The 60948-nt window shown below is 39.3% G+C and overlaps 1 protein-coding gene across 6 annotated transcripts; it reads left to right on the forward strand.

Annotated features, from left to right (window-relative positions):
- The first annotated feature begins 15044 nt into the window (after positions 1–15044).
- Positions 15045–57510, forward strand: ACP3 (acid phosphatase 3). Of its 6 annotated transcripts, none has more exons than XM_036849550.1 (10): positions 15045–15195; positions 29174–29269; positions 32002–32088; positions 32527–32679; positions 36973–37071; positions 44888–44980; positions 46295–46427; positions 50883–50965; positions 52895–52998; positions 56497–57510. In XM_036849550.1, exons 1-10 carry the CDS (start codon positions 15076–15078, stop codon positions 56684–56686), a joined length of 1158 nt encoding a protein of 385 aa, XP_036705445.1. In that variant the 5' UTR covers positions 15045–15075; the 3' UTR covers positions 56687–57510. The 6 variants fall into 6 exon arrangements, with proteins under 6 accessions (XP_036705445.1, XP_036705449.1, XP_036705446.1 ...); XM_036849554.1 differs by lacking the exon at positions 56497–57510 and adding an exon at positions 55196–55272; XM_036849551.1 differs by lacking the exon at positions 44888–44980.
- The last annotated feature ends 3438 nt before the right edge of the window (positions 57511–60948 follow it).

Here is a 60948-nt window from a genome sequence, read left to right on the forward strand (position 1 = left end):
GAAAGGATCTTAGGGACTCACTGAAAGAGCTCAGAGCCACCATCCCACACTTTGAGAACCATTGTTTTATAGTAATTCTTCATCTGAACAAAATGATACAGGCAAAAATATCCTGTCTTGGGTTGGGTTCAATAGATTTGACAAAAAGGCTTATGATTTAAGATTGAACATAGAAACTATGTCCCAGCGGGATCATTAGGAAGAGGTGGATTGGCAATCATTTGTTGTGAATCATTGTTTTGTAATATGGTACCAAACAAATTAATCAAATATATATTTTTTGATAGAACTTCTCTAAGTTAAGGTATTTTTTATTTTTGGTTTTAGAATACATCTTTTTAAAAAAACATTTTTTTAATTGAAGTATAGTTGATGTAAAATATTATATGTTACAGATGTATGGTATAGTGATTCACAATTTTTAAATGTTATACTCCATGGATAGTTATTATAAAATATTGATATATTCTCTGTGTTGTATAATATATGCTTGTAACTTATTTTATACAGAGTAGTTTGTGCTAAGGTATTTTTAATACAGATAAATGGTATTTTTGAGCAAGTGACATTTTGGAATACACTTTATGACCCTTTACATTACTTTTCCGTAATGCCAGTAGCAGCACTAAATTTATTTTTATTTATTTATTTATTTATTAACATCTTTTTTGAAGTATAATTGCTTTACAATGATGTGTTAGTTTCTGCTGTATCACAAAGTGAATCAGCTATACGTATACATATCCCGGTATCCCCTCCCTCTTGTGCCTCCCTCCCAACCTCCCTATCCCACCCCTCTAGACCATCACAAAGCACCGAGCTGATCTCCCTGGCAGCACTAAATTTAAAATCCTTCAGCTACAAGGACACTCGTCTTCTGTCAGCCTTTTTGACAATGAAAATACAAGGTCAATGAATGAGGATTTCTATAGTTTTCCTTTGAATCACAAGACTTTCCTGATTGAAACAACCTTATGGCTTTATAATCTGGTCCAATAGACTATTATCTTTACATTACTACAGTAATTTCCTTGAAGAATTTACTTTGTCATCCAAAATTGGGACTATAAAAATCTTTTTATTTCCTACATGTATATGATATCCAAAATTATGTCATGTTACCAAGGTGATTGAACGTTTTATGCAAAGAATAATATTTCTGTGTTCAACATCATTTCTTATGAGCAATGTTAGGTAGAGTATGAACTTCACGTTACTCAAATTTATTTGAGTAAATTTAATAAATTTATTGAGAAGTGAAGAAGGATGAAATGGGGCAAACTAGATATATTTAGAATGTTTTAGGAAGCCTACTCTCAACCTCACTATGATAGAACTCCCACCCTACTGCCTATGACAAAGCTTTCCCCATCAAGCATCAGAAAGTGTCCTCATGTTTTCTTGTAGTACTACCCTTTGAGGATGATTAATGACACACTTCCCTAGGGAGGGTATGTTTATCCTGGGGCATGCATTCGTGTGTGTGTGTGTGTGTGTGTGTGTGTGTGTGACAGGATGGAGGGGTGGTGGTAACATCATCATGGAGTGTGTGCCCCATAAGTAATTTAAAATATTATTTTTATTAAAATAAACACAGACAGGGGACAACAGTATGAACACTATTGAATGTACCTGATGACACAGTTACTTCGATTCTTTGAGGTTCCTTTGCCTTTCGTATTTGTAAACATAAAATTTGTGTATACATTTGTGAGTATATTACAAAGGGTAAGATGTTGATCTAAAAGAAATAAATAAGTAAAATAAAACACAGACATTATCACATAAAATGAAGAAATTATATTAATTTTCAGATCAAGCATGGGATTCAAAAATGTCTCTCCTTCAGCTGATTCCTCCCAAACACATTCCAATTGACAGAAATTAGCAGGGAGCCTAAGGTCAGTAGACAAATGCTGGAGAAGAGAACTTAGGAAATCACAAAGCTTTGAAAGCATCAGAATCATGAGATAAAGATTGACACGACTTTACTAATCCAAAGCAAGTCATCCAAGATGTAAAAATGTCTAGCAAGAGTCTGGGTTGGAGTTGAGATCCATCAATAGGTATATTAGTTGTTCCCATCCTTCTTGTAAAGGAATAAATGGAAAACCAGTTTATAGATATTATAAAAGAGTTTCAAAACGTGTTAGGAATTTTTTTTTTTTTTAGGTAAAGGAGTTGATTAGTAAAGATTATTTCACTCACAACAAATACTTAATGAACCCCCACCACGTACCAGGTATTGTTCTGTCCAATGGGGCACAGCAGTAAACGCCTCTGCTCTCATGGAGGTTAAAATTCTAATAGAAGAGACAGACAATAAACAAATAAATATACAACATAATGTCAGATATAAACAGTGATATAACAGAAATAAAACAGGATGGTATGATACAGATTGCTAGGAAGCTGCTAGTTTAATTGCAGCGGTCAAGGAAGGCCCATCTAAAAAAGTAAAGTGAGAGAATCAGCCCATCTGAGGGAAGTTATTAGCACAGAGAGGGAGCTGTAAAATGCAAAGTGTGTGAAGTGGAAGCCTGTGTGGTTTGTCTGAGGAACAATGAAGTCAGTGTGACTAAAATGGAGTGAGCAAGGGGAGAGCAAGTGATAGGGATGAGTTGAAGAGGAAGCAGGAGTGAGATCAAGAGGAACCTTTGTAGCCCGTGGAGGGATTTGGGATTTTATTCTAAGTGTAGCAGGAAGCCAATAGAAGATTTTTCATAGGCCAGTGACCTGATTTGATTTAGAAAATTCTAAGGGCAAACTGAGCACTTTCTAAATGGGTATTGTGTTATTCTGGGGTTTTCATGATACTACAAGAAGTTGTGGAATTTCTTTAATACAAGACATGAGAAGACAGACAAGGGAAACAGGGGCAGAAATTGAGGCAGGAAAAAGGAAATTTTCTGTCTTCAGTAGTTTAGGACTTGGGCATAGACTAGGAATAGGCAGGTGAACTATGCTATAAACTGAATTACTTTTCATGTCCACCTTTTATAAATCTGAGGGTACCCAATAATCAAGTGAGAAATAGCACATAGTAAATATAAGACATTAAATATTTTCTTTTCTGATTTTAATAGAAATATCTGTTCATTGTAATAAATTTGGAAAGTAGGGAAAAGGAGAAAGAAGAAAACTAAACCACTTTAATCATATCACCCAGAAAAATAATCACCATCAAAATGTCATGGATGTTCATTCAGTTTTTCCTCAATATACATGCGTACAAAATAGGGTAATATTTTTGTAAGTTGTGAGTTCTTTACCTTTGAAATATAATAGAACAAATATAGTGTTCAGTCTGTAAGGCTATATTAAAGGTGAGACAGCGATAGAACAATATTTGCCTGGTTATTCCAGTAATGAGAACTTTGAGGGGACAAGCTAACTAAAGTTCTTGACCCAGTTGCAACCTGTATGCATGTGGAAACTTCCCCACACCAACAAGCAATTCTTGGATGCCAGTAAGGTATCCTACAATTCAATTCAATTCTGATACTATCTACCCAGAGACAGAATCAGATTCTGCAGGTAAAGGGCTCAGTCCCACCAGACCACTCTCTACTTCAGATGCAAGTTCCAAGACCAGGTTGTTACCTGTACTTCTGACCAACCAGCTACAAATTGGAAGTTTTGAAAATTCCCTCCTCGGGTTTGATTAATTTGCTAGAATGGCTCACAGAACTCAGGAAAACCCTTTTACTCACTAGATTGCTGATTTATTATAAGCAGATATTAAAGGAATGCATATCTATTTCACTGCAGCATTATTTACAATATCCAAGATATGGAAGCAATCTAAATGTCCATCAATAGTTGAATGGATAAAGAAGATGTGGTATATACGTATATATACCTTTGGGTAGGATCCAAAAGTCACCTTCCCTGAAACAGTTTCAGGAACTGAGAACAAGAGACCATATATTATCCCACTGTTCTTATCCCTCAGGAAATTCCAAGGGTTTGGGGAGCTGTAATCCAAGAACTGTGGATGAAGATCGGAAATATAGATTTGGTCATTCAGATCACCAAATACATATTTTTCCTGTAAATTACAATATTGCACATGCAAGGTGGACTGTGACAAAACACGTATGCCCTATCTTTCCTGCCGGAAACTGAACAATTGAGACTCCTTTCTGGGTGACAGTTTCAGAACGACTGGACTCTATCCCTGTTCTTCTTTCTCTTTTGTGAGTCACTGTCAGCTTTGTTCTCTCAGGTTAGTTAGTCCTAAATGTGAGAAAAGCAGCTTTATTACAAGGGGGAAGGCTTATGAGGGAGGCTAGGTCATTACAGTCCAAGGAGTGGAAGCATTAGCTTTGTTCTGTCTAATGGTACTTGGTTCCTTTCAGTTCTCAGCACCTCAGTATAGTCCTCTAAACCTGGTCTCATCTCACCCAAACCTTCACTTCCTTGTAGAGAGAATAAGGGAAAGTCAGATCATTTCATTTCAAAAGGAAAAAATTTTCTCTCATCTTCCAGTTCTTAAAGTCACATCGGGGAACCAGGGTGACAGTGAGGCACTCACTTTGGGCACATAATTTAAGGGGTGCAAAAATCTCTGTAATCAAGATAAGTAATATTTTAACACAATATTTTTTAAAAATAAGTTAATGTAAAACAATCTAGAGTTTAAAAAATATCAACCGTTTAAATAAAGACATGATCAGTATGACTGATTTTTTTCCTTTTGCCTAAGGATCTAATAACATCTGGCAGGGTACTGTTGCTAACCTTGTCTGAACCTACTGAACCAGAATTTCTGGGAGTGAAACCCAGGAATTCGTATTTTATTAAGGTGATTCATATGCAGGCTAGTTTGTGGAATACAGAAAAGAAGTTCTGATGATCTCTAAAGTTACACCTCACTTTGGTAACATTCCAAAGACATAGTCATTGGTTATATGAGAAGATATTTGTCTAAATATTAAACAGTAAAATAGTTATTTTATGCCAAGGGCCAACAGACATATACACACACAAGACCACAAAATGATCAGTTGAGGGGTGGAGAACTTTTACTCTAAACAAATATTATATAAAATTTTGCCTCAAATCAGCTAACATTTTAACAAGGCTCGATTACAAAAATTTGCTTTATATCAATATCATCAATCAATATTATTGCATGCCCAACAGTCCATAAGGCACTGAGAGCCAAATAATAGAACTGTAAGGATGTAGCAAGTCAGAGAGTTTAAACACAGCAGTCCTACCAGAGAACAACTAACATACCTATTGATGGATCTCAATTCCAACCCAGACTCTTGCTATCAGAGGCTCACTTAGTGCTTTTATAGCCCTTTATCTACCAAGGATCGTGAATTTTTTTTCCTATAAATATTTGTTCATTGTCATGGATTCTATGTTACACCATCCAGATCTCCCTTCATGTGCTAAAGAGTTAATTCCCCCCAGCTCTCGGGAGTTTGTTGTCTGACATCACTCAGCTGTCAATTCCTTTGAGAACTGCCACTGGAGAAGAGAGTCTTTTTTTTTTTTTTTTTTAGTCTCTGAAATTTGCACATTGATAACTTTTTTTTTTTAATCTTTATTGGAGTGTAATTGCTTTACAAAGGTGTGTTAGTTTCTGCTTTATAACAAAGTGAATCAGCTATACATATACATATATCCCCATATCTCTTTGCTCTTGCGCATCCCTCCCTCCCACCCTCCCTGTCCCACCCCTCTAGGTGGTCACAAAGCACCAAGCTGATCTCCCTGGGCTATGCGGCTGCTTCCCACTAGCTATCGGTTTTACATTTTGTAGTGTATATATGTCCATGCCACGCTCTCACTTTGTCCCAGCTTACCCTTCCCCCTCCTCGTGTGCTCAAGTCCATTCTCTAGTAGGTCTGCGTCTTTATTCCCGTCCTGCCCCTAGGTTCTTCATGACCTTTTTTTCTTTATTAGATGCCATATATATGTGTTAGCATACAGTATTTGTTTTTGTCTTTCTGACTTACTTCATTCTGTATGACAGACTCTAAGTCCATCCACCTCAGTACAAATAACTCAATTTCGTTTCTTTTTATGGCTGAGTAATATTCCATTGTATATATGTGCCACATCTTCTTTATCCATTCATCTGTCGATGGACACTTAGGTTGCTTCCATGTCCTGGCTATTGTAAATAGAGCTGCAATGAACATTGTGGTACATGACTCTTTTTGGATTATGGTTTTCTCAGTGTATATGCGGGATTGTTGGGTCACATGGTAGTTCTATTTTTAGTTTTTTAAGGAAACTCCATACTGTTCTCCATAGTGGCTGTAGCAGTTTACATTCCCACCAACAGTGCAGGAGGGTTCCCTTTTCTCAACACCCTCTCCAGCACTTATTGTTTGTAGATTTTTTGATGATGACCATTCTGACCTGTATGTGATGATATCTCATTGTAGTTTTGATTTGCATTTCTCTAATGATTAATGATGGTGAGCATTCTTTCCTGTGTTTGTTGGCCAACTGTATATCTTCTTTGGAGAAACGTCTATTTAGGTCTTCTGCCCATTTTTGGATTGGGTTGTTTTTTTGATATTGAGCTGCATGAGCTGCCTGTGAATTTTGGACGTTAATCAGTTGCTTCATTTGCAAATATTTTCTCCCATTCTGAGGGTTGTCTTTTCGTCTTGCTTATGGTTTCCTTTGCTGTGTAAAAGCTTTTAAGTTTCATTAGCTCCCATTTGTTTATTTTTGTTGTTATTTCCATTTCTCTAGGAGGTGGGTCAAAAAGGATCTTGCTGTGATTTATGTCATAGAATGTTCTGCCTATGTTTTCCTCTAACAGTTTGATGGTGTCTGAACTTACATTTAGGTCTTTAATCCATATTGAGTTTATATTTGTATATGGTGTTAGGGAGTGTTCTAATTTCATTCTTTTATATGTACCTGTCCAGATTTCCCAGCACCACTTATTGAAGAGGCTGTCCTTTCTCCACTTTATATTCTTGCTTCCTTTATCAAAGATAAGGTGACCATATGTGCATGGGTTTATCTCTGGGTTTTCTATCCTGTTCCATTGATCTTTACTTCTGTTTCTGTGCCAGTACCATACTGTCTGGATTACTGTCACTCTGTAGCACAGTCTGAATTCACAGAGTCTGATTCCTCCAGCTCCGTTTTACTTTCTCAAGATTGCTTTGGCTATTCGGGGTCTTTTGTGTTTCCATACAAATTGTGAAATTTTTTGTTCTAGTTCTGTGAAAAATGTCAGTGGTAGTTTGATAGGGATTGCATTGAATCTGTAGATTGCTTTGGGTAGTAGAGTCTTTTTCACAATGTTGATTCTTCCAATCCAAGAACATGGTACATCTCTCCATCTATTTGTATCATCTTTAATTTCTTTCATCAGTGTCTTATAATTTTCTGCATACACTTCTCTTGTCTCCTTGGTAGGTTTATTCCTAGATATTTTATTCTTTTTGTTGCAATGGTAAATGGGAGTGTTTCCTTAAATTCATTTTCAGATTTTTCATCATTAGTGTATAGGAATGCAAGAGATTTCTGTGCATTAATTTTGTATCCTGCTACTTTACCAAATTTATTGATTAGCTCTAGTAGTTTTCTGGTAGCATCTTTAGGATTCTCTACGTATAGTATCATGTCATCTGCAAACAATGACAGCTTTACTTCTTCTTTTCTGATTTGGATTCCTTTTATTTCTTTTTCTTCTCTGATTGCTGTGGTCAAAACTTCCAAAACTATGTTGAATAATACTGCTGAGAGTGGGCAACCTTGTCTTGTTCCTGATCTTAGTGGAAATGGTTTCAGTTTTTCACCATTGAGGACGATGTTTGCTGTGGGTTTATCATATATGGCCTTTATTATGTTGAGGAAAGTTCCCTCTATGCCTACTTTCTGCAGGGCTTTTATCATAAATTGGTGTTGAATTTTGTCAAAAGCTTTTTCTGCATCTATTGAGATGATCATATGGTTTTTCTCCTTCCATTTGTTAATATGGTGTATCACGTTGATTGATTTGCGTATATTGAAGAATCCTTGCATTCCTGGAATAAACCCCACTTGATCATGGTGCGTGATCCTTTTAATGTGCTGTTGGATTCTGTTTGCTAGTATTATGTTGAGGATTTTTGCATCTATGTTCATCAGTGATATTGGCCTGTAGTTTTCTTTCTTTGTGACATCTTTGTCTGCTTTTGGTATCAGGGTGATGGTGGCCTCGTAGAATGAGTTGGGGAGTGTTCCACCCTCTGCAATATTTTGGAAGAGTTTGAGAAGGAGAGGTGTTAGCTCTTCTCTAAATGTTTGATAGAATTCGCCTGTGAAGCTATCTGGTCCTGGGCTTTTGTTTGTTGGAAGATTTTTACTCACAGTTTCAATTTCAGTGCTTGTGATTGGTCTGTTCATATTTTCTATTTCTTCCTGGTTCAGTCTCGGCACATGGTGTATTTCTAAGCATTTGTCCATTTCTTCCAGGTTGTCCATTTTATTGGCATAGAGTTGCTTGTAGTAATCTCTCATGATCGTTTGTATTTCTGCAGTGTCAGTTGTTACTTCTCCTTTTTCATTTCTAATTCTATTGATTTGAGTCTTCTCCCTTTTTTTCTTGATGAGTCTGGTTAATGGTTTATCAATTTTCTTTATCTTCTCAAAGAACAAGCTTTTAGTTTTATTGACCTTTGCTATCATTTCCTTCATTTCTTTTTCATTTATTTCTGATCTGATCTTTATGATTTCTTTCCTTCTGCTAACCTTGGGGTTTTTTTGTTCTTCTTTCTCTAATTGCTTTAGGTGCAAGGTTAGGTTGTTTATTCGAGATGTTTCCTGTTTCTTAAGGTAGGATTGTATTGCTATAAACTTCCCTCTTAGAACTGCTTTTGCTGCATCCCATAGGTTTTGGGTCGTCGTGTCTCCACTGTCATTTGTTTCTAGGTATTTTGTGATTTCCCCTTTGATTTCTTCAGTGATCATTTCGTTATTAAGTAGTGTATTGTGTAGCCTCCATGTGTTTGTATTTTTTACATATCTTTTCCTGTAATTGATATCTAGTCTCATAGCATTGTGGTCGGAAAAGATACTTGATACGATTTCAATTTTCTTAAATTTACCAAGGCTTGATTTGTGACCCAAGATATGATCTATCCTGGAGAATGTTCCATGAGCACTTGAGAAAAATGTGTATTCTGTTGTTTTTGGGTGGAATGTCCTATAAATATCAATTAAGTCCATCTTGTTTAATGTATCATTTAAAGCTGTGTTTCCTTATTTATTTTCATTTTGGATGATCTGTCCATTGGTGAAAGTGGGGTGTTAAAGTTCCCTACTATGATTGTGTTACTGTTGATTTCCCGTTTTATGGCTGTTTGTTAGTATTTGCCTTATGTATTGAGGTGCTCCTATGTTGGGTACATAAATATTTACAATTGTTTTATCTTCTTCTTGGATTGATCCCTTGATCATTATGTAGTGTCCTTTTTGTCTCTTGTAATAGTCTTTATTTTAAAGTCTATTTTGTCTGATATGAGAATTGCTACTCCAGCTTTCTTTTGATTTCCATTTGCATGGAATATCTTTTTCCATCCCCTCACTTTCAGTCTGTATGTGTCCCTAGGTCTTAAGTGGGTCTCTTGTACACAGCATATATACGAGTCTTGTTTTTGTATCCATTCAGCCAGTCTGTGTCTTTTGGTGGGAGCATTTAATCCATTTACATTTAAGGTAATTATCGATATGTATGTTCCTATTCCCCTTTTCTTAAATGTTTTGGGTTTGTTATTGCAGGTGTTTTCCTTCTCTTGTGTTTCTTGCCTAGAGAAGTTCCTTTAGCATTTGTTGTGAAGCTGGTTTGGTGGTGTTGAACTCTCTCAGCTTTTGCTTGTCTGTAAAGGTTTTAATTTCTCCATCAAATCTGAATGAGATCCTTGCTGGGTAGAGTAATCTTGGTTGTAGGTTTTTCTCCTTCATCACTTTAAATATATCCTGCCACTCCCTTCTGGCTTGCAGAGTTTCTGCTGAAAGATCAGCTGTTAACCTTATGGGGATTCCCTTGTGTGTTATTTGTTGTTTTTCCCATGTTGCTTTTAATATGTTTTCTTTATATTTAATTTTTGATCGTTTGATTAATATGTGTCTTGGAGTGTTTCTCCTTGGATTTATCCTGTATGGGACTCTCTGTGCTTCCAGGACTTGATTAACTATTTCCTTTCCCATATTAGGGAAGTTTTCAACTATAATCTCTTCAAATATTTTCTCAGTCCCTTTCTTTTTCTCTTCTTCTTCTGGGACCCCTATAATTTGAATGTTGGTGCGTTTAATGTTGTCCCAGAAGTCTCTGAAACTGTCCTCAATTCTTTTCAATTTTTTTTTTCTTTATTCTGCTCTGCAGTAGTTATTTCCACTCTTTTATCTTCCAGGTCACTTATCTATTCTTCTGCCTTGGTTATTCTGCTATTGATTCCTTCTAGAGAATTTTTAATTTCATTTGTTGTGTTATTCATCATTGTTTTTTTCACTTTAGTTCTTCTAGGTCGTTGTTAAAAGTTTCTTGTATTTTCTCCATTCTATTTCCAAATTTTGGATCATCTTTACTATCATTACTCTGAATTGTTTTCCAGGTAGACTGCCTATTTCCTCTTCATTCGTTTGGTCTGGTGAGTGTTTACCTTTCTCTTTCATCTGCTCTGTGTTTCTATGTCTTCTCATTTTGCTTAACTTACTGTGTCTGGTGTCTCCTTTTCACAGGGTGCAGGTTCGTAGTTCCCGTTGTTTTTGGTGTCTGCCCCCAGAGGCTAAGGTTGATTCAGTGGTTTGTGTAGGCTTCCTGGTGGAGGGGACTAGTGCTTGTGTTCTGGTGGATGAAGTTGGATCTTGTCTTTCTGATGTGCAGGACCATGTCCAATGGTGTGTTTTGTGGTGTCTGTGACCTTATTATAATTTTTGGTAACCTCTCTGCTAAAGGGTGGGTTTGTGTTCCTGTCTTGCTAGTCGTTTGGCATAGGGTGTCCAGCACTGTAGCTTGCTGGTTGTTGAGTGAAGCTGGGTCTTGGCATTCAGATGGAGATCTCTGGGAGATTTTCATCATTTGATATTACATGGAGCTTGCAGGTCTCTGGTGGACCAATGTCCTGAACTCGGCTCTCCCACCTCAGAGGCACAGGCCTGATGCCTGGCCAGAGCACCAAGACCGTGTCATCCACACTGCTCAGAATAAAAGAGAGAAAAAAAGAAAGAATGAAAGACAAAAATAAAATAAAGTCATTAAAATAAAGAATAATTATTAAAAATAAATAAAATTTGAAGTAATAAAAAACAGAAAGGAAGAAGAGAGCTACCAAACCAAAAAACAAATCCACCAATGATAACAAGTGCTAAAAACTATACTAAAACAAAAAACAGACAGACATAAGCCTAGGACAAATTGTAAAAGCAAACCTATACAGACAAAATCGCACACAGAAGCATACACAGTCACAAAAAGAGAAAAAGGAAATAATATATATATATATCGTTGTTCCCCAAGTCCACCGCCTCAATTGGGGATGATTCATTGTCTCTTCAGGTATTCCACAGATGCAGGATACATGAAGTTGATTGTGGAGATTTAATCCGCTGCTGCTGAGACTGCTGGGAGAGATTTCCCTTTCTCTTCTTTGTTCGCTCAGCTTCTGGAATTCAGTTTTGGATTTGGCCCCGCCTCTGCGTGTAGGTCACCTGAGGGTGTCTGTTCTGGTCCACACAGGACGGGGTTAAAGGAGCAGCTGATTAGGGGGCTCTGGCTCATTCTGACGGGGTGAGGGATGGAGGGGCACTGAATGCAGGGCAAGCCTGTGGTGGCAGAGGCCAGGGGTGACGTTTCAACAGCCTGAGATGCACCGTGTGTTCTCCCAGGGAAGTTGTCCCTGGATCACGGGACCCTGGCAGTGGCGGGCTGCACTGGCTCCCAGGAGGGGAGGTGTGGATACTGACCTATGCTTGCACACAGGCTTCTTGGTGGCTGCAGCAGCAGCCCTTAGTGTCTCATGCCCGTCTCTGGGGTCCGCGCTGATAGCCGCGGCTCAGGCCAGTCTCTGGAGCTCGTTTAGGCGGTGCTCTTAATCCCCTCTCCTCGTGCAACGTGAAACAAAGAGGCAAGAAAACGTCTCTTGCCTCTTAGGCAGTTCCAGACTTTTCCCCGGACTCCCTCCCAGCTAGCTGTGGCGCACTAGCCCCTTCAGGCTGTGTTCACGCAGCCAACCCCAGTCCTCTCCCTGCAATCCGACCGAAGCCCGAGCCTCAGCTCCCAGCCCCCGCCCGCCCCGGCGGGTGAGCAGACAAGCCTCTTGGGCTGGTGAGTGCTGGTCGGCACCGATCCTCTGTGCGGGAATCTCTCCGCTTTGCCCTCTGCACCCCTGTTTTTGCGCTCTCCTCTGTGGCTCCGAAGCTTCCCCCCCACCACCCCCGTCTCCGCCAGTGAAGGGGCTTCCTAGTGTGTGGAAACCTTTCCTCCTTCATAGCTCCCTCCCACTGGTGCAGGTCCCGTCCCTATTTTTTGTCTCAGTTTTTTCTTTTTTCTTTTGCCCTACCCAGGTACGTGGGGAGTTTCTTGCCTTTTGGGAGGTCTGAGGTCTTATGCCAGCATTCAGTAGATGTTCTGTAGGGGTTGTTCCACATGTAGATGTATTTCTGATGTATTTGTGGGGAGGAAATTGATCTCCACGTCTTACTCTTCCGCCATCTTGAATCTCCTCCTGAAGAGAGTCATTTTAACCCACAGTCACACTCCCTGCCACGAACAGCCTGCCTCCCATAACTGGCTAATGCAGGGATTAAAGGCCTGGCTACTTTCCCCAATTCAGGACAATTCCAAAAGGCCATCACAGCTTCAGAATTCCTAGCAACATCAGCTGAGGCCTTCTCTCTCTTCCCAGCCCTGTTTATTTCTCCTCTGCCTACTGTTTTTGATCCTGAGAGCACTCCCTAATAAGTTTCCCCCATGCAAATCTCCAACTGGAAGTTTGCTTTCTGATGAGCCCAACCTGCTTCGCTTATGGAACTTCCTAACACTGGGCCAATTAGAGGTTGAACACTTTACATATGACGAAAGAAGTACAAGGAACAAAAGTGATTTCGCTAGTAAGTTCTGCTACTTATTGACACTAAAATGATTGCCATGTTCATTGGGATGTCAATAAAGACACTCCACTATTTTTTCAAGTCTCACTTTCCATAATATCATATTCATATATTTATTCCAGATGACATTTTAGGTCTTTACAAAGGCCTTATGAGTTCAAGTTTCAAGAGACCAAAGAAGACTCTAAACTGAGATCCATCTGAATTTAGAGGACTTTTCAGACTCAACTTCATGGTATTCAGAACTACATTTATGATCTCTGGCTCCCTTTATAATTTGTTGATCAAAGTAGAAGTTAGGATGATGACTGAAATAGAGTAGAAGTAAAAGCCATTCACTTATTCCAACTTGACTTAAGTTTGAGTTGAGATGTATTCAATTCAAGTAACCTTTTTCTGGTTCTCTCTATAAAAAGCTGTTGCCGTTATTGTTGTTCTTACTTGGAAGGCTAAAAGAAGTCCAGAAGAGGTGACACAGAAAAAGTAGGGTCTGGGTCAGAAGTAGGGTTTATCCAACCTAGCACAAGATGGCACAGATAGGTTAGAGCCATTATCAGGAAGCACTAAAGCTATAGCCAGAATAGTGCCAGGTATCAATCGAAGGGTGAGACAAGGAAGAAAATAGGAGAACAAGGAGCCGGCTGATTCTTGAGAAAATAAGACATTGCACAGAATCAAGTATCTGACACAATTTAAAGCACATGGTTCAGAACTAAGCCTGTGTGGATGGTAAGTAGGTGTTGGAGCTTCCTTTCTCAGGTTGCCTGGTACATGTAACAGGAATCCAAGTGGTGACTTCATCTCTGCCTTGGACAACCTCTTAGTTTTCATCCCCTTTTCCCTGCACTCATCTCCTCAATATCTCACCCATTAAAAATGACAGTGGGGACTGGCAGGTGGAGGATGTGATGGTAAAGAGAGAGTCACAAGTCCCCTTAAATGTCAAACCCCAACCATACATGAATTCCTTCTCCACACATATTTCCCCACACTCGAAAAAGCAACAGCTCTCCCATGTACCACATTCTAGGGCACCCTGTGATCACATAACAACAGAGGTCTCCCAAGTGCAGTGTACCAGAGAATGGGTTGTTCCCTCCTCTGATGAGGTGGGAGCATCCCGACAGGCAGCTTTGCACAAAAAATCCTGTTTTAGCCTATATGGGGCTGACAGGTAGGGGAAAATGGAAATCTAAATTCCCTCAGTCCGGATTATCCTCTTTTGTAGCATCCTTGATTAGATCACAGCTGGAGAAACAAGGGTGTGACTTGCCCAGACTGTAAGACTCCCGGCCAGAGTTGGTGACTAATAGTACAGAGCTGTAGGTTAGTGTGTGGTTGTTGTTGTTTGTAAACTGTGTCAGGTTAGGTAAAGTAATTCTAATCCTAATTTTGAGATACCTCAGATGAGCCCCAAATATCTTAAAGTGTGACTAAAAATTCTCAAAATAAAGTTGCTCTTCTACTTAAAAATAGGCTACATGAGAGTTTTAGAAAAGGCAGCCATATTTGGCCTGGAGAATACACCCAAAATATGTTGGTATCTGCAGTTCCTTTCATACTTCTCTCCCTATAATTCTGGATTGCCAAAAAAATTAGGAATCACTGGCCTGAGGTTTCCAAAGTTAGGGTCTATCCCTTTCCCAAGTGACAGCCACAAAACAAACATTGTATCTCACCCCATCTAAACAAAGGATAAAGATAAACTAAAAAAGAAATATCTAGTAATGTGCTCTGTGACCTTGAGCAACAGCTCTCCCCTTTCTGGGCCTTCTAATTTAATCCAGAAGACCATAAGCTCTAACACCCAGCCCAAAAATGATCTGACCAGACACAGGTCAAACCCCACCCCAAGCCACCTGGAGATTTTACTATTCACGAGGCTTGGCTCCTCCCACTTCCCTTTCAATCCCTTGGTTAAATAGCTTCCCCTCTAATGGCTTTTGCCCTGGAAGCAGCACGTCCCAACTCCAGCCAGAAGCAGCTCACCCCAGCATGAGAGCTGCCACCCTCCTTGTGGCCAAGGCAGCAAGCCTTCGCCTTAGCCTCCTGCTTCTGCTTTCCTTCTGGCTGGACCGAGGTGTGGGAGCCAAGGAGCTGAGGTTTGTGACATTGGTGAGTAGACTTTCCTCATTGTTTTTCCCTTAAAATTGTTACCAGCAGGAGCTGAAAACCAAGTGTCAGGTTTCATTTTACCCTAATGTAGTCTCCTGAAGACCAAACTCAGAAAGCAAGTTTTGCAAGTTCCTCATAATGAAGAGCGAACATGTCCTGACAAAAGCCTGTTTGGTTTGGTTTTTACTTCGCCAATGTTATTTACCTATTCACTTACTTTACAACTGCCTTGAATGTAGATTCCTTTTGATAGCTACTCGAGGCCAGGAGACACCTCCTCTAGGTCTGTTTAGCACCAGAAGCTAAACTAGCTTCATTCAATTTAATGATTATTTGTTGCCAAGCCAAAAAACCGTCATTTTCTGAATTAAGTAGCCCCTTCCCTTTTTCCTGATATATTTATAAGCAGTCTTTGAAGCATAAAAGTAAAACTAAACTCGAGTTGTAGGATGACTTCCTGAAACATAGATTTGGTTGACCATTAAAATCATGTTTTCCCCCACCCATGGTTTGTGTGACAAGTTAGGAAAGGGGGGATGGGGCAGCTACTGTATATTGTCAAGGAAGGAAAATATACTGTTAGCATCGCCTTAAAAAATAGATAGGGAGAGAGTTTGCACAGTAAAGGGGATTTACTACTTCTAACTGTCTTGGAATTAATTCCTTTATATCTCTCACTTTCTGTCATGGTCTTTGATTCTCTCTGTTTCTCTATTTCTCTTTTTTCTGTTTCACTCACTGTCTGTCTCTGCCTCTGACCCTCTCCTTGCAATTTGCAGGCTTTCTTGATCTCTTTTTCTTCATCACATTTTTTCATTTCATAGAGTGAAAGTATGCTGATAAGTACATTTTCTTTCTGAAAGAATATCCAAAATTTACTTTTATAATTTCAAGGAAAGTCAACTTTTACTTAAAAATTAAACATGAGGTTCTTATTTTTCTCAGCTTGCTGTACTCAGACTCCTTTCTTTACCTTCTAAAGAAAAATTTCATAATCATATGTTTATGCAAATCATGATTTTTAGTCCAATAAATCTTTACTAGGTCATGAGCCAACAATGAGAGAGAGAGAGAGACCAGAGAAATATATCATCAATTTATTTATGAATGATTCACCAGCTGTCAGACTTCTGTGTTGAAAAAAAAAAAAAAGCTGTAGAACACTGTGTACTTTATATAGGGAAATCCATATGAGTTAGACTTTTACTTATATCAGTGTGTTCCTTGCAAACACGTGCATTAAGCAAGTGTAGGGACTCTGCAGGAATTGTACTGTCAACACCATGACAAGCTGGTTGAGGGGTAATCCTCTTTGTGATATTACAGTGAACTCTCAGCTAACTGCATCTGGTCCATTCTCTCTTCCCTTGGCTACCAAACTGTTGTGGGTTTCCTTTCTCCCTCTCCACTCTCAGTTAGCATGTGTTCAGGGACTACAAGTTAATACTAAGTTAATACCTAAGAAATACCTTACAAAGGTAACTCTCTAGGAACTAAAAAATTTAACAATTACCACACATGACTAATGTTAACAATTTTTCCTACCTCAACTTTCTTCCATTAGTGGTAGATTAAGGGCAACTTAATACATCTTTCTTTGCCGGAAGATACCACTGTCTTCTTTTTACTGATTACAGAGAATATCTGACTATAAATGGTTCAATTATATACCCAGGAAATTCCCTAGAAAATTATTAGGAGAACAAGAATAAAAGAAAGGTACCTCTGATTAAAGTGATAATATTAATGACAATAACCAATAGTTAATTAAATGCTTACTATGTGCCAGGCACTGTTCTGAAATTTCAATGGATTATGTTACATTATCCTCCCAACAACCCTATAAAATAGGGTTACCAGAAAACACAGGATACCCAGTTAAATTTGAACTTCAGATAAACAGCAAATAATTTTTTAGTATGCGTATGTTTCCATGCAATATTTGGGCATGCTGCATTTTTGTTTGCTAAATCTGGAAACCATTCTATAATGTTTTTGTAAAAACCTTATTAACCCTATTAACCCTGTTTTATAGATGAAGGAATTGAGGCACAAAGAGATTAAGCAACTTGCTCATGGTCACACAGCTAGGATTTGAACCCAGGCTGTATGATCCCAGAAGCCTGCCCTTAATCACTAGACACATTCTGTTCCTGCTGTGTGTGCCTAACCCAGCACATGAAGCTGAGGCTTCTCCAGCCAGTGTATTGGTTTCACTCATAGTCAGCAAGTGGTTTCCTTGTTTTTCTACTGTGATACAAAAAAAAACAAATCTTCCCCGGTTCTGAAAAACTGTTCTTGGCAGAAAGAGCAGGAAACTGTCCAGTTCTTTTTCTCTCTCATGAACAGAGTCACCACATGCTCTTTTGAAACAGGTTCACCAATGTACATCCATTGGAATGCTAGTTTGACAAGTTGTTAACAGGTGTTTCAATAGTCAGATCAGATTGGAGAAGAAAACGTGGGTTAAAATGTTTTTAAAGGTCTCTTAAATGCAGAACTTTTCAGAGTCTTTAATATTCTAATATGTACTGTGGCTTTCAAGGAAAGGATCTAGTAAATTATATTTCCTAAATTTTGACTACAGAATACACCTCCTCTTTTTTTCCATAATGTCTCATAGAAAACCCTTAGAGAATTGCTGTTTTATAATTTATAAAGAGAATAATAAGTATGGTGAGTCTCAAGGTACCCATCAACCAGGTTCAGTAATTATCACTCATGGCCAACCTTGTTTCATCTATATGCTGATGCACTCCTAATGGACTTTTAAAAAGTAATCCCATACATCATCATTCCATCCATAAATAGGGAAATGCCATTTTAAAGCATTCTCTCTCCCCTAAGCCAGGAAAAACCACAAGTTCAGGTGATCTCAAAGAGAACAATTCCTTCTCATTCTACCTGGGTTTTACAAAGAAAGGGATGATAAGTCACAAAGTCTCATTCTTCGTGGTTAACCATGCAAAATTTCTGCTCAAGTAATAGAATAGCCTTGATGGAAATAGCCTCCAAATCTTCAGCACATCATCACTATACTGGGATGGGTAACTTCCATACTGTGGTTAGGTAAACTCAAATGGTTCTGGCCACCACACACTTCCAGGGATGGCAGACCTTCTGGGTTCTTCCTCAATCCTCCTAGGAAAGCAAAAGATTGACAATTTACTGCTCAGGCTGGCAGTCTAATACTGTTACCAGTTTTCTAATGTTATGTGCTAAAATAAAAGTTCAAAGCCATACCTAGGAAAATATTGAACTTTCATTAATTCAAGTTCTAGCATCATTTACCAGGTGTAGGACTGAGAACAGGTCACTTAATCCATCTGAGCCTCAAATTTCCTAAACTTAAAGTTGGGGATAATGATCATAACTATAATTTCTATTTCACAAAGTTGTCTTTAGGTTCAAATGGCATGATATACATATGTAAGTGTGAACCATGATACAAATGTAAGGTGCTGCTGTTAGTCACCAGTCTAAAACAGAAACTTTCCAACTTTTTAGATAAAATCTAGGTAAGCCTTAATTATTCATTTTTTAAATTGTGGTAAAATACGCAGGACATAAAATTTTCCACTTTAACCATTTTAAGTGTACAGTTCAATTGCATTAGGTGTATTCACATTGTTGTGTTACCATTAAAAGTATCCATCTCCAGAATTCCCTTCATCTTGCAAAACTGGAACTTCGTAACTATTAAACAGCAATTCCCCAGCCTCCTCCCCCTCAGCCCCCACAATCACCATTCTACTTCCTGACTCTATGAATTTGACTACTTCACATACCTTGTGTAAGTGGAATCATACAGTATTTGTCTTTTTGTGACTGGCTTATTTTACTTAATGTCCTTAAGGTTCTACGTGATCCTTCATTATTTTTCAGCAAAGAAAACTTAAGGTATTAGATAGTTATCATGTCCTCTAGAACCACAGGCTAACAACTTACCTTGTTTGTACTCAAGTCTCCCTCACCTGTGAATTCTAATGTATTTTTGTCTTGGGGGAGACACACATCTGTGTGTAAGTACGGCTTGAGGAGGGGAGAAGCTGGAAGGGAGAATAGAGAGGGGATAATACCACAGGTCAGGAAAAGCACAGTGAAGACCTGAGTTGGATCAGAAAGCAGTAGAATTGGAAAAGAAAAAAAGAGTTTCTTTTAAAAATTGTGAGGGCAGAAGAATCCCTGTGGATTGACTCTGGATATTAAGGAAGAGAAAGAAGTCAAAATGACCCTGTTTTCTAATTTTGGTTGTTGGAAAAATGATGAAGTTATGAGATAGGGTACGTGAAAGGCATTAAACATTTGAACTTCTTAAAAAAAAATATGAGAGGGAATTCCCTGGCGGTCCAGTGGTTGGTACTCAGTACTTTCTCTGCTGGGGCCCTAGGGTTCAATCCTGGTTGAGGAACTAGGATCCCACAAGGCACGCGGCGCCAGCAAAAAAAAAAAAAAAATAGAAGAAGAAGAAACGAAATAAGGGATATAAACACCAAAGAAATTTATAATATTATGTATTACACAATACCATACAGCACAGTGGTTAAAAGTACAGGCTCATGAATCAGGCCACCGGGGTTTGAATACCAGCTCAACCTTTTCCAAGCTGTGTGACTTTGGATGAGTAACTTAACCTACCTGTGTCTCAGTTTCCTCATCAGTAAAAATGGGGATAATAGTGCTTCATGGAGTTATTGTGAGGCTTAACTGATTTAATACACAAAAGTACTTAGAAGCCTATCTGGTAAATGCCTAAAACATTGTAACCATTGTGTTGTGTTGACTATAAACAGTCACACAATTATCTCGTGTATCTTTTATAATGTTCACATAACCAGTTAATTAAAATGTCAATTTTTTTCTGTTTATTTCTTTTATTCTCAAAGGATGAAGTATTTTCATGTCTTTTTTCGTTTAAAATTGATCAGTTTTCTTCCCAGCTTTGGGCCCCTGGCACAATAAAAACTGGAAAAATATATATATTTGAAACGTGACAAGAAGTTAAACAGATTTTACTCATTTCAACCATTGTTTGACTTACTAATCGGCTGATTTACTGGTACTTCTTAACTTTTGGCTAGAATAGATTACTGATTGCCCTTTTATTTGCCTTCATCTTCATTGTTGTTTGAATAGTACCTTTGAACACAGACAGAAACTTCTCAAGTCCTATAAACCTCTTTTTCACTTCTATTAAAATAAGAATCACAGTTACAGCTACCATACTGTAAGCATCCACTAGATGCCAGGCTCTTTACATTTTGTATTTTGAATCCTCCAAATGACCCAGTAAGGCATGTGACATTGTCTTGTTATTACATAACAGTAATGGAAAGGAGCTGTGGTATACTGGGTGCTGTAACTCTCTGGTGGCACATCTCCAACTTGTGGACTGGCTTATAAAAGACGTACCAGATAAAACTCTCCCCTGGAAAGCAAAAACCAGGGTTCTTGCCTCAGCTCACAAACAGCCCTTCAATCTCTCTCCCCTGCACTGTGGCTCCCTAATCGCCAGGGCCAAAGAGCAGCGAAGCCATCCATGGGGACCTACAGGTCTTTCAGAGACATTTGCTGGACAGACCACTGTGCACTGAGGGTTGGTGCTGGGACAAGTAGGGGGTCACTTCAGTTTACTTACACAGGCTTCTCCCACTTTTATGCTAATGCATTTTGCAAATTTTCAATGTGGTGAACAGATCAGGGACATTATATTGGGCTCATGTCATTTCAGTCAGCCAGCTTGCCACCATGGGCTCTTGAAAGCTTTCAAAGTGCCCTAAATCCAAAGGAAGAATTAGTTTTTCTTTTCAGTCAGGGAAATAAAACTGGGGGAGAGATGATTAGAAATTAATAGAAATATTTCCTGAAGGAGAAATATTTCCCTTTGCTCAACTGGTAGTTCTTATTTGCTCTAATATGCTGCCCACTGTTGCCAGCAGGAAAGGCATACAGCAAGTAGCTAAGTTAAGGCCTGAATAATATTTATAAAAACAACAACCAAAATAATAGTAACACACATAATAACAAATCTCATGTACTGAGTGCATCCTATGTGTTCAGTACTATGATGATGGCTTTGCATATATTACACATTTAATTCTCATGATCCTCCTGCATAGGAAACAGTGATTTTCTCATTTTACAGCGAGGGAAATCGAGACATGCAAAAGTTTAAGTTAAATCGTTTTCCCAGGATCATCTGGCAAGGTGTTGAACTCAGGTCTAACCGACTCAAGCCCAGAACTTTTCTGAGACGTCATGCAGTTCCACTCAATATAACACATAGTTTCATCCCTCCCCTCTCCTGTAGGCCTCTGTATTCTCCTATGCCCTGGATACCTCTCATTAGCATGCCAGGCCTTTCGGCCTTCCTCATGGTGAGTGCAAGGCATATTCCTACCCTGAGTCCTTTCACAGCTAGTCGGCTTCCCTTCTTACCTCTGAAGTGGCATTCATTTACCTGACTCATTCATTTCTACCCGAACTCTTTCACTTTTTAATTCTCTTTACTAACAGAGTTATTTCTCAGTTCCTAAAAGAAGAAAATAAAATAAACTTTGATTCATGGCAAGGTTTGTGCATCAAGAGATTTTTCATGAGCATACCTAACAAAATAAGGAGTGGAGTTTAATGACACGAGCAAAGGTCCCTTTTAGAATTTCCAGAATCATCCCAAAGTTGTGTGATGTGTCTTGAATTCCAAACCTGGAAGGATGACATGATGGTTTATTGGACTCCCATCTAATCTAGAGGCAGACTCATTGTTCTAGAAGCAAAGTCACAAATGCAGGGCATAAGAGGAAAGATAAGAGAGTGAAATAAAGGAGGAAAAAAAGAGCACACACAGCACACCTTGATAATAAGTAGGGATGAAAACTCAAAGCCCTTGTGAAATGAGAAGATTGGAAAGAAAGCCATTATGTACCTAGAGGTAGCTGGACCCAACCCAAGATTCATTCATTCATTAAAACAAAGCACATTGTGTGTGTACTTACTGTGTGTCTGACACTGTTTTGGGGATAAAGCGGTGTCCATGACAGCAAAGATTCTGCTTTCAAGAAGTTTATGGGGAGAGGAAGCCAGATACTTAAAAACACATGCACACACACAATTTTAAAAAAACAAGAAAATATCAAGGAAAAAATGAAACCACGTGATGAGAAAGAGATGGAGCAGGCATTACTTGATACTAGGTGGTCAAGAGAGGCCTCTCTGCAGAGGTTGCCTTTTCAGGACAAACCTGAATTCAGTGACCGAGTGAAAGTGCCAGGAGATGCAGAAGCAGGACATCCCAGGCATATTGAACATGAAGGCCCTGAGGCTGGAACACACAATGTATTGGATAGAACAGCAGAGGGTCCTTTGGCTAAGTGTGTTTAGCAAGAATGGAAGGGGGGTTTCCCTGGTGGTGCAGTGGTTGAGAGTCTGCCTGCCAGTGCAGGGGACGCGGGTTCGAGCCCTGGTCTGGGAGAATCCCGCGTGACGCGGAGCGGCTGGGCCCGTGAGCCACGGTTGCTGAGCCTGCGCGTCTGGAGCCTGTGCTCCGCAGCGGGAGAGGCCGCGATGGTCAGAGGCCCGCACACCGCGATGAAGAGTGGCCCCCACTTGCCACAACTGGAGAGAGCCCTCGCACAGAAACGAAGACCCAACACAGCCATAAATAAATAAATAAATAAACTCAAAACTTAAAAAAAAAAAAAAAAAAAGAATGTAAGGGGAGGGCTTCCCTGGTGGCGCAGTGGTTGAGACTCCGCCTGCCAATGAAGGGGACACGGGTTCGAGCCCTGGTCTGGGAGGATCCCACATGCCGCAGAGCGGCTGGGCCCGTGAGCCACAATTACTGAGCCTGCGCGTCTGGAGCCTGTGCTCCACAACAAGAGAGGCCGCGCACCGCGATGAAGAGTGGCCCCTGCTCGCCGCAACTAGAGAGAGCCCTGGCACAGAGGCGAGGACCCAGCACAGCCAAAAATAAATAAATAAATAAATAAATTTAAAAAAAAAAAAGAATGTAAGGGGAGAACATGGCGGTGGGCAGGGCTATATCGGGTAGGGTCTAGTGAGCCATTGTAAGGACTTTGGATTTTATGCAAAGAGTAATGGGAAATGATATAATGTCTGACAGTGAGGGGGAATAAATTAAACAAGACTGGCCACACATGAGTTGATCATTTTTGGAGCAAATGGTGAACTCACAGGGGCTCATTATAAAAATCTCTATTTTTTTATATCTTTCTAATTTTCTGCAAAAAAAAAAAATGTAATAGAATGAGAGGACATTAGAGAGTTCTAAGCAATCAAGAGACTATTCTGATTGACATTTTAAAAAGAGCACTTGACTGTTGCCAGGGAAGGGGGACTGGACATCATGTCCTCCAGTCATCAGGGTCTCCACATCCTACACAGTGCACCAAATCTGGTTAGCAGGCTCGATGGAGCAGGATCAGTCACATGGGTACCAAACCGTGGTTCTTTCTAAAAAGTTACCTGTGATTTAAAAGGGTGAAGTGAATGTGATGTGGTGAGGAAAACAATGGGCTAGCAATCATGGGAAGCAGGAGATCTGCACGGCTAACTCCATCTCTTTGAGCCTCAGTTTCCTTATTTTTTCAGTGTAGCAATAGTGCTGACCTGTCCTCACAGAGCTGTAAGAATTAAAAGAGATGGCAGGTTGTACAAAACCATGGAGGGTAGCACAGACATAAGTGGTTGTTATTATCTTGGATGTCTTCCTTTTGCAATTACCACCAGTACTGCAAATAGTCCTACTGCTAATAATATAGTCTTAGATTTCTAAAGGATTTGTTGGAGTGTGATTGCTGGACTGAGAACAGAGGTTATAAATATGGCAGGAAAGCAGTTAAGAAGATTGCCCTGCACAGACTTAAAAAAATGCCTGGGCATAGTCCAAAGGCTCCAGCTAAACTGGAGAGATTTCAGAAGCTCAAGAATGCTACCTAGGTGTGCTTGAAGGCACAGGCGTGTGAGCACACACACACACATTTTGATTTCTAGCACTGGAGGTGGGAGATGGTTTATTAAGTGTTTCTGTGGAACACCCCTTCCATAGAGTTCATAGCATGTTTGAGCCACTACCTCAGAAACCCTGAAAACCTATGGAAATGTAGGGAAGTACAATTATTCCTGACCTGTAAAAACAGCAGGAAAGTTTGCCCATGTCCCATGGTTTTGTTCCAGCTCTGCTCTTTAAAACATTCCTCTAAGGGGACGGCACTTGTTTTTCTCCCCAGGCCATGCTGTCATTTAGTTGCATAACCTCAGTTTTATCTTTTAAATAATGTTTGGGGATGTTTCTTACATCAAGGTTTTGGTTTCCTCTGATGCAACATAACGCTCCCCCTGCCACACACACACACACACACAGCTTCCAATCTCAGTTCATAAAAAAGCCCCAGATCCCAGATTGTCCACTGGTGGGACACTGAGGGGTATGTTTGAGCAGAGAGAAGCGAGCCTCTGCATGGGTTCAGAAGCTGGTGTTGGACTCACACAGCCTGTATTTGCACCTCTGCTCTACCACTTACACACTGTGTGACCTTGGGCAGGTCACTTAACTAAAGTCAGCTTCCTGGCTTGTGAAATGAAGATAATGATAGTAACTGCTTTGTATAATTGATAGAGGATTAAATGTATGAGAAGCACTTAGTACAGCTTCTAGGACAAAGCAAGCCTTCAAAAAGTATTGAGGGGTTATTGTGGTTATAGGCTGGTAGGAAGTGTTGTAAATTATTTTACTACAATGCCTCTCATCCAACTTCTCTTTGGCTAACTCAGTGGCTCTCAACTAGGGGTGGTTTTGCCCCATACGGGACATTTGGCAATGTCTGGAGACTTTTCGATTATCACAACTGGGGAATGCTACTGGCATCTAGGGGGCAAGGGCCTGGGACGCTGCTAAACATCCTACAATGCACAGGACAGCCCCCCACAGCCAAAATGTCAACAGTGCTGAGGTTGAGAAACCCTGGAAACTAAATGATGTGAGGTTTATAATTCAATGAAACCATATAATAACCTTAGTTACTCAGATCTGGGATCCGAAAAGTGTAAAAAGTGTTTTGATTGTAGAAAGAGAAGCACTAATGATTAGCCTTGACAATTTCTGATCAAGTCACCCCTAGTGGCTAGTAACTGTAGATGCTCATCAGAGAGTATGCAGCCTTTCTTCCAGCCATGAGGTGACCATTCATGACAATAATTCCTTACCTGACCAAAATAGTTTCTTAAGATTCACCACACCATTGTCCCTCTGTTTGCCATAGCCTATTCTACTGAGATTTCAATTTCTCACCAGTTCAGGGGGCCAAAAGATAAGTTTTATTCAGACACCAGAGACACCATTCCAAGTTTTAGAAGCCTCCCTCATTTTCCTGGAATCCCATCTCAAAGATGACTAAAGTCTGAGATCGTTCTAGGGACACTTCTGTGTCTGCTGAACTATTTTACAGGATTTAAAAAGAGTAGGCTCTTGGCTTTCTTTCCAATGGAGCACTCTAGCCAGGTAATAAGAGTGACAAGTGCAGGAAATTTCAGAGAATTCGAGTCGTTATGCAGCCCTCCTCTGTATTAAAAATATTTGCTGACATCAGTGCAGACTTCATCTTGTATTTATTGAGTTTTTCTTTCCTTATCTTTTGCTTATAAAATAGCTTTGTGTTTGGTTTGGTATTCTATTCAGAAAGCATAGTAGAATCAAAGAACCAAGGTTGCAAAAGTATAGACGACTCTCCCCAAAGAGTAAAATGTGCAATCAAAAAAGCACAATGTTGTTTCTGTGTATGGTGTTAGGGAGTGTTCTAATTCCATTCTTTTACATGTAGCTGTCCAGTTTTCCCAGCACCACTTATTGAAGAGACTGCCTTTCTCCATTGTATATCCTTGCCTCCTTTATCAAAAATAAGGTGACCATATGTACATGGGTTTAACTCTGGGCTTTCTATCCTGTTCCATTTATCTAAATTTCTGTTTTTGTGCCAGTACCATACTGTCTTGATTACTGTAACTTTGCAGTATAGTCTGAAGTCCAGGAGCCTGATTGCTCCAGCTCTGTTTTTCTTTTTCAAGATTGCTTTGGCTATTCGGGGTCTTTTGTGTTTCCATACAAATTGTGAAATTTTTTGTTCTAGTTCTGTGAAAAATGTCATTGGTAATTTGATAGGGATTGCATTGAATCTGTAGATTGCTTTGGGTAGTAGAGTCTTTTTCACAATGTTGATTCTTCCATTCCAAGAACATGGTACATCTCTCCATCTATTTGTATCATCTTTAATTTCTTTCATCAGTGTCTTGTAATTTTCTGCATACACGTCTCTTGTCTCCTTGGTAGGTTTATTCCTAGGTATTTTATTCTTTTTGTTGCAGTGGTAAATGGGAGTGTTTCCTTAAATTCATTTTCAGATTTTTCATCATTAGTGTATAGGAATGCAAGAGATTTCTGTGCATTAATTTTGTTTCCTGCTACTTTACCAAATTTATTGATTAGCTCTAGTAGTTTTCTGGTAGCATCTTTAGGATTCTCTATGTATAGTATCATGTCATCTGCAAACAGTGACAGCTTTACTTCTTCTTTTCCAATTTGGATTCCTTTTATTTCTTTTTCTTCTCTGATTGCTGTGGTCAAAACTTCCAAAACTATGTTGAATAATAGTGGTGAGAGTGGACAACCTTGTCTAGTTCCTGATCTTAGAGGAAATGGTTTCAGTTTTTCACCATTGAGAACAATGTTGGCTGTGGATTTGTCATATATGGCCTTTATTATGTTGAGGTAAGTTCCCTCTGTGCCTACTTTCTGGAGGGTTTTTATCATAAATGGGTGTGAATTTTGTCAACAGATTTTTCTGCATCTATTGAGATGATCATATGGTTTTTCTCCTTCAGTTTGTTAATATGGTCTATCATGTTGATTGTTTTGCGTATATTGAAGAATCCTTGCATTCCTGGGAGAAACTCAAATTGATTAAAGACCAAAATGTAAGGCCAGACATGATAAAACTCTTAAGAGGAAAACATAGGCAGAACACTCTATGACATTAATCACAGCAAGATCCTTTTTGAGCCACCTCCTAGAGAAATGGAAATAAAAACAAAAATAAACAAATGGGACCTAATGAAACTTAAAAGCTTTTGCACAACAAAGGAAACCATAAACAAGATGAAAAGACAACCCTCAGAATGGGAGAAAATATTTGCCAATGAAGCAACTCACAAAGGATTAATTTCCAAAATTTACAAGCAGCTCATGCAGCTCAATATCAAAAGAACAAACAATCCAATCCAAAAATGGGCAGAAGACCTAAACAGACACTTCTCCAAAGAAGATATACAAATTGCCAACAAACACATGAAAGGATGCTCAACATCACTAATCATTAGAGCAATGCAAGTCAAAACTACAATGAGGTGTCACTTCACACCAGTCAGAAATGGCCATCATCAAAAAATCTACAAACAATAAATGCTGTAGAGGGTGTGGAGAAAAGAGCACCCTCTTGCACTGTTGGTGGGAATGTAAATTGATACAGCCACTATGGAGAACAGTATGGAGGTTCCTTAAAAAACTGAAAATAGAACTACCATGTAACCCGGCAATCCCACTACTGGGCATATACACTGAGAAAACCATAATTCACAAAGAGTCATGTACCACAATGTTCATTGCAGCTCTATTTACAATAGCCAAGACATGGAAGCAACCTAAGTGTCCATCGATGGATGAATGGATAAAGAAGATGTGGCACATATATACAATGGAATATTACTCAGCCATAAAAAGAAATGAAACTGAGTTATTTGTAGTGAGGTGGATGGACCTAGAGTCTGTCATACAGAGTGAAGTAAGACAGAAAGAGAAAAACAAATACCGTATGTCAACACATATATATGGAATCTAAAGAAAAAAAATGGTTCTGAAGAACCTAGGGGCAGGACATGAATAAAGACGCAGATGTAGAGAATGGACTTGAGACATGGGGAAGGGGAAGGGTAAGCTGGGACCAAGTGAGTGAGTAGCATGGACATATATACACTACCAAATGAAAAACCGAAAGCTAGTGGGATGCAGCCGCATAGCCCAGGGAGATCAGCTCGGTGCTTTGTGACCACCTAGAGGGGTGGGATAGGGAGGGTGGGAAGGAGATGCAAGAGTGAGGAGATATGGGGATATATGTATATGTAGAGCTGATTCACTTTCTTATAAAGCAGAAACTAACACAGCATTGTAAAACAATTATACTCTAATAAAGGTGTTAAAAAAAAAAGCACGATGACATGCATACAAATCCAGTAGGATGTTCTTAAATTGTTGAAAATTAGATTTTCTAATCTTCCACTGGCAAGTCCTTTATCCCTAACCTCCTAAAAACTAATAAATCATTGGCTCAAGATGGTCACAAATTGTATGTAGCATTTAAAAGCCACTATTATTATATGTTAAAAAGATAACACTATTATTACTGTAATCATAATTAAGGAAGGAATACTTCTCATCAGAGTTTGTCTACAATAAAGTGATCTTGCTAAGCTTAGTATTCCTTCTTGCCCTATCTGATGTGTAAACCAGTCTCCATGTGTGGGTCGCCTGACTACTAATGGCTCATCATCTTGTTATTCACATTACCTGAAACAATAACAGTTCACTAACAGTTTTCCTGTGTTTCATGTAATGTGAATAACAAGATGATGAGCCTTTAGAACGTGTTAGTGAACTTAGAACAGCAGTTCTTAACCTGAGATTTACTTGGGGAGGTCTTTAAAATCCTAATGCCCTGACTGCATCCCAAACTAATTAAACTAGAATCACAAGACGTGGGATCCAGTCCTCAGAATTTTTTTAACTCTCCAGGTGATTCCAATGAATAGACAAGGTGGAGAACCAGAGGTTTAGAAGAAAAATCTATCATTATGAGCAGAGGCAAAACACCTAAGTTAAGTTTGTAACATTACTACCTCAATCTATTTTCAGGTTTTTAGGCATGGAGACCGAAGTCCCATCGAAACCTTTCCTAACGACCCCATTAAGGAATCCTCATGGCCACAAGGATTTGGCCAACTCACTCAGGTTGGTTGGATTTCACCAACAAGTTACTGATGAGTCTCAAGGGAAACTCTGTGGGATTGTTACATATTGAAACCATATAACTACTTTACTCGTATCTGGGAAAGTGTTTTGCACAGTTACCTGGGATCTAAAAAGTGTAAAATGTGTTTTGATTGTGGAAAGAGAAGCACTAACGATTAGCCTCAACAATTTCTGATCATGATCAAGTCACCCCTAGTGACAAGTAACTGTAGGAAAATTGTATAGAATTGCCTGTTTTTATCTTTTTTACCCTGTTGGCTTCGTTAAAGCATAAGAGTCGTGCATGGACAACAGAATACATGAGTTTAAAGATGCTGAAGAGAGCCAAGAATTGCTTACAAGCCAGTTTCTCAGGCTCCACCTGAGAAAGTAGAAAATAATCCTGAATCAGCAGAGTTGGAAAAACATGATTCCTTTGGATGTGCTGTTGCCAAAATTGATTTTTGGTCAGATGGATGTATTGGGATTGAACCTTCCTTAAAAGTGGTCAAACACAGGGAGCCCTACTTCCTACAGAGCACCCAAGAAGGTGAACTGGGGAACAAAAGCATCTGTGGTCATGTTCCAGTGCCTGGCCCCCTTCACCTGTAAGAGTGGATTACCCTTCTGTTTGGAGCCACAGGGCCAGAGCGTTGCTTCTGTTCCAACCAAAATATTGTTTAAACATATTAAGAAAATGTCATAGAATGTTTAGAGGTGGATACCTCCAAATTTAATGGGTTTTGATCTTGGCTAAACATTGGAACTACTCGGAGAGCTTTACAAAATATTGTTGTCTGCCTGGGAGGGTCTTATTTAATCGATCTAGGGTGCAGCCTGGACATTGGGAGTTTTAGAAACTCCTTGGTTGATCAGTTGACTCTAATGTGTAGCCAAGGCTGAGAATTACTGCCCTAACTTAATAGTCTCAATGAGGAGAAAATGCAAAGAGGCTATTTGAGGCCAGTATCTTCCAGCTCCCAGGTCAGAGGTCTTCCCACCATAGACTACATTGCTTCTGGCTCCCTGAAAAAGAGAAGGGTTATAAAAACTCAGGGTTGCTTCATAATGCTTAGGGCTCTGTCGAGACTCCTGTTCCCTCGCAAAGTTCCAGTAAAACCAAAAGATTCTTCCAGTCTGTGGGATCTGGATTCTTCTTCTGGTATTCTCTCGACTAGCCACCAGTTTCCCCTAAAGCAGTGTTGCTCAGCCTTCCAAGTGCAAATGAATCATTTGAGGATCTTGTCAAAATGCAGATTCTAATTCATTGGGTCTGACATGGTCTGAGATTCTGCATTTCTAACATACTCTTAAATGATGCCCATGGTGCTGATACATGGCCACTTGGAAGTAGCAAGGTTCTAGAGCTCAAATTCCTGCCCTTAACTAGGTACTTTCAATCTGTGTAGTGACAAAGCAATTGTTCTGAGTTCAGTGGTTCTCAAAGTGTGGTCCCTGGATGAGTAACATCACCATCACCTGGAGACTTGTCAGAAATGTAAATTCTATGGCCCTACCCACTGAACTAGAAACTCTGGGGTTGACTCCTGGGAATCTTTGTTTTTAATGAGCTCTCCAGGTGATTCTGTGCATGCTAGTGTTTGAAAACCACTGCTCTATAGAAGATGACTACTTCCTTAAAAGTTAGCTTTAAGTTAGAACAACAAATTATACCCAAAGTACCTGCTTCTTCAGCTATCCAGGTCATTCAGGAAATGCACAAACCTCAAAGCACACATTATTCTTTTCCTACCTCTTTTCCCATCTAGAAGGGTAGCCAGGAGTGACAAGCAAATGAGGGAGTGGGACCAAGCAGAAGCCACAGTGATCACATCTTTTCTGACTCCTGAAGCTCTGGCGAGGCTCTGGATTAGAGACAGACTAGAATGCAATGTTTCCCAAAGTATGGTGCTCTACTACATGGATCTGAATCACTCAGGGCACTTGTTAAAATGCAGGTTCCAGGGCTACACCCAGGATCCAATGAGCTGGAATCTCTGGGGGGAAATGCTGAGGAATCTGCATTTCAACAAGCACCCTAGATAATTTTGCTTCTGACACACAGTAATGCTTGAGGATCAATGAGCTAAGGCAATGCTTCTCAATGATTAATTGCCAACAGAATCTTAATGAGCTTGTTAAAAACAGATTCCTGAGCTCCACCCCCAACGATTCTGATTTAGTAGGTCAAGGGTGGGACCCAAGAATTTGGTTTCTAACATACTCCCAAGTGATGCTAATATTGCTGATCCACAGACCACACTTTGAGTAACAGGCTCTAGTTTTTCATGAACCAGACATAAATGAACTGTGCAGATAATAAATCATTGCACCCAGAGGTTGAAAGTGATCTTTAGATTCATCAAGTCCAACCTCTTATCAGATAGTTGAATTTCTTCCACATGGTAACCAGCCCTTGAAATTCTCTGCCACAAAAATGAACCATTGAATGCTCTACCACACCAGAGATGAACCATTTACTTAGATCAATCACCAGTTATTAACTGCACAAGGCTCTATGTTAACTGTTAATGACAATGAATTGAGTTTTCTCAGGGAGTCATGATGAAAGATTACAGCTCTCTTTTCCTGTTTTCATTTAAAAATGTGTTGTTATTGTGTAACTATTAAAGTACACCATTGTTCACTCTACATAATCAATGAGGAGAGATGAGACACATAGCTTCACAGAACTTACTTTCACTAATTTTTGCTTTTATTTGTTCCCATAGCTGGGCATGGAGCAGCATTATGAACTTGGACAATATATAAGGAAACGATATGAAAAATTCTTGAACAAGTCCTATAGACACGAACAGGTAAGTTGGGAAGCTAATAGTGGGAACTTTGCCCCTTGAAATAATTTAGCATAATGTATTTGTAAAAGTTCCCTGTTTCTCAAAGAACTTATAAAAGTCAGATGTCTTGTTTACAAATGTACTCCTTAAAAAAAAAAGGTATGAATATAAGTAAGTCCAACATGGACACCTACGGTAAATACTTAGGCTTGGCAAGTAGCCACCACTTGATTGGTCTCTTTTGCCAATTCAGCTGTTGGCATACCAGGTTGTTTTATGCCATGGCATGCTCATAATACTGTCTCTTCCATAATAGGTATTATGATCATGATGCTACCACAATGTCTGCTAATATTTTGGTGTAGGTGTCCTGCCCTTTCTCAAATACACTATTAGCTCCATAGGAAAAAAACCCACAGTTCCTCTCAATTGGATTCTGCTTTGATTTTCCCACTCTAGGTTTATGTTCGAAGCACGGATATTGACCGGACTTTGATGAGTGCTATGACAAACCTTGCAGCCCTATTTCCCCCAGAAGGTATCAGCGTCTGGAATCCCAGCCTACTCTGGCAGCCCATCCCGGTGCACACAGTCCCTGTTTCTGAAGATCGGGTCAGTATTATGGAAAACGGGGGGATTTCATTGGTTCTGGAAGAAGAAAGGAAGGCTGCTCAGGACTTGTGGAGTTGGGAGTCTGGACACTTCATGGGCTGTGCAGTCTTAATTCTTTCCTAAATAAAGGTGCAAAGGACATAGAAAGTCCTAACAGGAGGGAGTAGGAACAGAATTTCTCTTTAGAGCTTTATTATCCACTTTGTTTTGCAAGTCTTTCAAATTTTGGCAATCCCCATTCCTAGGCAGGGTCAAAAAGAAAGATCTAATTACATAATTAGTGCCCAACACGTTATATGTGTCATCATATTTACCTTTCATAACAACCTTGAATGGACAATATTATTGTCCTTCTTTTCCAGCCAGGGAAAAAAGTGCTCAGAGAAGTCAAACAAAATAGATCCAAAGTCACACAGCTGATAAACATCACTACTGAGACTAGAACCAGGCTGATCTCATTCCAGAGCAGTTTCCTTTAGTGTAAACTAGTGGTTCTCAAAGTTAGCTGCCTGTTAGAATCACCTGGAAATTTTTAAAAATCCTGATGCCCAGGGCACATGCCATAATAAATCAGAATCTCTGAAGGTGGGACCCAGGCATCAGTACTTTTTAAAAATCTCCCTAGATGATTCTAGTGGACAGCCAAGTCTGAGAACAAGTACCATAAACCAAGTTGCCTAAATGAGGTTGTTTGAGAGAAATTCTCAAATTTATTTACACTAGGTGGGACTGACCAAGAACTCTTTTATCTTTTCAGAGAAATCGCTATTTTTTTAAATAGTAATAAATAAATCTAACTAATCTTCCAGACGTGGAATTTAGGACTGTGTGAAGGAAATAGTTTGGGACAAGGAACCCTTCCTAATTCCCCTGCAGTCACATTATAACATGACCATCTCCTCTCTTTATGACTGAGGCTTAGCATGACTACCAGACTTATAATGTTGCTCAGAGAGCTCTGGGGTGGGTTACCAAGAAATCTGGCTTAATTGCTGAAACTGGTGACTTAAGAATTTTTCCCAAGTGCTTTGTAGAAACAGCTTAACCCTGTCAACCTCACTCTAGGTAAATCTACTCCAGTCAAATTTTCTGCTGTTTCCTGAAAAGACAGGAAAGATTTATTTATGTCTCTTTCCATCACAGAATCAGAAGGGAATCATTATGATTATCAGTGTTCTTAGGAGCTTGTGAATATTTTCTTCCAAAAAGAAAAAATTTCACTTTTACCACAGCCTTTTCTACAAAGATAAAGACTGGACGGAAGCACCAAATTTAGCCAATATAGACCAGGGTAGCTGTTTAACCTTTAATCTTGAAAGATAATGATTAAATTACATAGTAAAGAGAATGCAGGTGCTATTAGAAGAGGAAGAAAAACAGGGAGAGTGAGGAAGAGGGGGAAAGAAACAAGCAAGATTGTCTACCTGTGGCTTCCTGCTACTACTCACTAAGATGAAAACAATTCTCTCTAATATCAACTAGGAAATTTAACAAAATCAATCAATCAACCAAAGTTATTCCTAGAACTTTGCTAACTGCTATACAGAAAAAGAAGGGAAATATGAGGCCAGTTTTCTTCCCTAATTTATAATCCATTTGATGGAAAAAGATTCACACTTGTGAAATGTGTAGAATACAATGCAAGTGGTGGGCAATGATTTCAAGAACAAGCTGCACATGCTGGAGGAATTCAGAGAATAAGACATACTCAGAGCTACCAAAGGGCAGTCATTCAAGCCTTCATAGACAGAGTGAGAACTTGAACCAGATCTTGGAGGAGGGTAGGCAAGGAGAGCAAGGCAGCCCAAAAGCTTAGCTTTGAGTCAAGGTAGAGTGCTTGCCCTTCTGTGTCCAGAGTTCATATTTAGAAAGAATGAAAATAAGACTGAATAAGTGTGTTGGGCACAGGTTAGAGAATCCAAATTTAATAGCCAGATGGAATCTTGAGACAAAGGCAGCGTAATGTAGGAGGGCTGAATTTAAAGCTGGGAAAACCTGAGTCTGAGAGCCACCTACCACTTCAGGTACTTGACCTTGAGTAACTTCCCTGCACCTCAGTTTCCTTTTCTGTAAAATGGGAACAACAGTACCCACCTAAATTCTTCACAGGGATTTGTGAAAACCAGCTCAGTTAAGAAAAGGAAATGACTTTGTAACCTGCAAAATTCTGGACAGACATTTAGGTGATTATTCCATTTTCAGCCTGATTCTTTCACTATGTAGGATGAGAAAACTAAAGTCTAGAAAGGTTAAGTAATTCGTTAAAACCTAGACCTTTAAATGAACAGTCCTGTGCTTTTTCCCTCAACAGTGTCATTTCTCCTATGGAAAATTGTGAAAGCCAGGCAGGGAAATTTAGATGTAAAGCAGGGGATGTAGAAAAAACTGTGTACCTCCCTCAGTACTGTGCACACACACAATGAGCAGTGCTTTGGGGCATTTGTCTGACAGTGGCTTGGAGGGAAGATACTGAGCCCTCTGAAAACAACTGTTGAAGTCATGCAGGAGTGAGGAAGTGAAGGCCTGAAATTAGATGGTAAAGACATTAGGGGAAGGAAGGCGAGGTAAGACAAGGTGACACAGAAGAAGGTGACAAGGAAGCAACTTATTTAAAAAAATGGTTTTTGAGTAGGTACTAATATGCCAGGCCCTGTTCTAGACTTTGAAAACACAGCAGTGAACAAGATAGACAAGACCCTGGATATCCTCGAGTTTATATTTTATAGGAATGATAGGATGATAAAGAAGAAAATAAATACAATAATTTCAAATGGCAGTGAGTTCCTTGAAGGCAATAAAACAAGGTAATGTGATAGTGGCTGGGCAGGATGTCTAGAAGAGCTGAAGTGGGGGGAGTGTCTCAGGCAGGGAACACAGAGACCCCCAGCCTGTGTGTTCAGGGGACAGCAAGGAGGCCCCCAGTGTTGCTGGAGAGGAGTGAGTGAGGGGGCAGCAGTAGGAAAGCAGGACAAAATGGTCACTAGGGCCTGAGTTTGGATTTTATTCCAAGTAAAATGGAAAGCCAGTGAAAGTTATAAACTACAGAATGGCATGATCTGATTGATGGTTTTAAAATATTGATACTAGCATTTACAAAAATAAAATAAAAAAGATTAGTGTAGTTGCTGTGTGATGCAAACTGATCACATAGGAAGCTCTTACAGTAGTTGAAACACAGATTATGGTGGTCTGGACTGGGAGGGGACAATGAAGGTAAAGAAAAGGGATCTATTTTGGATATACAGTTGTCTCTTGATCAACGAGGGTTTCAACTACACGGGTCCACTTATATGCGAATTTTTTCAATAAATTTGTACTACAGTACTACATGATCCCCAGTTGGTCGACTCCCCCAGATGCGGAACAGTGGATACAGACTGTGAAGTTACACTCAGATTTTCAACTGTGTGTGTTAACAGCCCTAACCTCTGTATTGTTCAAGGTCAACTGTGTTTTGAAAGTAGACAGGCAAAAGTGATTAGTCCGTGAAGCAGGATGATAAATTTCGTCATTGGCAAAAGTAGAGAAATTACAAAAAGGAAATGGTTAAAAAATGAAGAAGTGGAGTTCAGGTTTGTACATGTCAAATTTGAGGATGAAGAGAACATCCAACTGGTGATATCCACCAAAGGCTGAAAATACAGGACTAGCTCAGATGGAAAGTAAGAGCAACAAAATGAACTTGGGAGTCACCAGCCTATAGATTATAATTAAAACTACAAAAGATTGTCAAATTTAAACTCATTTTTGGATGATCATTTTGTCCTTATAATAGGTTTTCACATATATTTTTCTATGTGTTTATTATGTTCCCTTATTTTAACAGTCTGCAAATTTGCAAGAACATATTTCAGTGAATGGTTAATCGATCTCTAAAAATTCTTTCTGGAACCTCTAATTCATTTCTCTATACTTGTGTTTGTGTGTGTGTGTGTGTGTGTGTGCACACGCATGCACATAGATGTGCCTCTAGTGCTAGAAATGAAAGAGGTCTGGAAGGAAGCAAGATTATTGTTATCATTTCACAGGGAAACCCGGGAAGTGTGAATATTTACCAATAGCACAGTTCTATTTAGGCAAGTTCATGAAATGAAAAAGAAAGCTTTTGAGTTCTGGGTATATATCCTACTATTTAAGACCTGCAGATCATTTATCTCTTTTTCCTCAATTTTAGAATTCCATTCAGCTCAAAACACATTTGAATCTTTTACTCAGGTCACTTTATACCTAATGGCTGCAGCTTCATTAGTTCTTTTGACTAATAAAAGATTTACGATTTCTCTTTTTCCTCAGTTGCTATACCTGCCTTTCAGGAACTGCTCTCGTTTTCAAGAACTTGAGAGGAAGACTTTGAAATCAGAGGAATTCCAAAAGAGCCTGCATCCTTATAAGGTTAAAAAAAAAAGTGTTATTTAGTGGTATGCAGAAATAGTGGAAACTCTGGGACAATTTGAATATTATCAAATTACCCTTCAATGAGGTTATACCAATTTCTACTCCCATCAGAAATACATAAGAGTGCCTGTTTCTCCACAGCCTTCCCAACAGTGTGTAGACAACTATGAGGATATTTGCCAATCTGTAAGTGAAAGATGGTATCACTAGAAGCATCCCCTCCAAAATCAGGAATGAGACAAGAAAGACCAGTATCATCACTATTATAGAACACTGTGCTGTAGTACTTTTCTCTTACGATGAGTGAGCTTTGGGTATCTTCGTCTAGTTAAAAGCCATTTGTATTTCCTATTCTGTTCATATCCCTTGACCATTTTTCTTTTGGGTTATTGGTTTTCTTCTTTTTATAAAGTTTTAGGAGCTTTCTCTCTCGTAACTTTTTTTTTTTTTTTTCTGAGCTACAAATGGCCCTCTTTTTATTGTTTGCCTATTGACTTGTTTACAGCGTTTTTGCCACATGGTTGTAAGTGTGCAGATATAGCCATCTATGGTTTGTATATTTAGAAAAGCCTTCACCACTCCTGGGTAATAAAGGAAGTCTGCAATGCTGTCTTCTAATTCTACTATAGCTTCATTTTTACATTTACATATTGGACCCATTTACAGTTTATAGTGGTGTTAGGTGTGAGGTATGTATCCTGCTGAAGTTTTTTCCAGAAGATTACCTAATTGCTCTATCACTGTTTATTGAGTAGTTCATCTTTTCCCCACTAATTTGAGCTGTTACATATTAAAATTCCCATATGTGTAAGGCCTATTTCTAGAATTTTTATTCTTTTTAATTATTCTTTCATTTTATTAGCCAAAACCACACTGTTATAATTATTACGAATTTTATATGCTTTAATATTTAAAGCATATTACATATTCTCTCCCTCATTCTCTACTTTTTCTGAGTTTTCATGGGTATGTTTTCATTTAACTTTTCAGTATTTTTGTTGGGGTTATATTAAATGTATAAATTAACTTAGGGAGAATTTGCAACTTTGTTGCAAATTTGTTGAGTCTTCCTTTCCAAGAACATGATACATTTTCCTATTTGTTCTTATCTTCAAGATTGTTTTAAGGTTTTCTTTATATAGGTCTTTATGTATTTTTTTAAGTTTGTTCCAGGCTTATAATATCTGCAAAAAATCATGGCTTACATCTACTTTTCCAATATTTATACCTCTGATTTCTTTTGCCTATTTGTACTGGCCAGTACTTACAGTCCAGTATTACATAATAGTATTGGTAGTGGGTATCCTTGTCTTATTCCTGATTTTAGAAGTATTTCCCTGTTAAGCATTCTGGCTTTTGGACCAAATAGATATATTTTTATCAAGTTAAGGAATTAGCTATCTTTCTTATTTTCTTGAGTGTTTTTGTCAATATTGATATTTAATTTTTTGAAAGGTCTTTTCAACATTTTTAGTAAAATCAAGTTATTTTTCTCTTGGATCAATTACTAAGATTAATTATATTCATAGATTTACTATTATTGAACTATCTTTACATGTCTAGATTCAAGCCCCCCTTTTTTTTAAGTATGATATTGAAGTATCTGTTAATATTTTACCTAGACTTTTTGCACTGATATTCAAAGTAACTTTGGACAATAGTTTTCTTTTCTGGTCAGTCTTTGTCAGTATCAATGCTTATACAAATTTTTTGGAAGTTTTCTTTCTTTTTTTATGCTCCAGGTCAGTTAAAATAGCACAAAACTTGGTAGAATTTCCCAATAAAATTATCTGGCTCTGGAGCAACAGTCAGCTCTACCCACCACCAGAGCCTCCCATCAAGCCTCTTAGATAGCCTCAACCACCAGAGGGCAGACAACAGAAGCAAGAAAAACTACGATCCTGCAGCCTGTGGACCAAAAACCACAGTTACAGAAAGATAGAGAAGATGAAAAGGCAGAGGGCTACGTACCAGATGAAGGAACAAGAAAAAACCCCAGAAAAACAACTAAATGAAGTGGAGATAGGCAACCTTCCAGAAAAAGAATTCAGAATAATGATAGTGAAGATGATCCAGGACCTCGGAATAAGAATGGAGGCAAAGATTGAGAAGATGCAAGAAATGATTAACAAAGACCTAGAAGAATTAAAGAACAAACAAACAGAGATCACCAATACAATAACTGAAATGAAAACTACACTAGAAGGAATCAATAGCAGAATAACTGAGGCAGAAGAACGGATAAGTGACCTGGAAGACAGAATGGTGGAATTCACTGCTGCAGAACAGACTAAAGAAAAAAGAATGAAAAGAAATGAAGACAGCCTAAGAGACCTCTGGGACAACATTAAACGCAACAACATTCGCATTATAGGGGTCCCAGAAGGAGAAGAGAGAGAGAAAGGACCAGAGAAAATATTTGAAGAGATTATAGTCGAAAACTTCCCTAACATGGGAAAGGAAATAGCCACCCAAGTCCAGGAAGCGCAGAGAGTCCCATACAGAATAAACCCAAGGAGAAACATGCCGAGACACATAGTAATCAAAGTGGCAAAAATTAAAGACAAAGAAAAATTATTGAAAGCAGCAAGGGAAAAACGACAAATAACATACAAGGGAACTCCCATAAGGTTAACAGCTGATTTCTCAGCAGAAACTCTGCAAGCCAGAAGGGAGTGGCATGATATACTTAAAGTGATGAAAGGGAAGAACCTACAACCAAGATTACTCTACCCGGCAAGGATCTCATTTAGATTTGATGGAGAAATCAAAAGCTTTGCAGACAAGCAAAAGCTAAGAGAATTCAGCACCACCAAACCAGCTCTACAACAAATGCTAAAGGAACTTCTCTAAGTGGGAAACACAAGAGAAGAAAAGGACCTACAAAAACAAACCCAAAACAATTAAGAAAATGGTCATAGGAACATACATATCGATAATTACCTTAAACGTGAATGGATTAAATGCCCCAACCAAAAGACATAGACTGGCTGAATGGATACAAAAACAAGACCCATATATATGCTGTCTACAAGAGACCCACTTTAGACCTAGGGACACATACAGACTGAAAGTGAGGGGATGGAAAAAGATATTCCATGCAAATGGAAATCAAAAGAAAGCTGGAGTAGCTATACTCATATCAGATAAAATAGACTTTAAAATAAAGAATGTTACAAGAGACAAGGAAGGACACTACATAATGATCCAGGGATCAATCCAAGAAGAAGATATAACAATTATAAATATATATGCACCCAACATAGGAGCACCTCAATACATAAGGCAACTGCTAACAGCTATAAAAGAGGAAATCGACAGTAACACAATAATAGTGGGGGACTTTAACACCTCACTTACACCAATGGACAGATCATCCAAAATGAAAATAAATAAGGAAACAGAAGCTTTAAATGACACAATAGACCAGATAGATTTAATTGATATATATAGGACATTCCATCCAAAAACAGCAGATTACACGTTCTTCTCAAGTGCGCACGGAACATTCTCCAGGATAGATCACATCTTGGGTCACAAATCAAGCCTCAGTAAATTTAAGAAAATTGAAATCATATCAAGCATCTTTTCTGACCACAACGCTATGAGATTAGAAATGAATTACAGGGAAAAAAACGTAAAAAGGACAAACACATGGAGGCTAAACAATACGTTACTAAATAACCAAGAGATCACTGAAGAAATCAAAGAGGAAATCAAAAAATACCTAGAGACAAATGACAATGAAAACACGACGACCCAAAACCTATGGGATGCAGCAAAAGCGGTTCTAAGAGGGAAGTTTATAGCTATACAAGCCTACCTCAAGAAACAAGAAAAATCTCAAGTAAACAATCTAACCTTACACCTAAAGAAACTAGAGAAAGAAGAACAAACAAAACCCAAAGTTAGCAGAAGGAAAGAAATCATAAAGATCAGAGCAGAAATAAATGAAATAGAAACAAAGAAAACAATAGCAAAGATCAATAAAACTAAAAGTTGGTTCTTTGAGAAGATAAACAAAATTGATAAGCCATTAGCCAGACTCATCAAGAAAAAGAGGGAGAGGACTCAAATCAATAAAATCAGAAATGAAAAAGGAGAAGTTACAACAGACACCGCAGAAATACAAAGCATCCTAAGAGACTACTACAAGCAACTTTATGCCAATAAAATGGACAACCTGGAAGAAATGGACAAATTCTTAGAAAGGTATAACCTTCCCAGACTGAATCAGGAAGAAACAGAAAATATGAACAGACCAATCACAAGTAATGAAATTGAAACTGTGATTAAAAATCTTCCAACAAACAAAAGTCCAGGACCAGATGGCTTCACAGGTGAATTCTATCAAACATTTAGAGAAGAGCTAACACCCATCCTTCTCAAACTCTTCCAAAAAATTGCAGAGGAAGGAACACTCCCAAACTCATTCTATGAGGCCACCATCACCCTGATACCAAAACCAGACAAAGACACTACAAAAAAAGAAAATTACAGACCAATATCACTGATGAATATAGATGCAAAAATCCTCAACAAAATACTAGCAAACAGAATCCAGCAACACATTAAAAGGATCATACACCACGATCAAGTGGGATTTATCCCAGGGATGCAAGGATTCTTCAATATACGCAAATCAATCAATGTGATACACCATATTAACAAATTGAAGAATAAAAACCATATGATCATCTCAATAGATGCAGAAAAAGCTTTTGACAAAATTCAACACCCATTTCTGATAAAAACTCTCCAGAAAATGGGCATAGAGGGAACCTACCTCAACATAATAAAGGCCATATATGACAAACCCACAGCAAACATCATTCTCAATGGTGAAAAACTGAAAGCATTTCCTCTAAGATCAGGAACGAGACAAGGATGTCCACTCTCACCACTATTATTCAACATAGTTCTGGAAGTCCTAGCCACGGCAATCAGAGAAGAAAAAGAAATAAAAGGAATACAAATTGGAAAAGAAGAAGTAAAACTGTCACTGTTTGCGGATGACATGATACTATACATAGAGAATCCTAAAACTGCCACCAGAAAACTGCTAGAGCTGATTAATGAATATGGTAAAGTTGCAGGATACAAAATTAATGCACAGAAATCTCTTGCATTCCTATACACTAATGATGAAAAATCTGAAAGAGAAATTATGGAAACACTCCCATTTACCATTGCAACAAAAAGAATAAAATACCTAGGAATAAACCTACCTAGGGAGACGAAAGACCTGTATACAGAAAACTATAAGACACTGATGAAAGAAATTAAAGATGATACCAACAGATGGAGAGATATACCATGTTCTTGGATTGGAAGAATCAACATTGTGAAAATGAGTATACTACCCAAAGCAATCTACAGATTCAATGCAATCCCTATCAAATTACCAATGGCATTTTTTACAGAGCTAGAACAAATCATCTTAAAATTTGTATGGAGACACAAAAGACCCCGAATAGCCAAAGCAGTCTTGAGGCAAAAAAATGGAGCTGGAGGAATCAGACTCCCTGACTTCAGACTATACTACAAAGCTACAGTAATCAAGACAGTATGGTACTGGCACAAAAACAGAAACATAGATCAATGGAACAAGATAGAAAGCCCAGAGATTAACCCACGCACCTATGGTCAACTAATCTATGACAAAGGAGGCAAAGATATACAATGGAGAAAAGACAGTCTCTTCAATAAGTGGTGTTGGGAAAACTGGACAGCTACATGTAAAAGAATGAAATTAGAATACTCCCTAACACCATACACAAAAATAAACTCAAAATGGATTAGAGACCTAAATATAAGACTGGACACTATAAAACTCTTAGAGGAAAACATAGGAAGAACACTCTTTGACATAAATCACAGCAAGATCTTTTTTGATCCACCTCCTAGAGTAATGGAAATAAAAACAAAAATAAACAAATGGGACCTAATGAAACTTCAAAGCTTTTGCACAGCAAAGGAAACCATAAACAAGACGAAAAGACAACCCTCAGAATGGGAGAAAATATTTGCAAATGAATCAACGGACAAAGGATTAATCTCCAAAATATATAAACAGCTCATTCAGCTCAATATCAAAGAAACAAACACCCCAATCCAAAAATGGGCAGAAGACCTAAATAGACATTTCTCCAAAGAAGACATACAGATGGCCACGAAGCACATGAAAAGATGCTCAACATCACTAATTATTAGAGAAATGCAAATCAAAACTACAATGAGGTATCACCTCACTCCTGTTAGAATGGGCATCATCAGAAAATCTACAAACAACAAATGCTGGAGAGGGTGTGGAGAAAAGGGAACCCTCTTGCACTGTTGGTGGGAATGTAAATTGATACAGCCACTATGGAGAACAGTATGGAGGTTCCTTAAAAAACTAAAAATAGAATTACCATATGACCCAGCAATCCCACTACTGGGCATATACCCAGAGAAAACCGTAATTCAAAAAGACACATGCACCCGAATGTTCATTGCAGCACTATTTACAATAGCCAGGTCATGGAAGCAACCTAAATGCCCATCAACAGACGAATGGATAAAGAAGTTGTGGTACATATATACAATGGAATATTACTCAGCCATAAAAAGGAACGAAATTGAGTCATTTGTTGAGACATGGATGGATCTAGAGACTGTCATACAGAGTGAAGTAAGTCAGAAAGAGAAAAACAAATATCGTATATTAATGCATGTATGCGGAACCTAGAAAAATGGTACAGATGAGCCAGTTTGCAGGGCAGAAGTTGAGACACAAATGTAGAGAATGGTCATATGGACACCAAGGGGGGAAAACTGCGGTGAGGTGGGGATGGTGGTGTGCTGAATTGGGCAATTGGGATTGACATGTATACACTGATGTGTATAAAACTGATGCCTAATAAGAACCTGCAGTATAAAAAAAACAAACAAAACAACTAAAAAAAAAAAAAAAAAAAAAAAAAAATTATCTGGCTCTGGAGCTTTTGTTTTGTTTTGTTTTGTTTTGTTTTGTTGGGGGAGGTTGTGGGCTCTTTAATAATTATTTCTGTTTATTTTATGGAAATCCATTTGGGTTAATATTAGCAAATTATATTTTCCTAGAAAATTTATTCATCAGACAAACAGTATCTTCCAAAGGCTTCCCAGAAATTGCTACCAATTCATCAGGCAGACAGCTGACCAATGGGTCTCATTACCATGACAATCCAAAAATAATACAGAACCTAGAGAAATGTTTGCATCCCATCCAAATCCCACATTTATAGACAGATACCAGACCCAGTTTCTGTTGTGTTTTCCTGGGGTGCTTTGGTCTGAGACATTCTTTCCCTTCTCACCTTCCACTCATTTACATGTGAGTTATACTTCACCTACTTCCAAGATGAATTTGAGGCAGTGTACTTCAGTCTGATTCCAGGACAAACCAGGAACATGTGGCAGTAAGCCAGCAGGTGCCCACATTTTTAATGTAATAATAAGAAATGATCAATTAGCATTTGTAAAAATCTTTGGGTTGGCATTATCATAGCCAGTATTACTGATGCACTTTCATGTGAAGAAAAGCAGTTCTCAATGGGGGCAAATTTGCCTCACAGGGACCCTTTGTCAATGTCTGGAGACATTTTGGGTTGTTGCAACTGAGGACTAAGGATGATGTGGCATCTAGTGGGTAGAGGCCAGGGATGCTGCTGAGCATCCTACAGTGTGCACAGGGCAGCCCCACAGCAAAGAAGTATCCAGCCCAAATATCAATAATGCCCAAGTCGAGAGACCCTGGTGTAAAAATTTTTTCCCTCTGTGTGTGTTTCAGGATTTTATAGAAATCTTGCCAAAATTTACAGGATACCATAACCAGGACCTTTTTGGAATTTGGAGTAAAGTCTACGACCCTTTATTTTGTGAGGTAAAAGAAAAAATATCAAAGATTAACTTACAATCTGATTTTATGACTTATGCCTATTTTGAAACAGATGAATACATTTTCTTTTGCTTTTATACAGATGTATTATTTAGACTTCCTTTGACATTGAAACATAAGTCAAGACTTCTTTATATTAACTTAAAAATTCTGACTTCTTCTCTTTCTTATTTATGTATTCACCCTTTAGAAAATTATAAGCAGTGACTTCCCTGGTGGTCCAGTGGTTAAGACTTTGCCTTCCAATGCAGGAGGTGTGGGTTCGATCCCTGGTTGGAGAAGTAAGATCCCACAAGACTCGCGGCCAAAAAACCAAAACATAAAACAGAAGCAATATTGTAACAAATTCAATAAAGACTTTAAAACTGGTTCACATCAAAAAAAAAAATCTTAAAAAAAAAAAGGAAAATTTAAGCAAAATTGCTTTTTCTGTGCCTTACCACTTACTTATTTTTCAGTCACTCAGGAACGCTGGGCTCCATTTCATTAAATAGACTTTAATGAATAAAGCAATACTGTTGTACAGAAAGAAGAAAAAAAATTACCTGATTTCTGGATATAGAAATAAGCAAGCCAACTTTAAGCCAGGCTATTAAAATTGGTTTATCAGGAAAGAATTTCTCTTTTGCTATACAATGCATGTGAAATAACCTTTTTAGCTAGATAAATTACTATTTTTTCAGGGCTTCATGATGTTTTTCTCAATCACCATTCTCCACCTGCTGGCCAAAGGAAAACTCTATAATCCTGTTTTCCTAGCCAGTTCTCTGAATCTTGGGGCAAAATTCTGACCAGCCACATGACTCCTATGCACTTCTGATTTTGAGGTCATTGTGAGTGTCTGGGGACGACAATTACTTTCATAGTTCCGTCTTGATAGCAAATGACACAGTTTGCACCCCTCCATGTTAGAGTTCATTGACCCAAGCACACGCAACATTCCCAGTATTTTCATTTTATCATTAGCGTCTGTTTCAAGGAAGATTTGTTGGTCTTATAAAAGAGTCTTCAATAAAAAAAAGAACCCACTTTTTGGTTCAAGTCTTGGGTTTTTTTTTCCTTACTACAGTTTGATCTGAGCTATTCCAAGTTGTGGCCACATTACTTTTTTTTTTTTTTTTTTACTTCTCTCTCACTTAATTCTTCTGTAGGCTACTTCACTTTGGTCTCCTCTTTCATGAACTCTCCCTCTCTCCCAAGAAAGGCTGGACCCAGTACTTTTTGTGGGGGATTAAAAAGTCAATAAAGAGGACAGTCAGAAATAAAAATATACATTTTCTTCCTTTTTCTTTGCTACAGCGTGTTCACAATTTCACTTTACCCTCCTGGGCCACAGAGGACAGCATGACTAAGTTGAAAAAAATATCAGAATTGTCCCTCCTGTCCCTCTATGGAATTCACAAGCAGAAAGAGAAATCTAGACTGCAGGGGGGTAAGTATTTTAAAAATGAGAGAAGCATATTGGACTTGTGGTTAAGTGATCTGGGTCTGAGTCCTGGTCCCACCGTTAATCAGTTATGTGACCTTGAATTAGACACGTAATCACCCCTGTACCAGTTTCCATTCTGCAAATTGGGGATAATAATAATACCCACTTCTTGCGTAGTAAGGATTAAAATGAATGTATGTATTCCAAAGGCTTACCACAAATAGTACCTGATACATAATATACTATCAAACATTATGTGTTTTTATGATCATTAATATTACTCACTCTGGGCCTTAGTTTTCCCATCTGGAAAACAGAAGCTTTGGGTAAAGCTAAATGATACTTTTCATCCTTTCCAGATCAAAGAATCATGGATTTTATATCTGAGCCACATGAAAATCAGTTGTGTCTGGTGGCCTAGAGGGTGAATTTTTCAAGTGGGAGGTATAGCAAAAGTGGCCTGTTTTCCTAAATCCCTTGGTGGTAGCCACTGTTAAAGTTAATACAGTTTAATTTGCAGGCTAATTATGCCCTGTAGATTAATCCCTATTGCAACTGACAAGCTTATGACACAGCTTAAATTTTTCCATTGGTGTTGAAAGATGTTTGCTTTTCAGTGATGCCTCTTCTCAGCTGGATTTGGCCCTTTGTAGAACAGGACATCCAATCATAATGAAGGAGCCCAGTGCTTGTAATCAGGATAGGTGGGTGGAAGAAAGAAGCCAAGATTAGGCAGGATGGGGATAAATGCTGAGGCTCTGAGGGCAGCTGAGTGGCAGGCCAAGACCCCTGAGGATATGACAGGTTCAGGTGTTGTTAATGTAGACATTAAAACTAAAGATGGAGAGAAAGAAGAAGTCTATTATGCCAGGCTGTCATAACAATGAAGAAATTTTAAGTCACAGGAGATGTTCTGAGTCATATACTCTAGAGACTTTGAAGAAAACAGTACAATCACATCAGGACTCCAACAATTGCCAGACGCTATTCACCATGAGATTGGACAGGTTCAGCAGACCCCCAGGAGAATACAGAGACAAAGCATCCTAGGGGTTGGACGAGACTTGGAGGATGTTCACTCAGGGCTGCAGAGCTAGAGAAAGAATTCAAGTCACCAACCAGGAGAGGAGTCAATTATAGCGACAAAAGCTCATATAAAGAGTGAAGTAAGCTGTAACCAGAACAGCTAATGAGGTATGAAGTCAGGATGGTTGGAGTAATTTCATATGAGGTGAACAAAGTAGCTTGGGACAAATAATTTAGGACAGTGGTCATGAATGATGTGATAGTGTTGCAGACCTGCTGTTACAGAGCCCTGGTTGCACGGTACAGAGAGAGACTTGATGAGAATGTACAAGTCCTCACTCCATGCTGAGGACATGAACCACAAGACCCAGACCCTGGGGATGGGAGAGCATCCAGAGATGAGTCATAGATGAAATCTGGTGTCTTAGGAAAAATTAGCAGGCAGGACACAGACTGTGTGTAGGAACAGAGCCCAAGATGCAACTCAATCCTACGTACCAAACAACAAAGGATACAGAGGGTGAAAGTTGGGCCTCGTTGGCCACATAAGCACCAGATCTCATTCCTTAACCAGCGGGAACCAGCAGTATGGTGGCCAAATGCATCAGATGGTAGAGACAAGACTTCATTTCCCCAACCTAGTCATGATGGGCTCAGGAATTCATCCCCTCACTACTAAAGATGAAGTCCATGGACCAGCAATGTCAGCATCGCCAAGCCCCTAGAAAGAAATGCAGAATCCCAGGCCCCACCCCAGACCAGCTGAATCTGAATCTGCATTTTAATGAAATCCCTAGATACCTCACATGCACAATAAAGTTTCAGAAGCACTTCTCAAGATGTAGGAGGTGGTGAAGAAAAGGGCAGGGAAAGCCAGATAGGGGTTGACTAGAATCTGTTAATAAATGCAAGGGTCTGTATCTGAATATAAGATGGGGTTTTTCCCAGCAGCTTGCTTCATATTTCCTTTACTTTTTTCCTTTGGCTACTAGAGATTGCATTTGGGGAAGTCACTTCCCCTCTCTGGGTCTCAGTTTCCCCGTCTGATGAGTGCATTAAACTAGATTTGTCTATCAGCGTCCTTCCCTAAGGTGGTCTCTGGGTCTTGGACTCTATAAGGACTGGCACTCATATGCACACACCTGTCCTATTTTCTAGGGGAAGCCCAGCGCTATTGATAAGCCAGGAAATTGTTTCCTTAGTGATTCCTGCCAAGACACAAGCTCAGCGTATTGTTCAGATCTGGCAAGGCAAGAGAGATTTGTCAACTACACGCTTGTTATGAAACACCTGAACCCAACCCTGCAGAGAAAGCATGTACAGTCTGGGAGACAGAGTCACAAGGGAACATCAGGACTTTGACCAGCATCTTCTTACCTTTGCCAAAACTTCTGTTCCATCACTTGGTTTAAAGGGTGACACTGTTCAGTAATATCCTCCTCCCATTGCCTTCCCCCACAACACACCCTCATACACACAAGAAAATCTCTAGGCTAATTCCTAAGGCTAATTTAGGAATATATGGCTGGTCCTGTTTTGTTAATGAAAACTGCTTCTCGCTGTAGATCAGATGTCAGCAGGCTACAGCCTGCAGGCCAAATCCAGCCTGCTGCCTATTATTTGTAAATAAAATGCTATTGAAGCTCAGCCACACTCATGCATTTAGGTAGTATCTTTGGCTGCTTTTGTGCTTCCACTTGAGAATGAATGGTGTGACAGAGCACCTGGCCCACGGAACCTAAAGCATGTACTACTGGCCCTTTATAGAATAAGTTTGCCAACTCCTGATATAGCCCAATAGTGAGAGAAGTGAAGTTTATGTCTTCAAATCAGTAGTATTTTGTCTAGTGTATGCAGATTTAATAAATGATGCACCAGGGAACTTAGAAGCTAGCTACAGTGAGGCCTAATAATTAAGACCAAGGTTTTGAAGCTGGACATGCTGGGTTCAGTGAAACTCAGCCCCTCTACTTAAGTTGTATGATCTTGGACAAGTTGCTGAACCTCTCTGAGCCTCAGTTTCCCCTCGTATAAAACATGACTATTGGCATGCCAGAGCCTGTGGATGATTATGATAGTTACCCTTATTTTCTCCTGGGACAAGTTGCACAAGCACCCCAGAACCAAGAGTTGATCTATTCCGTCATCAACACTGAAATCTGCTGCAAAGGCACCTGCTGACAAGGGACAAGTTGCTGATTGAAGGTGGCTGTCATGACTCCCAGAAACTCGGCCACAGAGTTTAGTTCCATCATGGCCTGAAGATCAAGCCTAAGCTCTGAAGGGCTCCCAGAGGGCAACTTTCCCTGAAGCAGAAAGATGCAGACCTGTGGGAGGTGTAGCCTCTAGCTCCCTCTATTCCTAGTCAAGGAAGCCTCAGCATCCACGGAATGAGCAGATCACCTCCCTCTTTTATTGTGCTTATTGGTACACAGACCAATAGACAGTCTCTTCTCACTGTTTTATGAGCTTTTTGAGGACAGGGGCCATGTCTGATTCACCCATCGTAGCTGCTCAGTGCGTGTTTTGCTGAGTGGACCACAGAGTCTGGGATCATAATCAGTCTGTTAACATCAATGCCCTGCTCATTACAAGAGAAAACTGGTCATCCTTAAGTGAGGACACCACATGCACTGTAGAGAGATGACCAACAGAGACACAAGGAGTCCTTGGTGGATGGTGTGGAAGCCCCTGAGGCAGCACGTCCTCAGGACAGCACCTGCACCACGAGGTACCCTCAGCCTCAGTGTCTGCTGATGGGATGGAGACTCTGCTGTGTCTGTCTGCCTTTTACCACCTCAGGAGCAACAGATGCAAAGAGCAAAAGCTTTCCTCTACTGATGACAGATGGAGCCCTCAGATGAAAACTAAAGTGCTGGCTGCCCCCCTAGTAGTGACACCCAGAGTAACCTGGAGCAATGGTCCACAGAAGACAGTCTGCACCCTTGCAGACATCCAGAGAGCTGCTTTCTCCCCTGGCCTCTCACAGGTGTGGCTGCCAGAGGGATGAAATGCTCTGTCATTTCAGACCTGCCCTGGACAAGAGCAATGGCTAACAACTATCTGTAAAAAGCTGTCTGAAATTCCAAGTTCATCAACCTCCTAACTTGAGTTTTAACAAAATCTGGTATACTAGAGTCCTAACATGCCAATCCAGCTCTCCTTCCCCAGCTGAGTGAGTCACTTAATGGCTCTGAGCCTCAGCTTCCTCACTTATGAATGGGGATAGAAGTCAGGATTCAGTGAAATAATGTATACAAATCACACTATTAGCACACAGCAGGTGCTCCACCAAAATGAGTTCTTGCCCTCTCTTCTTAAGTCTTAAGAATCCTGGCAGAGAGAATCTCTGTATGTATGAGCAAAAAGCTTATGAACTAAAATATAAGCCCATATTTGGTTCAGCTCAATTGTTGATCTATCTTCTTTAAGGTGTCCTGGTCAAAGAAATCCTCTATCACATGAAGAGTGCAACTCAGCCATTGAACCACAGAAAACTCATTATGTATTCTGCAGTAAGTATTTTGTTCCCATTCAGCATCTGTTTATTCAAGCGTGTGAGCTCTTTCAGGAGGGACCCTCATCTTCTTCATCATCATTTCCCTGTTCAAATTCTTTAAAATTAAATACATAATTCTGGCTCTCAAGGAATTTACAGTTCAATACTGACAAGAAGAAAAGTAAGCACATAAATACCATGCAAAGCAGAATCGCAGCGTCATATAAGCCAGTGCTTTGGTGCCTCAGAGAAGGGAAACATCACTTCTGTTCCAAACTAAAACCAGAACAGGAACAGGAGAGGGAAAGTGATAGGAGAATTACAAGGAAAGCTGAGTGTACAAGACTTGGTGATGAATTGGAATGTGGGCGGAGGGCAATGGTCTGGAAGGTAAGCCACAGATGAAGGTGATGTTTCAAGCCTCAATGACTGGAAGGAGGGTGGAACCATTAATAGAGGTGGTCATGGGTCAGGTGAATGTACCATTAGGCAGTTGGGTTTGAAATGCCAGCTGCATCCAAGAGGAAACTTCAGATAGTAAAGGGGATATAAGAAGGAAAGGGAAGGAAAGCTACAACTTGAAGTCAGAGCTACAGTTGGGTGCAGAAAGGAAAGAGAGAGATCTTGGAGAAGACATCCATCTCGGAGCAGGAGCCAGGGAAAGAGACATTGTCGGGGGAGAATTCTAGAGATGTACTATGCACTGAAATGGGTGTCCCTGGAGTCTGGGATGAGCAGGGAAACAGGACATAGAGGGCTAAGTCGGTCTCCCATCCACTTCTGCGGGACAGAGGATTTCTCAGATGTGGTCTGGCTGGAGAAAGCCATGGTTTCATTCTGTAAGAAGATGGAAGAGGTTATTAAAGATACAGGGAGTTTATCATCTGGGGTTCTAAATGGTATAGACTAGATAACAAGCTCATGGAGGGAACAGAATGCAGTGCTTCTTTGATAAAAGTAGGCCTGAAATTAATTGATTCTTTCAGGGTTTCTAGTTTCTAATGTGGTTTCCAGTTCTAACTTGTGTGACTTTTGGCAAGTCATAAATCTGTCACTCCTTTTTTTTCTTTTTCTCTAGTAAATCAGTTCTAACCCCTTTGAGTATGTATATGCTGCCATAGAGTTTAGGAAACCAAATGTTATGCCCATTTTGTAGATATGAAAATTGAGGATTTCTTAAGATTAGATAGCTAATAGGTGGCAAAACTGGGGCTGAAAACCAGTCTCCTATGCCTTCCAGCTATTCCGAGATAAACCTTTAACAATTCTTTTTAAGCTACACACTCTACTTCCTTACATTTTATTCTGTCTAAACATTTGTAACTTCATATATTCTTCCCCAACTTTAAAATCACAGATGATGCTAATCTGTAAAAAAAATATAATCTAGCATTAATGTGTGCCAAATTATTTTAAAATTTAATGAAAATCAATGAAACAGGCTAAAAGAGAGAGATGTTCTACTGGGGAAGGCATAAGACAAAATCAGAAGACTTGGCTCAGATTTTACTTTCTTTCGCTTTGGAGATATATGACATAAAGCAAGTTACTAAATTTCTTTTTTTTTTGGACACACCACGAGGCTTGTGGGATCTTAGTTCCCCTACCAGGGATTGAACCCGGGCCCTCAGCAGTGAAAGTGCACAATCCTAACCACTAGACAGCCAGGGAATTCCACCCAAGTAACTTAATTTCCTTGGATTTCAGTTTCTTCATCTTTTGAAAGGAAATGATTATATGTATGTAAATCTCACTGCCTAGCACCCAGTAGATGCACAATCAAAATTTGTCCTTTCCCTCTCTACTTCTTAAGTCATTGGAGGTATGGGAAATTTAGTTGAATCAGAAACCATCATGGTGCTCTACAAATGCTTGATACACATCTGTTGACTGTAAATTTGAACCAGAGATAAAGATCAAAAATGTTTGTTTCAAATCTCTGTAGCATGACACTACTGTGAGTGCCCTACAGATGGCACTAGATGTTTACAATGGAATCCTTCCTCCCCATGCGTCCTGCCACTTGATGGAATTGTACTTTGAGAAGGGGTAAGTGTCTAAGAGGTGTTTTTCAAAATTAATATCACTGGACTCCAGGTTTTGTTATCATTATTGTTGTTATTGACTTAAGAGTTGTTTTGTCTGTCTATCTGGTTGGTTTGGTTTTATATTCAGAGGGAAGAACGGTGGTGAGTAACACTGTCTTTGCTTAGTCACGACTTCCTTTTTCTTTGTTTTCATGACTTTTATTGGGAAATAATGTACAGACACAGTAGACGAAAAATTTGAAAGAACCACCCTAAGTGACAGAAATTACATTTTTTTAAAAAAGATTAATGTATTCTAAGAAGGATGAGGACATTACACTGTTCTCTTGGAAAACACAGGCTGGTAGAAGATGCCAAGAGAAAAATTAAGTTTGTTGATGGTTATAAATAATGTTCTTTCTATTAAAGATGTCAAACATATCCATGCAGCTTCTGGCAATTCATATCCATCAGGTAGGATTCTTAAAGTACAACCTCTGCTCAGTGTTCACCACTTTGCAATCTGGTGTGGCCCTCCACAGCTGACCAAGGTTTGGCTCAAGCCCACTAGAAAGGCCAAGTTTAGAGAGACCAAGTGTCCTAGTTTACCCAGAACTGGAGAGGTTCCTAGAACATGTAAGTTTCATTGTTAAAACCAGGAAAGCCCTGGGCAAACCAGGAGGAGTTGGTCACTATAGCCAAGGTCATACCAAAAATTTGTATCTGCTGTGACACTGGCATTCTCGTTGGGAGGAAAAGACCTCTTGAATATTATTGATGGAATAAGAACAAGGCAGGGGTTAAGTTAGGGCAAGGACCCCAAATTTTTGTTTCAGGGTGAGCTAGGGAGGTGCATTTTGCTCTCCCCTTACGGCATTCACAATAGCCGCAGTCAGGACGATCTTGATTGCAATTACACAGGGCCCTGTGCTCAGAAGAGCCCGTGCTTGGTTTAATGACCCAGTGTCGCCATTCTGAAATTCTTAATAATTTTTAAACAAGGCACCCTGCATTCCTTTTTGCAAATTGTAGTCCTGGCTATAGGTTTCTGGCCACCTGAATTTGTAGAGTAGGAAAATAGCAACACAGAGGCCTATTCTCTATCAACATCTTCACTGCTTACAAAGAAAGTGAGTTCTGCACAGTTAGGGAAAGGTAAGTTCATCCTTTGTTGAACCTCTAACTGGGTGCCAAGCACAATGAAATAGAACTGAAATGTGGTCTTAGCAAGTTTTGCTCTCAAATATCTAGAGTCAGAATGGAGAGACAATACCCATAACATGGAGAAAATCCAAACAGAGCCGAAAATGGGAATGAGAAGACTGTGGACAACAAGTGCTCTGTTAATACTGGCTTCAGGCACAGAGTTAATAAATCCAGTGAAAATTCCAAGATCAGCTCTAGGAGTAGGCACTGTCTCTTTGGGATAAGACAAAAGAAACTATCCACTTTCCTCGAGCCTCCCTCCTCTCTGATTTCTGTACCCGGTAGTCCTGAGCCTGCTTTTATTTAGGTCACTGCAGCATTTTGTCCCACTGAATCGCTCTCTCACCACCTTGAATAAATCCATATTATGAATCAAGTGTGGGGTATTTTTCAACTAAGAGACACTGAACAACAGAAAAAAAAGTAACCAACTGTCACTCACAGGCAGAAGTCAAGTTTGTTGTTATATTAAGATTTTTTTAACACTCCAGAAGAGTATCGAAAGTTAAACTTGTTTGCTTATAGATTAGGAACAAGGAGAATACAAGTTAACAAATATAGGCATATGTATATACCTGCAAATTAGGGAATCCTCCGTGTAAGGTGATCCCACTTTATCCCTACGAGAAAATAAAGAGATAGAAAAAGAGAATTTTTAGATTTTTATTCACCTTAAACATATAAACTTTTAAGGTTGTAGATAAGATAGCTAAATATATTCTAAAACTATTCCATTTTTGGTTAGGTACATAAACTTAAAATCATATACTATATAAAATAATTCACTAAGTTAAATAGTGCTTCTTCTCACTTTCATATTTTATGAAACACTTTTATTCAAACTCTTTGTATGAACCTTTACTTGTGTCTTTACCACCAGAGCCAATTTTGAGTCCCCTAAAAATGTTTTCCAAATATATTAATTAATAAGGGTAGTTTTGGCTGCTGTACAGATGAACCTCAAATCTCAAAAGCTTAACTCAATGGAGATTTCTTTCTCATTCATCTAACAGTCCAATGCAGATGTTCCTGGCCAATAAGAAGTGACTCATCCATGGTGTGATTCACACATGGTGATTTGGGGACCCAGGATTCCATCTTTTTGACCTACAGTCTTCAAGAGTGCTGTGCTCACCTGCAGAGAGCTTGTAGGAAAGAATGAGAGGGTGGAGAAGACAATCTGCTTAGCAAGCACCTCAGCCCCGAAGGGGCATATGTCACTTCTACTTACATTCTACGATACTAGCTAAAATTAGTCACTTGGTCCCTCCTGAGTGCAAGGGAGTCTGGGAAGTGTACTCACTTCTCAGCTGTAACTTTATTCTATGTAAAGGGAATCATGAATTTTGATGGACTATTAGTCCTCTTTGCCATATTATCATGAGATAAAGGATACTGTCACTGAAAAAGTTATTCCAAGATATAAGTGCTCATTCATATAATATTAGGGAAGTTTGTAAAAACATATGAAGGAATATTTGTGGTTACTACTGTTTATATAGTTTCTTAAAGTGATTTATTTGAAAGGCTTGTTTATAACAACATCCAAAAATTGCCGTTGTGAGGTTACTATACTTGAATTTCTCTCCTGTCTCTTTGGCAAATGACTTCCGTAGGCAGCTTGTACTAGCTTTACAAGGTTGGTTTGGGCCAGTGGTCCTTCCCTAAACAGTGTATTGTTTTTTTTAAATAAAGTGGTGAGAGATCCCTCCTCAACATGAGCAAATGTAAGGACTTGAATACACATCCACCCCCTCTTTCTGAGGTATCATTTTTATAAGTCTTGCTGTATATTCAAGCACATATGTTATATATTATTCAGTTCCATGTTTCTGGCCTGGTTAAGGAGAGGGAAGATACATTCATTCAGGGGGAAGACTGAAAGAAATATTGAGAGAGGAAAAAGAAAAGAAAAGAGCAAATGTGAAGCATGAAAGAGAGAGAATAGGAGAAAGAAAACGCAACAGCCCACCTGTGCCCCACTTCTTACTCGAAGGTTCACCAGATCACCCCCAGCTCCCCCAACAATTGCCCCTCAGCTCCTTCTCTGACTAAGCATCCTGATCCCTGCCTCGCATGCCTCTGGTCATTTAACAAACCAGCCCTCCCATTTCCACCCTCCCAATCTGGCCCACCTTTCCCAGTCCCCCTCTTCCCACAGCTAAATTGGCTAATATCCACTCGTTCCCATAAATTCTTCCACTAGTCCTTCAGCTGACATGGTACAGGCTAAGTAGAAAGAAATTCAATGACAGTTCAACAACACAGAACTAACAGAGGTCTTTCCTCCTGTTCCTCTACCTTCCTCCACCAGGGAGTACTTCATAGAGATGTACTATCGGAATGAGACGCAGCACGAACCACATTCCCTCACGCTGCCTGGCTGCACCCCCAGCTGCCCTCTGACAAAGTTTGCTGAGCTGGTTGCCCCTGTGATCCCCCAAGACTGGTCCACAGAGTGTGCCATGAGCAACCATGAAGGTACTGAGGACGCTATGGATTAGGGTGCACACGGAGCTCTGCAGAGAGGGCAGAACACCCTTTCTCCAGACGGATGGTGCTTTGAGAATATAAACTAGCCTCAACCCCATCTTTGAGGGAAGTAGGTTTTGGACGATAATTGTATGTTTCAGAGACTTCAGGCAACTCCTACCTCTTCACCTGGCCCTGCCCCTACTTGTCATAAACCTTGTCAACCTACATAAACCCAGGAGGCAGTAATGAAGCAGAAAACATTTACTTGGGATCAAAGAATTGCAATTCGGGGAACATGTATCAAACTGGAACAAAATTAGAAATGTAAGAATGTTCTGAATACCTCCCAGGAAAAAACTTATTGGAATGTTGAAAGTGTGGGTGTGATATCTGTTCTGAGGACAAAAGGAATGTATAAGGCTTCGATTCTGGTATCTTCAGAAAACCTAAGCAAACTCATAGGTCCTGCTGAAACCACTTACTATAAACGAAGAAATCATATTCAAATAACACCCTTTAGAGTCCTGTAGATTTGCCATGTGCAGATGCAACACGCCTAGAGAGCACCATGCTACATTACCAGCATGAATAAAGATGAAACAGTTTCTAGAGATGATTTCTACTGGATGCCAGAGTCTAGAGTAAAGCCATTCTCTCTCCTAGTTGGTCATGGGATGACTGACATACGACATCAATTGATGTGTTTATTTGTGTTCTTTCTTTTCCAAGTAAATATTTGGCCTTGGGGCCATCATTTCATTATCATTTCTCCTCCATGCATGTAAGCCAAATGAAAGATAATGAATAAAGTCGTTTTAGGAAGTTCAAAAACACTATTTTTATAATGCTTTTTTTTAAAAAGTGTGTGTGTGTTTACTTAGAATTAAATTCCTGAAGGACAGATTTTAGGGGCTCTATTTTTATTTGGGGTTTTATTTTAATGTAACAAGAGGGAAAATATTAATGTAAAGTAAAATGTCTTTGGTTTAAATGAATGTTCTAAATTAAAAATGTATTTAGTTTGGACTTTGCTACTTCAGATAAAGGCTAAGCTGATGGATGGCTCTGCTTCATCTATTTAAGATGGAACTGGCTAAGAAAACAACCTCTGGAAATTTACAATGTAGTTGGGAAGTAAAGAGATACATATTACAAGGTTATGTCTAATGACTCCAGGGGTTGCTATGGGAATAGAGTTACCTGGATTTGGAGGGAAGGAGGAAGTAAGAAGTGTCAGGGAAAGCTTCCTACAAGGGTTGACAGCATATGGAATCAATTTGGATGGAGGTTTCTTCTAGTGGTGTGGTACAAGGTGCTCAAAAGGCCTTTATCAAATGTACTAGTGGCTTGAAGCTGGAAAGGATAGGGGAGTTACTTGGCAGAAGATTCAGGGTCCAAAGAGATTTCCACAGGTTTCCTTCAAGGGGCCAATTTTAATGAGATAAAATGTCATCTCCACAGGAGCAAGGATTTTTATTTGTGGTATTCTCTCTTGTATTGGTTCTCAGCACCCAGAAGTGCCTGTGCCTCGCATGGATTCGTGCTCAATAAATATTTGCTCATGATGGTATAAATTAGTTACCTTTCCTCCCTGAACCTACTCTTTCTATCTCGATTAGCAGCAATACCCAGTAACCTGGGAGTTATCTGGTTATCACTCTCTCCTTCATTCTCCACAGCCATCTGTCACCTCTGCTTATCAAATCTACCTGCAATATGTTTGTAGAATTCTTTTCCTCAAAAGACCAAAATCAACAATCCAATATCCAAGTAGAGTGAAATATAATTAAGCAGCAAAATATGTTAATAAAAAGAAAACTTAGGGATTGGTGTGCTGGAACTAGCTCATACAGATCTCAAGTGTAGAAAGTATGTATCACTTCCCAACTCTGAGATCAACGACTTCACTTTGGCATTTTGAAATTGGTCATGGTGTCATATAGGAGTATTTTCACCACAGAAAACAGCATATGCCACAAATTAGAGTTTTGGTTTTTGTTTTGGGGTTTTTTTAAAATCCAGTTTACCAGCACACCACTGGTTTTAGTTCATAGAAAGTTTGTAACACGAAGTGGTCTCCAACAAAGTGAATTCAATATTTGAACTTCTTTAAGGAAAAAAGGATTCGATTTGTTCTATACGGTCTCAAAGAGTGATGTGAGGGGCAGTAGGTAAACATTTCAGGAAGACAGATTGTGTTCAATGTTGGGCAATCCCTGGGACCAGAAATGTCCATTGGGGTGGATGCCCACTTGCCTTGGCAGAGACTCTACAGAGCAGGCTGAAGAATGGAAGGTGGTAATGATTGAATGACTCTTTAGTAGGGCCACCAAATATAGCAAATAAAAGTACAGGATGCCCAGATAAATTTGATAAATAGCTCTAACTGCTGAATTTTTATAATTTATCGAAAAAAAGCTGAATTTGAGACACTAATAGTGCCCTGAGAAAGCCAGTAGAGGAAGCAGTACAAAACCATTAACAGGACATATCCTGTATATACAGAATGCCTGACAACCCTACTCCTTAGGGTATTTCCATCCATGAAATTCTCCTTATACCTATGAGCAGTGTTTTCACCTAGTGCTGGTAGGCCCAACTAACTTCATTCTCATATCAATTAAATTAACCAGAGCCTTTGCTGAGAAATTCACAAGTCTAAGTTTCATACTATGTTACTGGAAAATAATAAAATTCTTTTTTTAGAAAATGCTTCTTTAATTCCAAAATTTTACTAACACAGTCGGACTTTCTTCACTTGCATTCTCCCAACCCTACCTCAATCTCCAACTCCAGTTATTTGGTAAGAAAGAGATTTACTGGTAGGAAGTTCCAGTTTCCCCTCATAATCTTTGTAAAGCTGAGAATCTATAGCACGTAAACACATGCCCAAGATTTAACCATGAACTTCTTACAGGCAGGATCCATACATTTTTCCTCCTTGAATCTTCAGCCAGTAGGCAATGCTGAGAACATGGTACCTTTAATTAATATTTGCTAATTGAACAAATGTTCCACCCTCCATACCTAGCCTGATTTCCTCATGGCTGGGCCCGGATGTCAGAAGTCTGGATCTCAGTTGTTCAATAAATGGGGGAGAGAAGCTATGAATGAGCCTTGAATGTAACTGCACTGTAAAGACCCACTCACTGACTATATATCTGTATATTTATACCACCGTGTTTGTGTCTTTGGCCTCTGTTTCCAGCATAGTCACTTTGGCATTCTCCTGTTCCCCCATTTCTATTTAAAGCCCCTGTTCAATGATATCCCTTCCAGCACGCTTCCTTCCTCAGAGATGAGGCCCTCTGATTACTATACCTTTTTCACATCCTTGTTACTATCATGAATTTCCCAGGAGATGTCTCATCATTCATTAGTGACATTGGTAACTTGCTTTGGTAAACCCCAACTCACTCATCACCCCCACTCCTGCCCTCAACCTAGGCAATTCTGACAGTCATAATAATGGCCTTCCCCATACCCTGACTGCTTCACCGATACCCACCCCTAGATCAAATCAACCACACAGCTTCTGCGTTCTGATCTGCTGAGTGGAGCTGAATGAAACCAATTATCACCATTTCAAACTATGAATGTGGACATTTCTAGTCCAACCTCAGCTGGATCTTTCAACACAGTATGATAAATGTATTCACCCTTACTGGACTCTTTCCCTGTTTTCTACAGGAAGGTCTTGTTGATTTTCCCAAACTTCTAATTCCATCTTGGCTTCTTTAATTCTCATGAGGTGTCCTGAGAAGATCAAAATAATCCACTGAAAACTCTTTCAGTTCTCCTGTCCCTGCCTCAAAATATCTCAGTAGCTTTCACCTGCCTTTCCTGCTGTCCCTCAGGAAAACATGCTCCTCCTTGAATAACTTAATTCCTCTCCCCAGGCATATGATCCCACCTCTACAGTCTCCTTGGACCTCGATGAATCTCATAGTTAGCTTCATTTTCTTCCTCTGCTCTGGCTCTGATCCCTCTGCTAAGAAAATGTTCAAATTTCTCATCAAGAGCACTTTCAAGTGCCTGCTCCATCTCATTCTCTTCAATCCCAATTTTCTCAAACTAAAAATTTACATTCTCCAACTCTATTTCCTCCTCTCCTTCTCACTCCTGCACTATTCTGTAAAATGATATTCGTCCTTCCTTCATCTCTTTTTTGAAACTTCCCTTTTGAAAGTCATCCATGCCTAATTCAGTGGCCTCTTTCCCTTTTCCTGTCAAAATCACACATCCCCATTTTATAGGGAAGAAAATTGAACCTCACAAAAGAACCATGAGT

This window comes from Balaenoptera musculus, chromosome 4 (genome assembly GCF_009873245.2).
Source record: "Balaenoptera musculus isolate JJ_BM4_2016_0621 chromosome 4, mBalMus1.pri.v3, whole genome shotgun sequence".
Lineage (NCBI taxonomy): Eukaryota > Metazoa > Chordata > Mammalia > Artiodactyla > Balaenopteridae > Balaenoptera > Balaenoptera musculus.

Excerpts from the sequence above, each read along its gene's own strand:
- ACP3 (XM_036849550.1), top strand. The coding sequence starts at position 15,076 with ATGAGAGCTGCCACCCTCCTTGTGGCCAAGGCAGCAAGCCTTCGCCTT. Across the intron at positions 29,270-32,001 it reads GATTTGGCCAACTCACTCAG|CTGGGCATGGAGCAGCATTA; the intron begins GTTGGTTGGATT and ends TTGTTCCCATAG. Across the intron at positions 46,428-50,882 it reads GAAATCTAGACTGCAGGGGG|GTGTCCTGGTCAAAGAAATC; the intron begins GTAAGTATTTTA and ends ATCTTCTTTAAG.